Genomic DNA, 71746 nt, shown 5'->3' with positions numbered 1-71746 from the left:
CTCAAAAATATCCAGGGCATCATTTTGAGCTGCCAATTTTTGTGTAGGTTCCCCAGGTTGTTATCTAACTTTCATTAGTTGAACACTTTTCGATCTGAGCAACGTAAGATTTTTGTAAAAATCGATTTCTGTACTGCTGTCAGGTTTTGGCAGATTTCTGCCATCTCGCTTTTCTGTGTTTCTTCTAGTTTGCTATTTCTTGTTTTCGCTTTGTTTCTTTCCCAAAACACAAAAAGACCAAAAATATTTCTGTTGTTTCTCTTCACCATTTGTTTGCTTTGGTCTCTTGCATTTGTTTCACTTTATTTGCTATTGCTAGTTTGCTATAAGAAAACCCAAAAAGATTTTGCTTTATTTGCTTGTTTCCTCTTGCTCTTGTTTCTAATTCGAAAACACCAAAAACATTTGCTGTTCTTCTTTGGTTTGTAAAGTTCTTTATGAGTTCAATGGTCTTTGGTGGCTGGAGCGTGGTTTTCATTTCATATTATCCAAGCTACACAAGTGAAAAGGCAATAATGACGATCTACGACAATCTGATTGTGGTGAGAGGCTGGTATGAACTCTATTTGTTTTCATTTTTGTACATATACTCATCCATGTGAGCATGCTTAGTTGGTTCATGTGAGGTATATGTTATTTGAGAAAGTCTAGTAGTTTATGGTCTCTCATGTTTAGCTCCAATTTATTAATATGAGTAGCATGTCATGGATGTTTGCTTGCATTGTTTTATTCATAAGTAAGTATGGCATTGTGGTATCCTCCTCTGAATAATTCATTTATATCGACTTGGCACATGCTCACGCATGCATATGACTGAACAAAAAGTCAATTAAGCCTCGATGATCTATATTGCTTCAGAGTTCTTGTATCACTTTTATGCCTCCGTTAATTTATTTTGCCGCAAGCATGATTATGACGATTCTTTGCTCTCTTGATTTGTCGCTCCCTGGTCTATTGCTAGCCTTCACTTGTACTGAGCGGGAACGCTGCTCGTGCTTCCAAACACCTGAAAACCAAGTTGTTCCAAAGTGTCCACCATAAATACCTATGCATGGCATTTCAAACCATTCCAAGTAAATTCTCGTGCGCTACCTTTAAAACCTTCAAAATGCTTCTCAATTTGTGTTTATGTTTCATAGCTCATGAGGAAGTATGTGGTGTTTAGCTTTCAACCTTGTCATTTACTTTTGACGGACTCTCATATGGACTAGTGGCACATCCGCTTATCCAATAATTTTGCAAAAAGAGCTGGCAACGGGATTCCCAGTCCCAAATTAATTAACCTAAATAGACACTCCTCCATGGTTTGTGATTGTTGGACGGCACCCGAAGGATTCGGTTAGCCATGGCTTGTGTAAGCAAAGGTTGGGGGGAGTGTCATCATCATAATGAAAATAAAATAAAAGGGCACTCCTTCATGGTATGAGATTGTTGGCAGGCACCCGAGGATTCGGTTAGCCATGGTTTGTGTAAGAAAGGTTGGAAGGAGTGCCAAATAAATATGCAATAATTCATGGGAGCCGCTCTTGAAAGTCCGGTTGGCGAGGTAGTTAGTGTACCCATTACCATTCGTTGACAACAACAAACACCTCTCAAAATAATTTTACTCCTGTCTTTATAAAAATGAAAAGCTCTAGCGCATGTTAATCCCTGCTTCCCTCTGCGAAGGGTCAATCTTTTACTTTTATGTTGTGTCTCCATTATTTCTTTGAGCACTATCTTGAGAGCACAACTGTCATTCTTAGTATAATATGCTTGTCTCAAAATATGATTGATTGTGGTATAACTTTGATGCATTTATCTTTTGACAATCACTACTTCTAGTCTTTCTATGAACTCCAGAGGTGCCCGGGCATTTATGTTTTGCCAACCAAATACAGGCAAGCGAGATACCACTTTATCATACTCTCTCATGAACATTGCAATCCTGCTTATATACATGATTCATGATGCTTACTATTAATTGTTGGTACCTCTCCATGATTGACATAGCTGTTAGATGATCTTATTTGCATGTATCTCATTATGAATTGCTTAAGTATTAGCCATAGCATGAGAATATATACATCATATGAGCAAATGTGTTCGTGAAAGTTCTTTTATCGCTCAGTTGTTAACTGAATTGCTTGAGGACAAGCAATAAGCTAAGCTTGGGGGGAGTTGATACGTCCAAAATGTATCTACTTTCCCGAACACTTTTGCTATTGTTTTACCTCTAATTTGTGTATTTTGGATGCAACTAACACGGACTAACGCTGTTTTCAGCAGAATCGCTCAGTGTCTCGTTTTTGTGCAGAAATCCAACTTTCAGGAAAATCCTCGGAATTTATGCAGAAGGCCCTATTTTCCCAGAATAATAACGGAGCCAGAAGGACAATTGAGGTGGAGGCCCGAGGGCCCCACACCATAGGGCGGCGCGGCCCATGGGGGGCCCACGCGGCCCTGTGGTGTGGCCCCCTCGGCCGGCCTCCGATGCCCTCCTTCGGACTACTTATCGGCCTCGACCTAAAAACGCACGGAGAGAAGTCGAAGTCGCCAGAAACCCTCCAGAACGCCGCCACATCGTGAAACTCCGTCGCGGGAGCCAGAAGTCTCCGTTCTGGCACTCCGCCGGGACGGGGAATTGGAGGAGATCATCGCCGCCATCACCACCGACGCCTCTCCATCAACCAGCAATGTTTCCCCCATCCATGTGTGAGTAATTCCCCCGCTGTAGGCCGAAGGGGATGGTAGGGATTGGATGAGATTGGTCATGTAATAGCATAAGATTGTTAGGGCATAGTGCCTAGTGTCCGTAATTGGTACTTTGATGGTATTGTTGCAACTTGTTATGCTTAATGCTTGTCACTAGGGCCCGAGTGCCATGATCTCAGATCTGAACATGTTATTGTTTCATCAAGATAATCATTGTTTATGGTCTTACCTATAAGTTGTATACACATGTCGCTGTCCGGAACCGATGGCCCCGAAGTGACAGAAATCGGGACAACCGGAGGGAATGGTAGCGATGTGAGGATCACATGTGTTCACGGAGTGTTAATGCTTTGCTCCGGTACTTTATTAAAAGGAGTACCTTAATATCCAGTAGTTTCCCTTGAGGCCCGGCTGCCACCGGCTGGTAGGACAAAAGATGTTGTGCAAGTTTCTCATTGCGAGCACGCACGACTATATATGGAACACATGCCTATTGATTGCTTTGTACTTGGACACCGTTTTATTATTATCTGCAAATGCCCTGCTATGATTGTTACATGAGTTTCTCTCATCCATGCAACGCCCGTCATCCGTCCCCGTGCCTACAGTATTTTAATCCTGCTATTTACTAAAATCACTACTGCTGTCTTTGTTACTCTGCTGCTGTTATTTCACTACTGCTACTTCTATAAAACTGTTACTACTGATAAACTCTTGCGAGCAAGTCTGTTTCCAGGTGCAGCTGAATTGACAACTCCGCTGTTAAGGCTTCCAAGTGTTCTTTGTCTCCCCTTGTGTCGAATCAATAAATTGGGTTTTACTTCCCTCGAAGACTGTTGCGATCCCCTATACTTGTGGGTCATCAGTTAGTCTCATGATCTTCTCGTTGCTTCGATCTTGGTAGATTAGATCTTGCTTCTTCCTAGATTGGATCTTGGTTTATGTTCATGTTCACGGTAGAAATTTTTTGTTTTCCATGCAACGAACCCATCAGTGGTATCAGAGCCGTGTCTATGCATAGATCTATTGCACGAGTAGAACACAATGGTTTTTGTGGGCGTTGATGCTTTTGTTGTGAAAGTTCAGATATGGTAAACCTAGAGGGGGGTGAATAGGTTTCTACAGATTTTAATTCTTTCTTTGCAATATTAGGCTATGCGGAATATAAAGGTGAGCCTAATGCAAACTAGGTGAGACAACCTATATGAGGATACAAGTAACTCGAGCACGAAGGCTCTCACAGGCGGTTATATCACAAGTAAGGAGTTCGGTTAGAGATAACCGATAGCACGCGGAGACGAGGATGTATTCCTGTGTTCCCTTCCTTTGCAAGAAGGTACGTCACGTTTGGAGGGGTGGAGGTACCACGAAGGATTCCCCACACCACGAAGGCTCACCCTATTCTCCGGAGCCTATCCCACGAAGGAATAGCTCTCTCACTTGTGGTAGACTTTGAGGTAGCCTCGAAACCTTCACAATCTTGTCAGGAGCAAATCCACAGCCCGGATGCTTCCGGACCACTCTTGCCCACCTAGGGTTTCCAAGGAACCCTAGAGAGAAAGCTTCTTGATGAATACAAGGGGGGATGAGATTTGGCTCGGTAGAACAGTAGATCGGGTCCTCCTCTATCGTTTCCCCAGAGGGATTTGAATTTGGGTGGAGGAGGAGGGAGATCTGAGGCTTTTGGTGTTTCTAGCAATGGAGTATGAGAGAGAGCTCAAGAACAGCTTGTAGTGTATTGCCTACCCCTTCAGAGGTAGGAGAAGGGGTATATATAGTGTCACTTGAAATATGGCCGTTGTCAACTTGCCAACTCAGCTTTCTCTCAAGATTCCCGGTCAACCAGACCACAGACTGGAGCGTCCGGCGCAGGGCCCGGTCGGACCGGGCTAGGAACCGGACCCGCCGGTCCAAACCGGGCGACAGACCGGACCCGTTGGTCCAAACCGGGCGGCAGACCGGACCCCGACCGGAGCCTCGAAGTGTCGCGCAGTGCTCCCTTCGGTTGGCATCAGCGTTCGAGCCCGGTTGGCGCCGGGGCGCCCGGTCGAGCACCCGGTCCGACCGGGCCAAGGACCGGACCCGCCGGTCCAAACCGGGCGGCAGACCGGACCCCGACCGGGGGCAGCTCTGTGTCTTCCAGTACGTCTCCCGGAAGGCATCAGCGCAGGGGCCGGTTGACGCCGGAGCGCCCGGCCGTGCGCCCGGTCGACCGGGCGGCAGACCGGAACCGGCCGGCGCATGGGCCGGTCCAACCGGGCCACTGACCGGCTGGATGCTGTAGACCCCTTTTTGATTGTTGTCGAAGTGGGGGTCTCCTTTAGCCTTCTTGTTCCTTTGATACACCATTTATGCCTCTTTGGCTAATAGCTGAGATTATCCTTACAAACATGTATTAGGCCAAATACTCTAGCACGGTGTCATTGTTACCAAAATAATGGGTAAGGGTAAAATACCCTTACATGTTGTTTTTAGTTAGTGTACTTTGCATCTTGCGGGATGGTGGGATGAAGCGGCCCGGGCTAAATTTACATGACCGCATCTCATGAGACTTGCTCCACGCTTGACATGCAACTTGTATTGCATAAGTGGCTTTGCGGGTGTCTGTCTCTCCCACCATAGTGAAGATTCAATCTACTCTCTCTATTGACAACACTAGTATCACCGTTGTGATTCATGTTCGTAGGTAGAATTGATCTCACTCGAAAACCCTAAACCACGTAAAATATGCAAACCAAATTAGAGGCGTCTAACTTGTTTTTGCAGGGTTTGGTGATGTGATTGGCCATGTGATGATGATTATACTTGATGTATGAGATGTTCATTATTGTATTATGGCAACCAGCAGGAGCCTAATGGTTGTCTTTAATTTTTGTTAAAGACCTGCATGTTTATTAATCATGTAATAGCTTTATTTCAAGTAGTTGTTATAGTAGCTATAAGTGATGGACAACCATGAAGCGACGCCACTGACCTTGATGCCATGCTGGTGATGATGGAGATCATGTCCGTGCTTTGGAGATGGAGATCAAAAGCACAAGAAGAAAGGCCATATCATATCACACATTATGAATTGTGATACGTCTCAAACGTATCTATAATTTCTTATGTTCCATGCTAGTTTTATGACAATACTCACATGTTTTATATACACTTTACATAATTTATACGCATTTTCCGGCACTAACCTATTAACAAGATGCCGAAGCGCCAGTTCCTGTTTTGTGCTATTTTTGGTTTCAGAAATCCTACACAGGAAATATTGTCGGAATTGGACGAAACAAACGCCCAGGGTCTTATTTTTCCACGGAGCTTCCAGAAGATCGAAGAGGATACGAAGTGGGGCCACGGGGCGCCGACACCACAAGGCCGCGCGGCCAAGGGGGGGCCCGCGCCGCCCTATGGCGTGGGGCCCCCGTGCCTCCTCCGACTCTGCCCTTCCGCCTACTTAAACTCTCCATCGCGAAAACCCTATTACCGAGAGCCACGATACGGAAAAAGTTCCAGAGACGCCGCCGCCGCCAATCCCATCTCGGGGGATTCAGGAGATCGCCTCCGGCACCCTGCCGGAGAGGGGAATCATCACCCGGAGGACTCTACATCACCATGATCGCCTCCGGACTGATGTGTGAGTAGTTCATCCTTGGACTATGGGTCCATAGCAGTAGCTAGATGGTTGTCTTCTCCTCTTGTGCTATCATGTTTAGATCTTGTGAGCTGCCTATCATGATCAAGATCATCTATTTGTAATGCTACATGTTGTGTTTGTTGGGATCCGATGAATATGGAATACTATGTCAAGTTGATTATTAATCTATCATATATGTGTCGTTTATGATCTTGCATGCTCTCCGTTGCTAGTAGAGGCTCTGGCCAAGTTGATACTTGTAACTCCAAGAGGGAGTATTTATGCTCGATAGTGGGTTCATGCCTCCATTGAATCTGGGACAGTGACAAAAAGTTCTAAGATTGTGGATGTGCTGTTGCCACTAGGGATAAAACATCAATGCTTTGTCTAAGGATATTTGTGTTGATTATATTGCGCACCATACCTAATGCAATTGTCTGTTCTTTGCAACTTAATACTGGAAGGGGTGCGGATGCTAACCCGAAGGTGGACTTTTTAGGCATAGATGCATGCTGGATAGCGGTCTATGTAATTTGTCGTAATGCCCTAAGTAAATCTCATATTAGTCATCATGATATGTATGTGCATTGTTATGCCCTCTTTATTTGTCAATTGCCCAACTGTAATTTGTTCACCCAACATGCTATTTCTTAGTGGAGAGACACCACTAGTGAACTGTGGACCCCGGTCCATTCTTTTACATCTGAATACAATCTACTGCAATCATTGTTCGCTGCTGCTCATTGCAAAAAAACATCATTTTCCACATCATACATTTAATCCTTTGTATACAGCAAGCCGGTGAGATTGACAACCTCACTGTTAAGTTGGGGCAAAGTATTTTGATTGTGTTGTGCAGGTTCCACATTGGCGCCGGAATCTCTGGTGTTGCGCCGCACTACACTCCGTCACCAACAACCTTCACGTGGCCCTTGACTCCTACTGGTTCGATAAACCTTGGTTTCTTACTGAGGGAAACTTGCTGTTGTACGCATCACACCTTCCACTTGGGGTTCCCAACGGGCGTGTGCTTTACGCGTCAACAAGCTAAATTTCTGGCGCCGTTGCCGGGGACGTGAAGGAAAATTACACCACAGAGATTTCTAACTCCCACGTCAACTGCGCGCCAGCAAATAAATTTCTGGCGCCGTTGCCGGGGAGATCAAGACACGCTGCAAGGGGAGTCTCCCACATCCAATCTCTTTACTTTGTTTTTGTCTTGCTTTACTTTATTTTATTTACTGCTTTGTTTGCTTTCTCTATATTAAAAATACAAAAAATTAGTTACTTGCTTTACTTTATTTACTGTCTTGTTTGCTTTCTTCATATTAAAAACACAAAAAAATTAGTTACTTGCATTTACTTTATTTGGTTTGCTTTATTTACTACTGCTAAAATGGGTACTCCTGAGAATACTAAGTTGTGTGACTTCACTAGCACAAATAATAATGATTTCTTATGCACACCTATTGCTCCACCTTCTACTACAGCAGAATTTTATGAAATTAAACCTACTTTACTAAATCTTGTTATGAGAGAGTAATTTTCTGGTGTTAGTTCTGATGATGCTGCCGCCCATCTTAATAATTTTGTTGAACTTTGTGAAATGCAAAAGTATAAGGATGTAGATGGTGACATTATAAAATTGAAATTGTTTCCTTTGTCCTTAAGAGGAAGAGCTAAAGATTGGTTGCTATCTTTGCCTAAGAATAGTATTGATTCATGGACTAAATGTAAGGATGCTTTCATTGGTAGATATTATCCTCCCGCTAAAATTATATCTTTGAGAAGTAGTATAATGAATTTTAAGCAATTGGATAATGAACATGTTGCCCAAGCATGGGAAAGAATGAAATCTTTGGTCAAGAATTGCCCTACCCATGGACTGACTACTTGGATGATCATCCAAACCTTTTATGCAGGACTGAATTTTTCTTCACGGAAACTATTGGATTCAGCTGCTGGAGGTACTTTTATGTCCATCACCTTAGGCGCTGCAACAAATCTTCTTGATGATATGATGATCAACTACTCTGAATGGCACACGGAAAGGACTCCACAAGGTAAGAAGGTAAATTCTGTTGAAGAAACCTCCTCCTTGAGTGATAAGATTGATGTTATTATGTCTATGCTTGTTAATGGTAGATCTAATGTTGATCCTAATAATGTTCCTTTAGCTTCATTGGTTGCTCAAGAAGAGCATGTTGATGTGAACTTCATTAAAAATAATAATTTCAACAACAATGCTTATAGGAATAATTCTGGTAACAACTATAGGCCATATCCTTCTAATAATAGTAACGGTTATGGTAACTCTTATGTTAATTCTTACAACAATAATAGGAGTGTACCCTCTGGTCTTGAAGCCATGCTTAAAGAATTTATTACTACACAAACTGCTTTTAACAAATCTGTTGAAGAAAAGCTTGGTAAAATTGATGTTCTTGCTTCTAAGGTTGATAGTCTTGCTGCTGATGTTGATATTTTAAAATTGAAAGTTATGCCTAATGAAACTAAGGATATTAAGTCATTTTCTACAGCAAACGCTATCTAAGTTCGAATTAATGAAAATATTAGATTGATGGCTGAATTGCATGCTAGGTGGGAAAGAGAAGAAAATTTTGCTAAAGAGAATAATGTAGCTAAAGTTTGGACTATTACCACCACTAGTAATGTTGATGCTTCACATGCTGCTAAACCTCCTACTATCAATGGTAAAATAATTGTTGTTAGCAATGTTTCTACTCCTAATGCAAAGCGTGCAAAACTTCCTGAAACTGCTAAAACTGCTGAAACTGTTTGTGATAAAACTGCTAAAAAATTTCAAAATATTGGGGACAATGATCCCATTGCTTTAGATCATAATGGTTTAGATTTTGATGATTGTCATATCTCTGAAGTTATTAAGTTCTTACAAAAATTTGCTAGAAGTCCTAATGCTAGTGCTATAAATTTGCCCTTACAAAACATATTACAAATGCTCTCATTAAAGCTAGAGAAAAGAAATTAAAACTTGAAACTTCTATTCCTAGAAAGTTGGAAGATGGTTGGGAGCCCATCATTAAGATGAAGGTCAATGATTTTGATTGTAATGCTTTATGTGATCTTGGTGCAAGTATTTCTGGTATGCCTAAGAAACTCTATGATATGCTTGACTTGCCACCATTGAAAAATTGTTATTTGGATGTTAATCTTGCTGATAATTCTATGAAGAAACCTTTGGGGAGGATTGATAATGTTCGCATTACGGTTAACAATAACCTTGTCCCCGTTGATTTTGTTGTCTTCGATATTGAATGCAGTGCATCTTGTCCCATTATTTTGGGAAGACCTTTTCTTCGAACTGTTGGTGCTATTATTGATATGAAGGAAGGGAATATTAAGTATCAATTTCCTCTCAAGAAAGGTATGGAACACTTCCCTAGAAAGAGAATGAAGTTACCTTTTGATTCTATTATTGGAACAAATTATGATGTTGATGCTTCATCTCTTGATAACACTTGATTCACACTTTCTGCGCCTAGCTGAAAGGCGTTAAAGAAAAACGCTTATGGGAGACAACCCATTATTTTACTACAGCACTTTTGTTTTATATTTGTGTCTTGGAAGTTGTTACTACTGTAGCAACCTCTCCTTATCTTTATCTACAGCAACTGGGCCGCCCGATGGGCCACATGCCACATCACCATCTGTGGGCCACCCGGGCTTGCCGGATCTAGGCCATGTCGTTGATATACCCATAAAGTATACCCACAACTGTCGTTGCCTATTCGACGGTACTCCAGAGGAGGGATCCTCATGGAGTATCGTCGAATAGGCAATGACATGTAAGAAAATCGCAACCGTGAAAACCAAGCAATCGACACGAACACCAAGCAATCGACACGAACATCAAGTAATCGTCTATCCGAACCCAATCCTAACGGAAACCCTAGCAGATCTAATCTGCATGTCGTTGCAAATGGTGAAGCAGCTTGTTGTCGCACAATGACGACGAAGGTAAGAGGAAGAGGAGCTTACCGCCATTGGAAAGGTCGAGGACGAGGTCGAGTTCGCGCCCGAACTCGAGATGCCGGTGAAGAGTGCGGTGCAGGTTGCGGCCGAGGTCACGGTGGTTCTTGCCGTCTGACAAGGTATCAACTTGTCAATGCCTATGGATTGTAGGCTAGGGTTTAGTTAGAAGTAGAGGGCAAGTAGATCTCGAAGGTTTCAGCCGAAAAGTACTCGACGATTATGAAAACTAGGGTTTGTAACAATGATTCGATGATCTCTTCGTCCCTCGACTCCCCCTTTATATAGGAGGCGGAGCCGAGGGTTTCGTTTTGTACAAGTTACAGAGTCCGGGACGGTTTCTAACTCATCCCGCCAGATTACAAATAACACTTCCTATTACAACTCTAATTTCCTTAATATATCTTGGGCTCCCGAATCTTCTTATTCTTCGGGTAGTGGGCCTTCAATAAACCCCGGGTACTATCTTTGGCAGGCCCATTTGGGATGCCTATGTCAGTAGCCCCCGAGATTTTGCTTGAATCGTAGAGTCAGGGAAAATCTCCACTGTTTATTTTTATTCAACAGCTTCAACTTTTTTATACTTCTTCATAAAATTCTATATTGTACAGGGATAATGGTAGTTGGGGCTAGTTCATCTGACGGATCAGGTACTAGTTAACTGCTCTAGTGGCAATCCGCAAAAACCTACTTCAAGATCACGTCCCTGGACATGATCTCGGGATACTGGTGTAAACTTCGACAGGTGCCGCTTAAGGTCTTACCATTCTGTCGAGTCCCAGTCAAATTTATCGAGTACCTAACGCGTCCGTTAGGATTTTTCTTCGTATCTGTTGATACGGATAAAAGTAGCAGAGCGCAGTCTCGGGTGATGCACGCCCAGCAGAACGGATCTGGGGTCTTACCTTCGCAAATTTGCGGCATTCAGAAATTGATCGCAACTTTGGCGTTCTGAGAATATATTGTCGAGTGCTTTTCCGGCTGTTGGAATGGCACATTTTATCGAGTCAAAGATGACTTATATTGCTCTCCCGATGGGAGTATATGTAGAGTTAATTATAACTCGAAATATACCCTTTTGCTTTTCTATCTTTCTTTTTTAATTTCATCGGGCACGCGAACAGCATTCCCGATGGGAGTAGCCCCCAAGGCTACAGCCAAGGACTTGTGCTTGGTTGTAGGCTCAACATTTTAGTCCACCTTGTCGCTATATTGTCATTATTTCTCGATATGATCTTCTTTTCATCTCTCGGGTGCGCGAACAGCGCTCCCGATGGGAGTAGCCCCCGAGGCTACAGCCAAGGACTTGTGCTTGGTTGTAGGCTCCCACAATTTCTATATTGCCATACTCGAAATTTTACTTTTGTCGAAGTAGCGCCCGAGCATTTGGGCAAAAACTTGTATTTGATCAAAGGCTCCCGAAGTATTCAATGACTTCTCCTGTCGCCAATCTTCTTTTTATTTTTCTTGTCGGCATGCTTCCCTTAGTCAAATTTACTTCATCTCTATTAATAGTCGTGATTTTTCTGCCTTGTGGGTCCATTGCTTCCAGCACGTTGACACGTCGTGCAAGTGGGGGACACACGTCCTCCGCTTTTCCTGGCGCACGTACTGTAACGCCTGTTCTATTCCATCTCAGTAAAAATACCTTTTTACCCTTTATCTAGAAGATCTTTTTTCACCACACGATTTCTTCATCCAACGGTGCATTGCTTCATCCGATTCCTATATAAACCTTTCTTCAACCTCCGTTCACTCCTTCGCTTGCGCCGCACATCTGTTCCCCTTTGCAAAAACTTCCACTGTGCCCAACTCTCGTTGATCTCACCCACGCACGAGCTTTGCTTTTCCAGTGCCGTTGATGCCACCGCGCACGCGACTCACTCGCCACAAAGACTCCGTAGTCCAAGATGGCCGCTGAAGATCTTGAGTGGGAGAGATCTAAAATCTCCAACCAAGACGTCAACATGCTGAAGAGGCTAGGCCTGATGAAGAAAGAAGACGCCATCCGCTTTCCCAGCGAAGAAAGCTACCCAAACCCTCCAATGGAGTACCGGGTTAGTTTTGTTGATCACCTCATCCGCGGCCTTTCTGCCCCAATTCACGATTTCCTCCGCGGCCTTCTTTTTGTTTATGGGATCCAGCTGCACCAGTTGACCCCCAATTCCATCCTCCACATTTCCATTTTTATCACGCTGTGCGAATGCTTCCTTGGAATCCCTCCTAACTGGGCTCTGTGGAAACGCATTTTCTGCCTCCGCCGCAATGGCTCCCACAACGCCACCTATAACATAGGCGGCGTTGTTATCTGTGTCCGAACTGACGTTGATTACTTCGACGTCAAATTTCCTGATTCTGTCCAAGGATGGCGCAAAAGGTGGCTCTACATTCACGAAGAAAGTGCCAATTCTGTGGAACACAACATAGTCCCTTTCGACGGAAGTGCCAAAATTCAGCGCCGCCGCTCCTGGGATGATGAAGCTTCCGAAGAAGAGAAAAAGGCGACAGAAGCACTTATGTCTCGTATTCATCAGCTTCAAAATACTCGAGGCAAAGAACTGTCTGGTGTTCAAATCACTGCCTACTTCCTTAGGATTAGAGTGCAGCCTCTTCAGGCTCGCAAAAATCCCCTTTGGACGTATTCTGAAAACGACGCCAATAGACTCTCCAGGTGATCTTTCTGCAAAGGACTTGGAGAAGCTGATTCGAAGAATTTCCCGTTTGAACAAGAAGGATCCTATTCCCTCCTCTTGTCGCGTGGATCCATACAGCTCCGCCAATCCTCTCCCCGAGGTATTTTGTCTTCTCGAGTTTCTGTCTTGTTCCGAACTTTCCCTGCATCTCATTGTATTGATATCTCTCTAATTTTTCTTTTGTCGCTATTTTCTTGCAGAACCATCCTACTATGGCTTCCCTTCCTCCTCTTCCTGAGGATGGAGAAGTCGAAGAACAGGCTATAGTTGCCGAAGACAACCAAGGTTCTTCTATTCCTGAAAGTGAAGTCGCAGGTTCTCACAAATCTGCGGCTTCCCATGAAAAAGAAGTTGAATCTGAAGCCAGCGAGTCGATGCAATCCCTTCCTCCTGCTGTTTCCCCAAGGAACAAAAGGAAAAGGAATGATGCCGAGGATTCTGGCACTTCTAAGGCTGAAAAAGTTGTTCCTTCTCATCCGAAGGCAGCTTATGATCCTTATATTGAATCCCTCGTCAGCTCGTAAGTCATCTTTATTTCTCCCTATTTCTGTACTCGAAATGTTTATCTTGTCTTGCTTTTTATGCTGCCGATTTTTGATCAACAGTGATGACGAGGAAGAAGTACCAACTGTTGACGTGGCTCCTCGGACAAGCACGTCACATACTGTACTTGCCTCAGACACGCTAGTTGAAGGAGAAGAAACTTCGCCTCCTCAACGAAACGTCGTCACCACAACTCCGCCAGCAAGCCCCCTTGCTCCTTCACCAAAAAGGACAAGGATTGAAACAATTCTTGAACCTGCCCCTCAATTGGGCAGCTCTTCGACCCTGCTCTTGGATGATGTAAGTTTGTCGATATCTATATTTCCTCTATTTTGCTTTTTCACGCCTTCACTCTTTTTTCATGCCGATGTTTCTCTTGCTGTGTTCTTCTTTGACAGCCCATGATCAAAGATCTTATCCGCATCGGATCCCAATTCATTGGGTACCGTGAGTATGCTAGCAGAACTGAAGGTAACAACTTTTATATTTGCCATTTTTTCTGGCTTTTTGCTCCTGTTGTTTGTCGCGATTTTTGATCTTTCTTCCCCCCTTTTTTTTTATATCTCGACAGAGAAACTTGCAGAGGCCAACAAACGTGCCGACGCACTTGCTCAAAAACTGGAGCAAAGTGAGGCGGCTCGCAAGAAAGCCGAACTTGTTGCTAGCGAAGCTAAAGCCGAGGCTGATGAAGCCAAAGCAAAAGCTGCTAGTGTCGAGGAACTGCAGAAAAAACTTGAGGATGCTGAATCTGCTTTAACCGAGCATATAGCTGCACAAGCTGCTCGTGAACAAGGGATCCTCAAGCGCCTGAAATCACAAAGTCGACGCACTCACAGTAATACCATTAATCCCTTCTATTTTTATGAGAACCGCTGTTTCTTGTTGTTTGACCAATGTTTTGTTTCCTGTGGCAGACCAAACAAACCAAGATTTTGATCTGGAGAATCCCATCAATGACCCTCTCCTTGATGCACTTTCTTATCTGGAGCTTCATGGGTCCGAAATTCGTGAAGGCGTGGCAAATGCTAATGCAGGATTGTCGGCGCTGTTCCCCTACTTCTTCCCGAAGAAAGAGGAGCCCCCGACTTTCCTTACCCTTGCCAAGAGCTTCAATTCATCAGAAGACCTTGGACTGAAGATGCGTCAAGAAAACATGAAGATTGCTGTCGAAAGCACTGTTGCCCTGGTTGCTGACAGCCAACAGACTGTTGATTGGACGAAAGTTGGCGACACCGATCAAATAGAGCAATCGAAATGGAGGTCGCTGATTAAGGCAGCCAAGCCCAACACGAAGAAAATCTTGGCATATCTCGGGATCAAACCAGCTTCGACTCCTAGCTCATCAAGGCCGGAGGTCTAGTTGCATGCCTCTTTGTTTTTCTTTCTCTGTTTCTTTTGCTCTTGTCGCCAAAGTAGTTATTTGGCGACACGTACTTCATTAGCTCCACTGTAAGGCCTTTGTAATTATTCCGAAAGATTAATGAAAACTCTATCTTTGCTTGTTGTTTGATGTTGTCTTGTTTTGTTAAATTTCAGTTGGTATTTGATAACTATACTCCATCTTCCGCTCCTTCCAATGTTTCGCCTTCTTCTTCTCACTCAAGGAGACCTCTTGCTGATGCTGCACCTGTCGAAGATTCCTTGCCGCGAGAATTGGATGAACTTCGGCAGCAACTTCAGTATGCGAAGAAGCAAACACTTGTGATGATGGAAAAATCCCGTAAGTCGTCTGAAGCCGAAAAAATTGCACTTCAGCAAGCTCGCGAGGCCGTGGCTGCTAAGGAAATCGCTGCTTCCGAGGCTGAAAAGGCGACTACTCGAGAAAATTTCATGCTCGAGTTAATGAATGAAGCCAGTGCGGATATGTCGGGTATGCTTGTTTCATCCTCAATATCTTCCGTCTTCATGCTACGTCTCTTAGAGTTTTCTGCTCCGTTGTTTTAATAGGTTCCTTTACTGATGCTGTTGCCGAAGAAGAGAGGGTAAATACTAGGACGAACCTCGTTGTTAACCTTTCCCTTGATCATGGTTCTCTGTTTTGGGCTACTCCGGAGAAGACCCGCCAGATTGTCAGATTTCAGGATCGCGCCTCTCAAACTCGCGACTTCCTTGACTTCTGTACCAAGACCCTGTCTATGGTTTATAACTCCATGTTTCCTCGGAACATTCAACCAAAAACTCTTCCTGAGTTAATGGAGAAATTTAAGGATGCCCACAGGATCCATGATTTTGTCAGAGCTCAACTGGTAGCTGGCGCCAGATTTGCTCTTATCATGCTTCAGATCTGCCACTCAAATCTTGACCTGACCCAAGTTGTTGCGAAAGTTCATCAGAAGGTAAAACGTCGAAGAGTTGGTGTTGACCGAATTAACACGAAGGTTTCGCCTGTAGCCGAAGAAATGATTGAAGACCTTCTTCGGATGGATGCCGACTTTTTTGCCGATGGTCATTATGCTGATTTTCTTGGCGCTGCTCCTGAAGAAAACAGAGTTACCCTTGATGACATATTGAATCAAGGCTAATTATTTTCCTTTTGTAGATACTCTTCTTTGTAACCCATGATTGTAATTACATTGTGAAGTAATCATCATATTTCTATATTTGTCTAGCCCCCGAGTGTTTTGGTGGCTATTTACTGTATTTGTGTATTGCGAGGTTTTGAACCAAGGCATTTATTTAATATGTAGTTTTGGCGAATATCAGCCCCCGAGCTTCTTTGTTGAGTACTATTTTATATTTTTATTGACTCACGAGGTATTTTAATACCAAAGCAAGGCTTTTCTTTTTTCGAGGAACTATATTGAAATTCGTCGGGTCAGAGACTTTGAGCATGTCGATAAAGAAAAAGTTATATTGACACTATCTTTATTATATTGCAGCACCGCGAGCCCGCCTCATTAAAAACCTTTCCTGGCCCCACTCGGTGCCCCAAAAAAGGAAAAGAGTGCGTCTGAAAACTCGCGGGCGTTTCAGTACATTGAAGTTTTACAAGGACTATATTTCAACTCTAGGCATAGAACCGCCTGAGTTGCGCCACGTTCCAGGGGTTTTGCTCCTCCACCCCTGTCTTCTTGTCCTTTATCCTGTATGCTCCTCCTCCGATTACTTCCGTGACAATGTAGGGGCCTAGCCATGGTGACTCGAGTTTTTCATGACTTTTCTGCGTGAGCCGAAGAACTAGGTCTCCCACCTGAAAGGATCTTGGCCGCAAACATCGACTGTGATAATTCTTCAAGTCCTATTGGTATTTGGTTACCCGAGACAGTACTTCATCTCTAGCTTCATCAAGTGCATCGACGTCATCTTCTAGCGCTTTTCTCGACACCTCTTCGTCATATTCGACGACTCGTGGAGAGTTGTGCTCTATCTCGATTGGTAATACTGCTTCTGCTCCATGAACCAAGAAGAACGGAGTTTCCTGTGTTGCTGTGTTTGGTGTTGTTCGTATGCTCCATAATACACTGGGCAGCTCCTCTGGCCAGGTGTGTCGAGCTTTCTCCAGTGGCGCTAAAAAGCGTTTCTTAATGCCGTTGCAGATGATTCCATTAGCTTTCTCGACTTGGCCGTTGGTCTGCGGGTGCGCAACTGACGCAAATTGTAACTTGATACCCACTTCTTTGCAATAATCTTTGAATTCGTGGGATGTGAAGTTGCTGCCATTGTCTGTGACGATGCTATGGGGCACTCCAAATCTGAAGACGAGGCCTTTTATGAATTTTACTGCAGATGCTCCGTCTGGTGAATTTATCGGCTTCGCTTCTATCCACTTTGTAAATTTGTCGACAGCTACTAGCATGTACTCTTTTCCTCCTGGCCAGGATTTGTGTAACTTGCCCACCATATCAAGTCCCCATTGGGCAAAGGGCCATGACAATGGTATTGGTGTTAATTCTGCTGCTGGAGAGTGAGGTTTTGCGGCAAACCTTTGACACGCGTCACAAGTTCTTACTATTTCCTTGGCGTCCTCGATTGCTGTCAACCAGTAGAATCCTGCCCGAAAAACCTTGGCTGCAATAGCTCGACTACTTGCGTGGTGGCCACATATTCCTTCGTGTACATCCTTCAGAATTATTCTTCCTTCTTCGGGTGTGACACACCTTTGCAGGACGCCTGAAATACTTCGCTTGTACAATTCTCCTTTGATCACCGTGAAAGCTTTGGAGCGTCGAATTACTCGCCTTGCCTCAACTGGATCATCGGGTATTTCCTTCCTGAGGATGTACGATATGTACGTCTGCATCCATGGTATCTGTATCATCATGACCAGGTCCTGATCTTCTTCTTCCTCTTGTTCTTCCTTGGTAGCCCCCGAGGATTTCTTCTCCTTCTTTTTTGATTTTGTTGATTTTGTAGATCTCTCTGTTATCTCTTCCCAAAATACACCTGGCGGAACTGCAAGGCATTGCGACCCGATGTTTGCAAGAACGTCGGCTTCGTCGTTGCTCAATCTGCTAATATGATTTACTTCGCATCCATCAAACAACTTTTCGAGCTCGTTGTACACCTCCTTGTATGCCATCATGCTATCATTGACTGCGTCACATTGGTTCATGACTTGCTGAGCTACCAATTGTGAGTCGCCAAAGATTTTTAATCGAGTTGCACCGCAAGCTTTCGCCATCTTCATCCCGTGTATGAGAGCTTCATATTCTGCTTCATTGTTAGATGCATTAGGGAACGTCATCCGAAGGATGTACTTCAACTTGTCGCCTTCAGGTGATATGAGTACTACTCCTGCGCCAGCTCCTTCTAGTCTTTTGGACCCATCAAAGTTCATGGTCCAGGTTCTCGACAGGTCTGGGGGTCCTGTGTTTTGCAACTCCATCCACTCTGCGATGAAGTCCGGCAGAACTTGCGACTTGATTGCTTTTCTTTTTTCATACGTGATGTCCCGAGGGGAAAGTTCTATTCCCCAAAGGGAGACACGACCCGTAGCTTCTGGATTGTTTAGTATATTTGACAAGGGAGCTTCATTGACCACTATGATCGGGTGTGCCGAAAAATAGTGGCGCAATTTTCGTGCTGTTGTGAGCACTCCATATGCTAGCTTTTGGTACTGAGGGTACCTTTGTTTTGATGGCGATAAAACTTCGCTGACGAAGTATACTGGCCTCTGTACTCCGTGGAGTTTTCCTTCTTCTTCTCTTTCGACAACTAGCACCGTGCTCACCACTTGGGGCGTGGCTGCAATATACAGCAGGAGAGGTTCCTTTTCCTTCGGCGCCACCAGAATTGGTGGTGTTGAGATTGTGCGCTTCAAATCCTCGAAGGCTCTATCGGCCTCTTCGTTCCACTGGAATTTATCTCCTTGCTTTATTAGAGCGTAAAATGGTAACGCTTTTTCTCCCAACCTGGCGACGAATCTGCTCAAAGCTGCGACTCGCCCAGTTAGCTGCTGTATTTCTTTCAACTTTGTTGGCTTCCTCATTGTTATGATAGCTTGTATTTTGTCGGGATTTGCTTCAATCCCTCTTGCTGAGACTAGAAATCCCAGAAGTTCTCCTGCTGGGACGCCAAAGGAACACTTCATCGGGTTCAGCTTGAGGCAGAATTTGTTGAGGTTGTCGAAGGTTTCCTTGAGATCCTCGATCAGTGTTGCCCCCTCTTTTGACGTTATGACGACATCGTCGATGTATACTTGCACGTTTTTCCCGATCTGTGTCGCCAAACACTTCTGCATCATCCTCTGATATGTTGCTCCCGCGTTTTTTAAACCGAAAGGCATTGTTCTGTAACAAAACACGCCGTAAGGTGTTATGAACGCTGTTTTGGCCTCGTCTTCTTCTTTCAATCTGATCTGGTTATAACCAGAATAAGCGTCCAGGAAGGAAAGACGTTCACATCCAGCCGTGGAGTCGATAATTTGATCGATCCTCGGGAGGGGAAAGTGATCCTTTGGACAATGTTTATTGAGACACGTAAAGTCGACGCACATGCGAAGGACTGTCGTGTGTTTCTTCGGCACCTGTTATCACCAGATTTTGGACAAATCCAGAGGTGGGCCGTAAGAGAGATGGGCTTGGAAGACTACACGTGGAAGATCTCTGAAGCGGCCTTGCACGGAGAATTTGGGCTAGTTTGCCCGTGTATCTTTAATTATAGTAGATTATATTTTAGATCAAGATTTAGAGTTTGTATCGCACACGGTGGGATATTCCCACGGTAGAAAGTCCCCTGGACTATAAATATGTATCTAGGGTTTATGGAATAAAACAACAACTCACGTTCAACCCAAAACAAACCAATCTCGGCGCATCGCCAACTCCTTCATCTCGAGGGTTTCTATCAGGTAAGCGACATGCTGCCTAGATCGCATCTTGCGATCTAGGCAGCACAAGCCCCACGTTGTTCATGCGTTGCTCGTACTGAAGCGTCTTTGATGGCGAGCAACGTAGTTATCATAGATGTGTTAGGGTTAGCATAGTTCTTCGTATAATATGCTTACGTAGTGCAACCCTTGCATGTCTAGCCGCCCTCACACCTATCTCAGGTGTGGGGGCGGCACCCCGCTTGATCTTTATTTAGTAGATCTGATCCGTTACGATTGCTCCTTGTTCTGCAAGGATTAGTTTAATATCTGCAATAGTTAGGCCTTACAAAGGGGTGGAGGATCCAGCGGCACGTAGGGTGGCGTTCGCAAGCCCTAAACAGGATGTTCCGAGGATCAACTTCATGTTGGTTTTTAGGCCTTGTTTAGGATCGGCTTACGATCACCGTGCGTGGCCGCGAGGCCCAACCTGGAGTAGGATGATCCGATTATGCGGTGAAAACCCTAAATCGTCGTAGATCTAATTAGCTTTATCTTGATCAAGCAGGATCACCATATATTCGTGCACCCTGTACGAATCATGGGTGGATCGGCTCTTTGAGCCGATTCACAGGATAACCTGAGAGCCGATCGAGGCTCGGATTTAATGTTTACGTGTATGCCATGCAGGAAACTAAGCGAGGCATCCCCATCACCTTCCTGACCAGGTATAGGTCAGGTGGCACGCCCTTGCACTTCGCATCGGACGTGTGACCAGAAGAGCATTGCGGGCCGTCGCTCGGAGGGGTCTCAGCCAGCCGCAGCTCTAGGCTCTTCCCGGCTCTACCGTGTTGACAGTCGCTGCCCGCCGGTGGGTTTTGGCAGTCAACACATTCTGGCACGCTCGGTGGGACAATCGTCTACATCAACCACATCGCCATCTACATCTGAGATGGCGGACGGCACGCCAGTCACCTACGAGGAGCTGCCTGACGAGCTCAAGAAGAGATACGACGAGATCAAGGTCACCCTCGAAGCCGACCTCATCGGCTCTTTCGAAGAACCCGTTCCCATGGCATCAGATGGAAGGGATTCTCACCGCAAGGTGCACTCGATGGAATAGACCTCTCTGCCCCGTCGGAGGAACGCACCAGGGGCCTGCGGCAGGAGATCAACTACTTGGTGGCTCACTCGCTACACCGCCACTCTGAAAACTTGGTCAACGTGTTGGAGCGTCTTGCTCTGCGCGTGATCCAGGAGATCATGAGCCACCAGTACTCGCCGTCAGGACCAGCTCTCGGGACGCATCAAGGAGAGTTGCCACTCCAGTCCCGTCCACCGCTGCCATATGCGTTGGCAGCACCAGCTGAAGTGCCGGCTACACCGGCATTCGTCGTCTACAAGATCGGTGGTGACCCTAGTGACTACCAGTTCTTGGCTGAGGCGCCTAAGGAGATCCCTCAAGGATACGCGTGCACGTATGTGCCGGATTGTGGCAACTGGGCACTCTCAAACCAGGCCACAACATCAGGGACTCCGGCGAAGACAGGAGGAACATCAGCGACAGAGCTTGAGAAGCAGACGTGGCTAACTAAGTATGCCACCCCGACGAAACTCCAGAGCTCAGCTCCTGCAGTTGGCTCAGAGCTGGAAAAGCAAACATGGCTGGCTAAGTATGCCACCCCGGCGAATCTTCAGAGTGCAACTCCTACAGCCAAAGCACGGCGGATCAGATCGATACCATGCGAGAGACCAGTTCGGCATGGTGCCGAAAAGAAGGGCAATCGGCTATTCCAAGCCGTACCCGACGAGTACGAGATGATCCCGCTGCCACCTAAATATCGGCTCCCTGACTTCTCCAAATTCAGTGGATCAGATGGCTCCAGCTCCATCGAGCACGTCGGCCGATATTTGGCGCAACTAGGACCGGCTTCGGTGTCGGATCAGCTACGCGTGAGGCTCTTTTCACGGTCCCTCACGGGATCGGCTTTGGATGGTACACCTCTTTGCCAGCAAACTCCATCCAGTCTTGGAAGCAATTGGAAGAACAATTCCATACGCAATACCATTCAGAAGCTTCCGAGTCTAGCATTGCCGATCTAGCACAACTACGTCAGAAGCGCGGAGAAACGGTGACAGAGTACATCCAGCGCTTCAGGAATCTTAGGAACCGATGTTATTCGGTTCGTATAACTGAAAAGGAAGCAGTCGAGTTGGCAGTAGCTGGCCTTGCAACACAGCTCAAGGACATGGCCTCCCAAGCAGATTATCCCTCGCTGGCGCACATGGTTCAGAAACTATCAGCATATGAACAGCGCCACCCGGACCTGTACCAAGACAAGTTCGAGCGTGCAGTAGTCCTGGTCGATGCAGAGGAAGACGAAGTTCCTGCGGGAGACCAAGAAGTAGCAGTGGCTGAGTGGACTCGGGGAGGAACCCCCGTGTCCTGCAAATGGGTAAAGCCACCAGGGCCGCCCAGGGGATTTGATTTTGACGTGACCAAGACTGAACAAATCTTCGACCTCCTGCTCAAGGAGAAACAGTTGACGATTCCTGAAGGTCTCAAGTTCCCCACGGCGCAAGAGCTAAACGGAAAGCCGTACTGCAAATTCCACAACTCGCTCTCCCATGCCACCAACGACTGCAGGGTGTGGCGTCAGCACATCCAAGCGGCGATAGAGAAGGGGCGTTTAATTTTCAACCAGTACGCCATGAAGGTCGACACCCAACCCTTCCCCGCCGTTAACATGGTGGAAGTCACCTACCCTGAGGGTTGCCAGCCAGGTCCCTCGTTCAGTATCAACATGGTAGGACCTGGAAACCACTCTGGCAAAGATGGAGATGAGGGCAGCTGCTCTCATAGCAAGGACACAAAGGAGGCCGCTCCACGCGATCGGCTCCATCATGATGGCAAGCGCTACGTCACAGAGGGAGAGGTGAAGAACATAAGATATCAACGACCTCTCTCTGATCACCTCCTCAACAAATATGTGAGTCAGTATGACCAACGCCGACGGTCCAATTATGATGATGAAGGAGATCGTCTGGCTGGAGAAGCCAGAAGACATCGTCGGCAGGATCGCGATGAGGAGGAGCACGAGCGCCGTGCTACGGACAGGTCAGGGGAGCAAGATGACAACGCCAGACACTGGGACTGCCCTTTCTTCAGATACTGCTGGGATTCAGGAATGAGCCGATTGCCCACAATCGGCAATTGCCCAGAATGCAACCAGAAGAAGAAGGAGGCAGCCAACGTGTCTGTGTTCAAGCGCTTAGGGCCACTCCCGCCACAAAGCAAACGCGCTGAGTCACCTCGTTGGGCAGATCTTGAGGATTCCGAAGATGAGGGACTAGGAGATGATGAAGACAGGTACCACCGTCCAAGGTGGTGCCCTGACGGACTCAGCCGTTCACAAAAACGCAGGATTCAGCGGTTGCGCGGCCTGGAGGAAGCTGAAAGGTTATACCTGCATACGTTAAGGAAGGCACGGCCTGATCTGGCTGCAAAGGTTCAGCGAGCCCTGGATGAAGAGGGTCGTCCACGGAGAATGGAGTGGCGTCCCAAGCAAAAGAAAGCCGATGATGAAACATCGGCTGGCACAAACATGGTGCTTGTCTTGCCGACAGAGCTTAGCGCTCCACGAGTCTACGATGCACTCAAGGTGGACGACAGCAGGCGCATCAAGTCAGAAGTTGGGTTGGTTTTATCCAGCCTGACCGAGTAGCAAGATTAAATCAATGAGCAAACCGTGCGAGGCTGATTCTTGTGATCGGCCCCAAAAAAAAATTTATGGAGGAACATTACAAAACCTTCATCGAACAAGCAATGTGGAGGCCGATTCCAGCAATCGGCCAAAATTATCCTCTGCACATATTCTGCTTGTGTTCAGCAACGATCCACTGGGCGGCGGCCACGTCAGCAGATGAAAGTCAGCATGAATCTTTGCGAAGCCGACGTACAAGAGCAGTGCCCTGATTAACCATGAAAGCCGATATATGCAGTCATTTGGCAGATTCGGCTCGGGGGGCATATAGTCAGATGAACATGTGCAGATAAACATGTGCAAACTTGCGTGCAGTGGAACATTGGGGGCCGATTAAGGAAAAATCGGCCAAATAAAAAAAAATTCGCACGAAGCGAAGCCGATGCGCAGCCATCGACTAGTACAGTCACACAAGACCAAGACCGGCTGGTTATATGCTCAAAGTTCACATCGACATCAACGGTCAGTGCAGGGAAGGAGCCGACCTGGCCTGCAAGGCGCGGAAAGTAGACTGAAGAAGCTCGGGGGGCAGCTCACCCTGAAGGTTCTCTGCTTTGGGGAGCCGATTTTGTTGAAATCGGCTAACTCTGCATAGGCGGCACATTCGGCTGATCCATTACCGTTCTTGCCTCGACTGAGACTCAGGGGGCAGCTGGCTTGGTGGCTGCTTTGTTTTGGAGAGCCGATTGAAGACGCATCGACTGGCCCTGCATTGTGATCTCCTCTGGATCGGGTTAGGAGGCCGTCGGTTTTTTGCAAGTTGGACCGTCCTGTCGCTGCAAAAGGAAGAAAGGGACTAGATTCTCAAAATAGCCGATGAGTAGTCATCGGCTAAGGGATTGCGAAAAATTGTGGTCGTATACCAAATCGCAGCCTGAAATTGAGAAGTTTCTTGGCCTACGAGCTAACTGACATGGGGTTCGGCTTCATGGGCGTCCAAAAGAAGAGAAATCCGATACGCTGCTATCGGTCTTGGCATGACAGGCGGAAGGAATGAAATTGGAATAATTGAAGGCTGAATCAAAAGACCGATTTCATTAATTCAGAGGAGCGGCTTTACAAGAAAGAGCCGATGGCTCTCAAAAGAGGGATCTAGTGCCTAGTACACTGCTACTACTAGTCCTATTCTACTAGTCGTCGCTGTCCTCGTCATCACCGCCGTCGATGTCGTCGGCGCTGCTCCCAGGGAGCTCCTCGTCGCTGCTGCCCCAGCCCGTGGCCGGAGCCTCTTCCTCCTCGTCATCATCATCATCCTCGCTGTCCGCCCAGGAGCGGAAGCGCTTGGTTGGCGGGTACCCGGCGGAAGAGGAAGATTCATCTTCCTCCTCTTCTTCTCCTTCTTCCTCATCATCTTCGTCCTCGCTGTCCGCCCACATACGCGAGCGCTTCTTCGGCGGGAGCTTGGTGGAGGGGGAGGTCTTGGCCTTCGCTACTTCTCCTTTTTTCTTCTCATTATCGGAGGAGAGGGGGTTCACCTCGGAATGAGGCTTGTCCTCGTTCTTCTTCTTCGGCGAGAATTGGGGGAAGAGGTTTGAGAAGGAGGATGAAGAGGAAGACATGGCTGAGGGAGAAGAGGGTTTTTTGGGTGCCGATGGCTGGAACAAAGGAAGGGGATGAAGAAAGCTAATCGATCGGCGCAGTTAAATAATGAGGAGCCTGGTGGAAATTTAATGTCATTACAGTTTCCAAGGAGATGACGCCAGAGCTATCGAATTTTGCAGAGAAGCTGAGAAGACAGGGCGTAATGATAACGGATACTGCAACAGCTCTGTTCTGCCACGACATGACCCGACGAAGGAAGGCATAATGATTTTGGAAAAATTATTTCCAAAACCAGGGGGGCATGTGTTATCACCAGATTTTGGACAAATCCAGAGGTGGGCCGTAAGAGAGATGGGCTTGGAAGACTACACGTGGAAGATCTCTGAAGCGGCCTTGCACGGAGAATTTGGGCTAGTTTGCCCGTGTATCTTTAATTATAGTAGATTATATTTTAGATCAAGATTTAGAGTTTGTATCGCACACGGTGGGATATTCCCACGGTAGAAAGTCCCCTGGACTATAAATATGTATCTAGGGTTTATGGAATAAAACAACAACTCACGTTCAACCCAAAACAAACCAATCTCGGCGCATCGCCAACTCCTTCATCTCGAGGGTTTCTATCAGGTAAGCGACATGCTGCCTAGATCGCATCTTGCGATCTAGGCAGCACAAGCCCCACGTTGTTCATGCGTTGCTCGTACTGAAGCGTCTTTGATGGCGAGCAACGTAGTTATCATAGATGTGTTAGGGTTAGCATAGTTCTTCGTATAATATGCTTACGTAGTGCAACCCTTGCATGTCTAGCCGCCCTCACACCTATCTCAGGTGTGGGGGCGGCACCCCGCTTGATCTTTATTTAGTAGATCTGATCCGTTACGATTGCTCCTTGTTCTGCAAGGATTAGTTTAATATCTGCAATAGTTAGGCCTTACAAAGGGGTGGAGGATCCAGCGGCACGTAGGGTGGTGTTCGCAAGCCCTAAACAGGATGTTCCGAGGATCAACTTCATGTTGGTTTTTAGGCCTTGTTTAGGATCGGCTTACGATCACCGTGCGTGGCCGCGAGGCCCAACCTGGAGTAGGATGATCCGATTATGCGGTGAAAACCCTAAATCGTCGTAGATCTAATTAGCTTTATCTTGATCAAGCAGGATCACCATATATTCGTGCACCCTGTACGAATCATGGGTGGATCGGCTCTTTGAGCCGATTCACAGGATAACCTGAGAGCCGATCGAGGCTCGGATTTAATGTTTACGTGTATGCCATGCAGGAAACTAAGCGAGGCATCCCCATCACCTTCCTGACCAGGTATAGGTCAGGTGGCACGCCCTTGCACTTCGCATCGGACGTATGACCAGAAGAGCATTGCGGGCCGTCGCTCGGAGGGGTCTCAGCCAGCCGCAGCTCTAGGCTCTTCCCGGCTCTACCGTGTTGACAGTCGCTGCCCGCCGGTGGGTTTTGGCAGTCAACAGCACCATCACTGGGTTAGCTACCCATGTGGCTTCTGTAGATATCTCTTTAATAAAACCAGCTTCCTTAAGTCGATTTACTTCTGATAGCATAGCTTTGCGGTTTGGTTCCGAAAAACGCCGCAAAGGTTGTTTGATTGGTCTCGCTAATGGATCCAAGTTTAGGTGGTGCTCGGCAAGTTCCCTGGGTACTCCTGGCATGTCAGCTGGACACCATGCGAAGATTTTCCAGTTCTCACGGAGGAACTCGACGAGTGCGCTTTCCTATGCGATATCCATGTCGTTTGCGATAGATGTCGTCTTTTTCGGGTCTGTCGGATGAATCTGCACCTCCTTAGAATTTTTCTCGGTATTGAAAGTTGATTCCTTATTTGGCCTTCCAACGTCTGGCAGTACGTCGTAATCAGTCATGCTTTTTGACGCCAAATACTCAGCTTGCATCCCGAAAGTTTCTGATAGCCGATGAAAATCCTTGTCGCATTTATCGGCTAAGGCAAAGCTTCCTTTAACTGTGATTGGTCCCTTTGGTCCAGGCAATCTCTACAACAGGTATGTATAGTGTGGCACCGCCATAAATCTAGCATATGCTGGTCGTCCCAACAAAGCGTGGTACTGCGACGGAAAATCCACGACTTCAAATTCCAGCCTCTCGATTCTATAATTTTCTCGGGTCCCAAACTGAACGTCGAGATTGATCTTCCCCAATGGATAACTTGGTTTCTCCGGTGTGATGCCGTGGAACCTTGTGTCTGTTGGCTTCAAGTTTGCTAAGGATATGTTCATCTTCCTCAATGTATCTGCATACATAAGGTTTAGGCTGCTGCCGCCGTCTATGAACACTCGAGAAACATCAAATCCTGCGATAACTGCTGGCAGAATAAGTGCTGACTGCCCTGGTCGAGGGACTTGCTGCGGATGATCTGCTATTGTGAAGCCAATATCTTGTCCTGACCAATTAAGATACTCAACTGTTGGTGGAGGCATTTTTTCTGCCATAAACACCTGTCGTGAGATTACTTTCTGAGCTCTATTGGACGGCCTTCCCTTCTGAATCATTGACACCGCTCCGTTGGAGTTAGGATCAACATAAGGTGGTGGTGGAGGTGCTGCCGCTATTCTGAACTGATGCCGATTGTCGTCTGTAATCGCGGGAGGAGGCGGCAAGTGAATCTCGCTTCTGGGTTCTCGAGGATTTCTCTGTGTTGCCCGCGCGTTAGCGTTCTCTGCATATCTTAGCATTGCCTGAAAATTTCGACAGTCTTTCTGCAGGTGCCCTGACTGTCTTTTACCGTTGCTGTCGAGGAAAAAGTGCATTTGACACGGCCCATTCATCATCTCTTCAGGGGACACGAAAGGCCTTGGGAACCTAGGCCCGCTATTTTGTCTGTTGTTGCGAGAATCATCCCTGTTATCGCCTCGCTGTTCACTGCTTCTTCTCGATAATCATCTCTGTTGCTTCCTCCCGTGTTTGCCGAAAACCTGCCGAAATTTGCCCTGGAGCGTCATAGTTCGGGTGCTGCCGAGGAAATCGTCGCCTCGGTTGATAATTTCGACCACGGTCCTCCTCTGGCGACCTGTGCCGTTTGTTGTGGACAGCGTCTTCTCCATCTGCCCATCTGTTTGCTATCTCCATTAACGCAGATACTGTCTTTGGATTGGTCCTTCCTAAGTCCTCGACAAAATCTCCACGCCTGATTCCTGCGACAAACGCATCTATTGCTCTCTCGTCAGATATATTTTCTGCCGAGTTTTTGATGATATTCCACCTTTGGATGTACTTTCTCATTGGCTCATCTGGCTTTTGTCGACATGCTCTTAACTCCTCTAACGACGCAGGTTTTTTGCACGTGGATCTGAAGTTCTTGACGAACACATCCTCGAAACTTTCCCAGCTGTCGATAGATCCTGGAGTGAGTTTCTTTATCCAAGATCGTGCGGCTCCACTCAAATGCACCTGGATGCTTTGCATAGCTGTTGCCCTGGTTCCTCCTGTGAGCTTCACTGTCTCGAGATAATCAACTAGCCAATCCTCTGGATCTTGAAGGCCGTCGAACTTCTTGAAGTTGTCGGGTAACTTGAATCCTGAGGGGACTCGAGTTTTTCGGACTCTCCTCGTGAAGCATGGCAAGCCGCACATATCTTCGTCATTAAGCTCCGGAGATTGCCGATGATCCCGTCTGCTTTGCCGCGCTCTGTCGACCCTTGCTTGTGCTGCTGTGTCTCTTGCTCCACTTGGTCCTTCGAGTCTTTGCCGGCTGTTGCTTCTTTGCAGGTCGTGGACTATTTTGCCGTGCCGCTCCTTCGGGAGGCGTTGATACAAACGCTGTCCCCATAGCTCCAACTCCTGCTACCGCCATATTGTATAGTGTCTCCCTTGGATCACCTGGAGGTGGTTTAGATGCGAGGATAAAAGCATGTGTCGCCATATACCCAGCCTCTGGTGTCTTAGGGATGATGTTTCCTCTTGTATCTATCGACATGAAGGACATGTCGAGGTTTTGGACCAAGTGCTCTCTTTCTGCTTCGGGTATATGTTGCAACCTTGATCTTGCTCTGTTCCGCGCCTCTCTGTGGCTATCACCCGAAGTTCTAGATTGTCGACTTAGATCTGCCCTCCTCCTGCTAGATGCAGAAGCTGCTTCCTTTCTTCTGTTTAACTCAGCTGTCTGTTTTTCCAATTCTCTTGCAGCTCGTGCGAGTCTATATTGATATGCTTGCAATTCCTCTGGTGTGGCTGTGGTGGCCATTGGTTCTGAACCGTTCATAGCTCTCGTGGCTCTATCCCACGCTGCTTGCGAAAGCTGAACTCTGTCTCGCGGCTGCGGCCCGACGTATTTATTGCCCAGGCCTTGTCGCAGATTGGAGGGATCGACGTATGGATTTCCCGGATCGTCGAAAGCCTCGAATGTTTCCTCTTGATCTTCAATGGCATAAATCTGATGATACTTTGTACTCAGATCTATGTTGGGTTTGGTGACATCATCGTTGAGATTGATGAAGACCTTGCCCTTGTGATAGATTTGTCGATGAAGTCGTAGCGTCGACATCGCTTGAGCCATCGCTTATATATGAGTCCGCAGATGACTCAAACGACATGTCGTTGAAGATCTTGGCGAGTTTCTCTCTTGCTCTGGTGCTGACGTAGCGTGTCGACGAAGTTTCTTCTTCTCCTGACTCGGTTGACGATGTATAGCTTGAAAAATCGGAATCGACCGCCGACGATCCCGACGAAATCGGAATTTCAACACGATACGATCCTTCCTTCTCGACGCGAAAGTGAAACCTTCCGAACGTCATCTCCATGGGCTCCGCCAGATACGCATATGCATCCAAACGGGAGGGTGGGTGAGGAACAAAATCGACAGGACCAGCAGCGATCTGTTTACCTCGATCCATATCGTTGCTTGCGGTTGACGATGTCGAAGATCTTGAACGTGCCATCGAGATCAGATCCTTACGCCTCTAGTTCCCACAGACGGCGCCAATTGACAAGGTATCAACTTGTCAATGCCTATGGATTGTAGGCTAGGGTTTAGTTAGAAGTAGAGGGCAAGTAGATCTCGAAGGTTTCAGCCGAAAAGTACTCGACGATTATGAAAACTAGGGTTTGTAACAATGATTCGATGATCTCTTCGTCCCTCGACTCCCCCTTTATATAGGAGGCGGAGCCGAGGGTTTCGTTTTGTACAAGTTACAGAGTCCGGGACGGTTTCTAACTCATCCCGCCAGATTACAAATAACACTTCCTATTACAACTCTAATTTCCTTAATATATCTTGGGCTCCCGAATCTTCTTATTCTTCGGGTAGTGGGCCTTCAATAAACCCCGGGTACTATCTTTGGCAGGCCCATTTGGGATGCCTATGTCACCGTCATCTCCTCCTCCGGTCCCGCTGCTCCTCCTTGCAGCGGTGCGGTGAATTTATCGGCGATACAGGAACCGCCTTGGTGATGTGATAGTTTGGGGCGGTGAGAGTGAAGAGGCGAGTGAGATGAAGAAGAGGGGGGCAGTGAGGCTAGTAATGTCGTGTGTTCCCGAAAGGATGCGCGTTTCCGTCTCCCTTCTCCACGCGTGCAGCCTTCTCACGACAACGGGCCAGGCTTCACAGAAACTGCCATTTCGAGCGTTCCTCCAGGACATATCTCGGAGGTGCTTTAAAACCCGGTTCGTGCAAGACAACCAAACGGCCGGTTTTGCTTCTCAACCCATGCAAAAAAAAGTCTTGTAGGCTAACAAACGCGGCCTACGCGTCCCTTCATTTCCGATTAAAAAAACACGACGGGAAACGACAACCGTAACCGTTCTGCGTGCGTGGACGCCAACTGCTCTTTCTCCCGCCATCTTGCACCCGGCCGCTCTCTTCACATCTATCCCCTGGCGGCCGCCCATCCACATCTATCCACCGGCGGCAACAAAGCTAACTTGATCGAATTGCATCTTCCAGCCGCCGCCGCCTCCTATCCTGAAGTATACGGATGGCGACCGACGACGGAGCCGATGGGCTAGATCCCTTGCCGCTGCCCGACGACTTCGATGACATCCTGCCCTTGCTCAACAACATGGCCGACTTCGACAATGCTGAGGACCAGCAGCCTTCCTGCAGCCACAGTTTCTCCGCCGACGGTCTTCTTTACTGGCCAGGGATGGTTGGCAACTACTCCACCGGTGTCGCTCAGCCTAACGGGCCAGTCCACGGTGACCCATCGACGTCGGCCGTGCGCCATGAGGATGTGCATGTGCTGGATTGCAGCGGTTGTCAATTGCTAAGAGAAGTCATGCATTCCAACGGTACAGAGATGCATGCGTAAATTATATATGGATTATCAATAACGGATCACACGACTCTGAACGAATCTTAACGTAACTAATATTTGCATATGATCGATCGAATCTCCAGGGCTGGAGTTGATGAAACTTCGCATCCATGGTGCTGCCGATTTGTTCTACCATGCAACGTTAGAGGTGTATCGTATCAACTCCGAGGGCCTGGCTACGGCATTAGCGCACCAGTCCTTCGTCGAGTAAGATCATATACGGCCCCATTCATGCACTTCAACTCATATTTACATAACTACACAAGTGAAAGTGATATTCTTCGTAAGCTAATATTTTGTTTGCGCCGTGCAATTGCTGATCATATTACGCAGTTTCAGAGGCCGGGACTACGAGTTGGTGAGGCACTACCTGACCAACTACGCGCTGCAGCGAGCAGCCGGCAATTACGCCGTGGAGCGCGACGAGCTCGCACCATTCCACAGCGTCCTCTGCACCACCATGAACCCAGGCATCCAAGGTAACGAGCACCGTGGCCATGAAGTAGCAGCGGCGAGAAATGGTAGTGCCGATGGACGACGGCTCAACGTTCTCGACAACGCTGCGCTACTCCAGCCTGCAATCCGGAGAAACAAACAGCCAGAACCTGCAGGTTCGTTTATGTAAATTTGGATTCCGAATTTTCAGATTCAGTTCCTCAAGTCAACGTAACCTTGACCTGCCGTCTGGTGTGTAGGGCCATCTCAACCAAATCGTACCATGGACCTGCAACTACGACAACCTTTGCAGCAGGTTGCAGGCAGGAGCGCACTTGCATTGCAGGTAGTATATACAACTACTCCAAGTTACTATTTTTCAGATCTTTTACGTGTCCAATGCAAGATACGATATGATAGAATGATGAAAACCCAGAAAAAAAACTACTCGCAACTTTTTTTAAAACTAGATGCCAACTCCACGCAGCTCTGAAACCGGTTCTTCTAAATTGTTCTCTCTCTTTCTTAGTGAAGAAAAAATGCCAACTCCACTTACATATATAGTTCGAGAGAAGAATCAAGCTAAACGTTTGCCCTGAGCATATGGCCGCAAAATGCAGCAGGTGCGCACTAGCTGCTAAACTAACCCAGCCCTAGCCTTATAAAAAGATTTGTACAATATAAGATGTTTTAGGAATTCAAACTGAACTCCCGAAACTTGTTATATTTAGGAACGGAGGGAGTAACAAATAGCTAATCGCGCAAATTAGAAAAATGCAACGTCCATATTGAATTTAAATACGCATAATTAACCTACCACGTTGCAACTAAACAAAATAACTGTTGATACAATGCACCACTGCACTTGTTACACCATTGACATTATCTGGGTACATATATTCTAGAGGGAGAGAACCGCGAAGATGCAGTTCCAGGACATCGCACCATACTTTCATCTCCCCATCGTCAAGGCAGGCGAGAAGCTCGGTATCTGCACTACCGTTCTCAAAGGAATCTGCCGCAGGGTTGGCGTAAAACGGTGGCCACATCGAAAGGTTAGGGGTCTATGTGTGCGCTGCATACTCTCCAAAAAAAGTACTATAAATATGGCTTCCAGAAATATATATACTTCGAATTGGTAGTTTCTGGTTTCATGATCTATGCCTCTAAGTTGAACCTGTTGTTATTTAGTATGCTCACATAGAGTATATGTATATATTTCTGTCTGGGTGACAACATTTTCTTTTTGCAGGTGAAAAAAATAGATAGAGAAATAACAAAACTCATGAAGTCAGGTAATGAAGCTTGGGAAAGGGATGAGATTGAGCGGTTGAACGCTGAGAGGAAAAGAATATTCTATGGCCCCGAGTAGAAGGATTGGGGAATTACAGTTACATTTTATATATTTTTTGTGACAGCATTGTACGCATAATTTGTTTGGGAGAAATTATAATTTTTAGACATATAGTTTTGTTTGTGCACACATGAGACTGGTGTTGTTTGAACTAACAAGAACCTTGTTGTTATCATATTTTTCAAGGGAGTTTTATTAACTTAAATCGAACCAAGGTGAGACAAGGAAGTGGGTTACAACCGGTCTCTCCATAACAAGATGCATACATTCCAAAAAAAAATTATAAGATCCTTAAACTCTTAGGATGCAATAAAAGAAGAAATTGACATCCGCGTTGAGTAAAATTCTCCTTGATTGCCCACTCTATTTAAATGCATATCATCTTGAACAGCTCATTTTATCCAGCAGCTGCAAATAATGACACCAGGTGGATATACATGCCATCACGTGTAGATAACAACGGCGAAGAAATTTTGTATTTTATGAAACACAACATCGTTCCTGCACAGACACAAAACTCGACATGAGGAAACCAGAAAATATGAACTTACATCGTAGATATGTAGACAGCACTATAAATGTCAAATCTACTGTGACTTGAATCACCGAGAGACCAGCAAAAGATTGTAGCCTTTATATATGGCCAACACGAACTATGCTCGCTATGGCTTTTGATGGTATTGAGAACCAACCTGAGGTTGGGTGGTTAGGAGGGTGGTTGTACCCCCAGCCCACCAGAGTTCAAACCCCAGGTTTGACATCTGTGTGTCTCATAAAGGCGGAATATTCTTTCAGTGGGAGGCGACGTTCCCGTCGATAGCGAGGCGCCTGTGGTGACTTCGTCAATTTCAAGATACAATCCGCCGGCTCGGTCTTCCGGAGGTGCTCATAGGGGTAGGGTGTGCGTGTGTGCGTTCATAGGGGTGAGTGTATGCGCGTGTATGTGAGCGCCTGCGTTTGTATTGTGTTTCTCAAAAAAAAAATGGCTTTTGATGGTATTTGGATGAGAAGATTGTTTCCTTTTTCTAGGTATTTACTCCTTTCGTTCATTAATATAAAATGTTTCACTTAGCTTTTAGTAGATTCATCTAGTTTGGTATGTATCCAGTCTAGTTTTAGTGTGTACATTCACTCACTATAGCGATGGCGTGTATCTATTTCACTTTGAAGTGTCTAAAACATTTTATACTTCCTCCCTCTAAAAATAGGTATCTCGTTTTTATCTACTACATCTATCCATAAATAGATGTCAAAAATTTGTCTAAATTTGAATGTATCTAGCCACAATTTAGTGTATAGATACATCCAGAATTTAGAGAAATCTTTGGCATCTATTTATGGATGGAGGGAGTAGATATGGATGTATCTAGATACATTTTAATCAGAAATACATCCGTATCTACAAAAAAATTAAGACCTATTTTTGAACGGAGGGGGCAGTCCGCATCATCTTAAGAATTTCGATAGATTCTCAGGGTTGCAGTTTCTACATCCTTGTGGCCCAATTACTCAGGCATCCTTGGCGTCTAGAGGTGCACCATTGCTATCCATCCACCAATGCATCCGGACGTACTCCCAGCTCTGTTCATCCTTTGTACATTGTCTGACGACAAGCTCGCACCTCCCCGCTATCACGGCAAGGGTGAATTAAGGCACGAGCGTAATCTACGCGTGAACCAAGCCATTTGTGTTGACTATACTTGTCTGATGGCAGTGGCTGCCAGATTAGTACTCTGAGTAGCTCGCTCATGCGTCGACCTTTTCTGATTCATTCGTTAGACGATCAAATGAATGAATGATGCAGTACTGTCTATCAGACCAAAAGCCATCGACTGTATCACTAAACAGGATCAACTCAAATAGCAGGAGCTAGCAAGTATAGCACGAAATCAACTTGCTGCACCGCAGGCGACGGAGTTTGTAAAGTTGGCTACTGCCCATTGGTATTGAGGCTTTGTCCAAATGAGTCGGTACAACGTGTCCACAAAGGAAGGCACCATCTTGTTAGAAGAGTACCAGAGGATTAACTCATTTCTTCGTTCTAGTGTAGATTTGCTGCTACAATAGCACCAAGACAGTTTCAGCATGGAACTGAAGTTCACTAAGCCTGATCTATGTCGAATGGGTGACAAGTTGTGATCTTCTATATCATACAAATGGTCAGCCTTGTCTAACGCTCTCAGATGTCAAGGTGCTCTAGGTTGACCATACTTGCAGCCTTCTGGATCAGTTCCTTCCTGTACTCAACCTGGAATAGAAAGGAAACACGTCAAAGCAGAACGCCGTGTAAACTTGTAAGCACAAGAGCAGTCTGAGAGTTCACAGTCTGCTTACCCGAGAACCCATAAGAGATGAGAACACAATATTGGCCTCCGCGGCATCATCGACCGTGAGCTGTTTCAACAGCCTCCTTTCAGGATCCATTGTCGTTTCCCATAATTGTAGAGGCATCATCTCACCCAAACCTATTTAACAACCAGGAATAAGAGGATACAGTAAATATCTGCCATCAAAGTAAGAGAAACCCATGGATTCTTATACTAGATGACATGGGGGGAAAAAGCATGTGTATTATACGAGAATATACAAAAAAATATTATATAGTTCATAGTCGACCATATTTCTTATATTCAGTCATTAGTTGGATGGATTGAAACGCTATACCTTTGAACCTTTGGGTATTATAAGAAGCATTTGTTGGAAAGGTGTTAACTAGCTCTTTTAGGTCAGCCTCGTCATAGCAGTAGTGCACTTGTTTCCCACGCTCAACCTAACACAGTAAGATGAATATCAGATACAAACTTAAGATAAACAATTTATTCCAAATTTCAAGTAGGTGCTGTGGTCACAATCAAACCTTATAAAGAGGAGGCACGCCAACATAGATGCAACCTTCATCGAATAGTGCTCTCTGCAATTATAGTACCAAAAAGCAAAGCCTTTTAGTTATCATGTCACAGCTTTAGAAGCACTTCCATCATAATATGATATGGACCGTTGCACTTAAACCGCATACTTGCTAGTTCAACTGGAAAAAGGAATGTAAATAGAACTGGCAATTGTTACTTTGCTTGCAGCACATCATCATAACCACATAAACCTACAGCAAGTGCAGTTGATCATATGCAAATCACAACTCGACCCCACCCAATTCCAGACCAGTTATGGGGCCTTTGGAGTTTTCTGTTGTACGAGGAGGAACCCAATGGATCTCAGAAGCAATCCTACCATTATGGCAAAATTAACTCACTCCTTACGCCATTGTCACCCAAATCTCAGCCCTCAACAAACTAGGCCAAAGTGACAGACCCCGCCTGAGCAAGTTCTGTCCTTTGGGGATTTTCTTCAGTGGGTCCTAAGGCTGAGAAACAACCCTAGTCTACCATCAGGTTTAAATGTTTCACAATTTTATATCAACCAGATTTCAGCCTCAAGTACCAACCCATATTTCTTTCCCGTATTTCAACTATTGAGCCCAGCCCGTTACCAAGCCTAGTTGTGCAATAGTTGAAAGTAGAAACACAAGTGCAATCAGACAACATTTATTTGGCAGATGGGCATGTGGCCTAGTGGTGGGAATGAGGGTGTTCACTCCCGCCGAGACGGATTCGATCACTAGGGGATCTACACGGGTCATGGTGTGCTATACTGGAATAAAGTACAGACTGTATGTTTAGTGGAAGTGGGTGCCAACGCTACATGAGGCTCTCATGTCTCCGCAAAAGTACCTGTTTCAGTACCCCTAACAGTAACACACAAGTTATATCTCCAGTTTGCATATAATTCAACATAACGAAGAGTAGAAGTACCTGATATCTAAAGAAGAACGTGAGGAGAAGAGTCCGGATATGTGCACCATCTACATCAGCATCTGTCAGTATAACTATCTTATGATACCGAAGAGCTTCCTTCTTAAAATCCTCACCCTGAAAGAACATATTAGAGAGAAAACACCAATAGTAATAGAAGTTAGAAGAAACCAATATGCACCTTCACTCCTAATCCAAGACCAAGAATAAGATTTTGAATCTCTTCATTTTTGTACATGGCTGCTTCATCCCTCCTCTCAATGTTGAGAATTTTTCCTCTCAGAGGCAAAATTGCCTGCATCCATGTTTGAAGGCATGCTTAGATTTGAGTAAATGCCAACAACATGATGTGTACGTTGCAACCAAACTTGATACAGAAAACCATGTTATGAACATTCAGCTCACATTTCATAGTTAGGGTATCTCTATCTACACTAGCAGTGCAAATAAGAATTAGTCAGATAAAACTTCTCCTGTCAAAGGAGACCAAATGACGAAACACTATATAATGATTAGTTACTCCTAAGTTTATCCATACTATTGCAATGATTTTGGAGATACAGCTGAGTATATGTTAGTATCAATAGATTGGAAAGAAACAGTTATTACCTGAAATTTCCTATCCCGGCCTTGTTTTGCACTACCTCCAGCCGAATCACCTTCAACTATGAAGATTTCTGAATTCATGTATGATCAGCAAAAGTTAAATCCTCGAAATAAGATAGTTAATCTATTAATTTATAACATACACTGGTTTCCCAGCACAAGTAGCAACTAACCGGATTCTGCAGGATCAGAAGATGCACAGTCAGCTAGTTTCCCAGGAAGTGAAGAAGATTTCAAGACACTCTTGGTCCTCACCAACTCTCTAGCCCGCTTGGCTGCCAATGCAGCCTGCAACAAAAAAATATGCCATATACTACATCAGAACTCCTAATAAATGAGTTCATGGTCGCTACAGTGAAGTGTAGAATAAGACGCATATTTTTCATGTCCATCCAATCAGAAACTTCCAAAATAGGCTCAAGATGATCATCCCGGTCATGGCAAAACTTGTACCTTGAGAGCATTAAGGGACTTCGACAGAATTGAATCTAAAACATCTGGATGTAACTCCAGGTATTCAGTTAGATTTTCTTGAACAGATTGTTCAACTATTTTTCGTACTTCTGGATTTCCCAGCCTAGTCTGTAAAAGAACAGAAACAAAAAATTGAATAATCATCAGGCAAAAATAAATCTTCTGGCATATCTGTCGAGTTCTACGAAAGGCAGCATTACCTTTGTCTGCCCTTCAAACTCTGGGTTAGGGACCTTCACTGAAATAATGCATGTCATTCCTTCTCTTACATGCTCCCCACTCAAGCTAATATCTTTATCCTGCAACAAGAATCATTTATTTAGAGACAGATCCTTGACTAGATTACAGATCCAGTTTATTCAAATTTTCATTCAATGGAACAAATAAGCATCCAAAGTATGGACTGGGCAGAATAATATTAACATACAGCTGTTGCTACAGCCCTTATTAAACAAACTTCAACAGAATGATCTAAAGTAAGCAGGCCAGAGTTGCAAATATGAAAAAAGTGGCGTTTACCAGGGAAGAACAAAAGAAATAGTATGTAGCTATCAGTTATAACCTTAATAGTCTTTGACTTCTTCGCAAGGTTATTAATTGTTCTTGTCAAGGAAGTTTTCAGCCCCTCGATATGAGTACCACCGTCAATAGTACGGATACTGTTGGCATATCCTAGCACTGTATCGGAGTAGGAATCAGAGCACCTGTAAATCGTGATAATTAGTTGTTTCAGAAGAAGGCATACAGTGGTACTTTTTAACTTTCCATGTCACTTTTCTTTTCTTTGCAAATTCAAGCCAAGGAAATACAACTTACCACTGAAGGGAGACATCAACAATTATACCATCCAACTCCTTCCTGAATGCTATTGGATCATGAAGGGGTTTCTTAAAAAGAAAACACATATAAGGAATAGTGTTAGGGTTGCTATGGATACAGTAATAAAATCCAGGTTTCTATATGCAGCAGAAGTAGCCTCCAATCTGATGTCTTAGTAGTACAAACATGCACGCAGTTGGCCGTTTTGGGGATCAGCTGATATTAGTCTCTTTAATCATTCCGTGTATTATTAATGGTTGTGTGATAGGAAAATTAATCGCATAAGGTATAGATCATTATTTTTTTCCAAATTTCCATAAGGAGGCAGAGAACAGTTCAGTCCATGCACATTTGGTCTAACACAGTTGTTAAAAAATTTCCACCAATTTAGCATAGTTTCTGAATTAGCAACAGATTAAACATAAGCTGGTCAACATAATATTGGATGGGTCCAAGGTGTAGCGTTAGTAAATGCCTGTCAACATCAGTATTATCTAGAGCGCTGAGCAGGTTCATGCATTGATTTTGTAACTCCCTCCCAATTACAAATTGATGTTGATTTGGACATTGACAGCCTTCAAGATTTACCTTTGACCACTAATTTTACTATAATATATGCAGAAAACACAAGAAAAATATAATATTATGAATATATTATTCAAGACAAATCTAAACAGATGATTTACAAGGCCTCAATCTAAATAAATGAAACAATATTTATAGTCAAAGTTTTATATCTATTTGTGATATGGAGGGAGTACCTGTTAATAGCAAGAAAAAAGAACAAACCTGGTCCTTAATATTTAGCCAAACTGGGACAGCATGCTCAGAAAAAAAATAGCTAGGCTGATGGCAAACTGTAGGCAGTAGGCACCATGATGACTAAAGAGTACAGGAAATAGCATACATACACGACATTGTATGTCTGGAATATTTAGCCAAACTGGGACAGCATGAAACATATCACTCTAGATGTTGCGGGACAAACCTTGTCAGTGTTCAACCATGCAACATATTCAACCAGGCCACCAGCATAGCAGTATTCATTGTGTTGAACCTGTGCATCATCTTCTTCCTTTGTCAATGTTATCCTTAGCTGGCATTGAGAGAAGTACAGAACCATGAGAAATTAACCAGAGGTCTACCTTTAAGCATAACACATATCACAAGAAAGTTGTGCGATGCAAACCAGCATTAAAAACAAAGATAATTAACATGCACACAAATAATGATAAGATATACGAAACCAAACTGCCCAACTGTAATTTGCAACCTTCATAGCTCAATAATGATTTAACAGAAAATCAATGAATGATACAAGTAAAAGTGAACAGAAACTGAATCAACTTAATGCACACAAGACATGTAGAGAGAAGGTCAAACATAATATGCACTGAGATGTGGGAAGACAGTTGATTTTAGCAGCTGCTGAAATTTCAACTCAAAAAAACCATTTTAACAAATATTTAATCATTTTTCTCTCTGTTCCATGGCGGGGTTTTCTTCAGCAGTAGTGGAATAGCTCTACTTATAACCACAATTAACTGCTGTCTTCACGAAATACTCCTCATGACCTCGTGTCTCCAACTAAAGATTTCATGAGGCAGAATGCTTTCTAAGCACAGACGGCCAACTATATATAATATGATTCTCTTGACTCTGAATAGAAATAGGAAGTGAATCATATCCTCGTTAATGACAACATACAGACAGGTATTTATTTTAATCTTAAAAGGGTACAAAAATATGTCCTCTGTAAGACAACAATAGTCTACCTAACATGGTAAGTTACTCCAGTGATCTGATAACCAAGGTATGTTAGCCCGACAGAGCAAGCATGGTTCATTAATCAGCTAGGCAACAAATAAACGAAGGAAATTATCATAACAAAGCCATAATTTTAGTTGAAGCAAATCATACCTCAGGATTTAAGAATGCAAGTTCCCGGATGCGACTAGAGATTGTATTGAAGTCAAATTCAATTGTTGTGGTAAATACTACAAAACAGTAATCAAGCACTGGGTCAACATAACATTACTAATAAATAGTAATGCTTAAACCAGAAAACTTTTCATGAGAATAGAGGCGCACTTTCTTTGTCAGGCCAAAACCTGATGCATGAGCCCTGACGAGAACTTGATTCATCAGGCAGTCTGGTACTACTTAGCGATGTCAGTGGTTTTCCACGAGAATAGCTTTGCCGGTACTCCTTTCCATCACGGCACACAGTAACTTCTAGTGCCTGACATCATAATATCATGAAAATGAGAATTACTTACACACCAATTGCAGAAATGAGTACAAGTAGCATAACCAGAACATGTTATCACTGTGATAGAGATTACTATTTTCATATTACGCCACTATGGGTTTTTATGGTGGGCTCCTGGTTCAGGCCCTCATTCTATTCTCAAAATGAAATATAGTTACTTCATACTACATTACTACTAGTACTATTCTAAAAACAATCATGGTGGCCAAGCAACTATATAACTATGTGAGGCGCTCCACTTTATGGACAAGCCAAGCAACCATATTACTATGTGCCGCGATCCACTTTACTAGCCCTAACAGAAATTTCTAAAGAGCCTATCTGTGAAATGTACGATTTATGTTTACATCATAATTAGAATTTGTCCATGGAATGCTAGTATTAAAAGAAAAAGAATTATCAAATCTTAAGAAGGCTTGAGAGGAATAGTTTGATGTAGAGAGAAATTATCTTCCACCCAGTGGATCATGATTTTCTGTAGAAAGAATTGCAATTTCATCAGAAGAACTACGATTCATACTCTCTTCTTAGCATCTATGATTCAAATTCAATAGAGGCAAAAACAAGAACCTCTGATAAAGCATTAACAACTGATAGGCCAACACCATGCAGCCCTCCAGCAACACTGTAGCTACTCGTTGAGCCTCCAAATTTTCCACCAGCATGCATTAGCTGCATGATCAAAAGAAAAACTTTACAAGATGGAATCAAACATTTAGACATGTCAGTTGTTGATCACCCAAGAGAAACTATAGCGCTTCCATATGGACAAGCACCTTACAAGGCAATATTAATGTCTGTGGCAATAAAAATGAACTGAAACGTTTCTATAAAACATGGGCATGCACTCATAGTAATAGCAGACACGCCTCAGATTAAGGTGTTGTCCAAGAACCTAAATAACTACAGAGGTACCATGTTAGAGCTATCCATTCCAGGATATGAACTTAATAAATTAGTAAGATTTACTGGGATTGGGGTCAGGATTGCTGAAAAATGCAATAAACAGCTTTGTCAAAAGAAAGAAAGTGTTACAATACCGTTAAGACAGTCTCCACACATGATTTTTTCGTCTGGGGGTGTATATCTGTAGGGATCTGCAGTATGTCCAGGATTTAGCCGTAATTTTATATAGCAGAAAAGAAGATAATCATAGAGTAATCGGAATATATGTTGAATGTTTGTCAATCAAGAACTGCTGCTTTGTCCAAGACAAGGTACCCGCCGAGGATAACAGTGTCAACAAATTGATTCCAAGCAGTGGCAGAAAAATATAGTCAAAAAATAGTTGCGGCAATTCAATGGACGATCAGACAAGGAATTCATTAGCCAGAAAAGTACTCGCACGGGGACATCTAGTCAGTGCAAGCATCATCCAGCAGGAGTAGGACTAGGAGTTGCGCCTTGCAACTTGCGCGTACCAAATTGTTCTTTTTGTTTATTTCACTGATGACTTGCTTGGCATGTTAAATACGTACTAACAGCAAATTTACAAGCGAATATGATATAACAACTTCATTTACATTTGTTAAACTTCTATTTGATTCACCTACAAATAGGATTACTCACTATAACAGTAACTAATATAGCAGCTTCAAACTGAATTTCTAATAATCACATTGCGCACGAAATTTGTAAAAGCATTGAGTATTCACGAAGTCTTGGGTTTTAGGAAGTGCATACCCCACGGCCATTATCTGTTATACTAACTGAATTATCTTCATGAAGGACTACGTTAATCTCGGTAGCATAGCCTGCTTGAGCTTCATCCACAGCATTATCCAATATTTCGTAAACCTAGAACACACCAAACAGAATGATGATCAGGAAAGAAGCAAAATGGAACACCTAGTGAGATGAAACAAAATAAAAGCATAATCCATTGTGATATACCAGATGATGCAATCCACGTGGCCCTGTGCTGCCTATGTACATGCCAGGCCTTTTGCGAACTCCATCTAATGCTTCTAAGACCTGCAGATTAGCAAATAAATTGATGTAAAAACATGTGCATGGTTGCTTGGAGGTGATTGACTCTTCTCCTGCCCTGCCTACATCCTGCATAGGACTTGTACTCCCCAGAGTCTACTCTACCTGACTCCCCGTCTCTACCGAATACTGAACATATATCGTTTAAAATCTGGTACAGATATTCCAATTACTTTTACCCTTTATTAGCAACAGAGCCGCGGATGAGAATAACCTGGACGTTGGCTGCTGTGTACTCCCCGGCGACCCGCTTTTCCTGCATCGCATCGGACGCCGCCGTGGAGGACATGAAAGCCCTCGCCGCGACCCCATTCCGCTGCGGAACCGCCGCCGCCGCCGCCACAACCCTAGATGGGGGAAACACCGCCAAATCAGCATCATAACGAGAGAAAGCTTCCTTACCGAGAAGGGGGAGAGGGAAGGAAGGATGAGGCGGAGATGGGGGCACCTGGGTCTGAAGAGGAGTCGGGCGGAGGGGGAGGGGCCCGGGAGCAGGCGTGAGGGGGCGGGAGCGGTGGAGAGGAGGCGGCGGAGGAGGAGGCGGAGGTGCGGCGGGGGAGCCGAGGGCCTGAGGAGGAGCGCCATTGGCGGCGGCGGCGGCGAGGTCGCGCGCGCCGTGTGCCCCTGGCTTCTGGTTGGGGTTTGGCTGCCGCTGCGCTTGCTTGTGGTGGGGGGAATGGGACTGGGAGGAGGGGTTTAGAGAGACGGCAGTGGATGAGGCGACGCGGAGCTCCAGGGAGGGTTTTAGGAAGAGACGAATGTAAAATGCTATTGGGCTGTCGTTCGGCCTGGCCTGTACTGGTTTACCTGTGATTTTGTGTCGGCCCCTATTTGACTTTCTCGGATGCAACTCGCTTGGCCCAACCTAAAAACACCGGAAAACACTGGTGGGCCGTTTGGCAGTCCGGTCTTGGCCGGGCTGAGCTCTAGAAAATCCGATGATACCGACGTGTATCCGAGAGGCGAGGGGGCTAAGCTCTAGAAAGCCCAATGATACATGTCGACCCGACGTGTATTCAAAACGCTTGTGCCCCCTCTCGTTTTGGCATTTGGCGGTGTGTGACAACGTTGACATCGACGCCGACACCGACAACTCCTACATCCCGCAACCAGCCAGCCTGCACGTTCGATGACTCCTTCTTGCCATCATGTCGAGGCCACGCCTTAGCGCCGCCGCCGCTCGTGAGATCTGGATCTTGATCCATCCGGTGTTGATCGTCCTTCCGATTCAGTACTCTTTGCCTTATCCACCTCCATACCGCATGCACCCTCGTCCTCCTTGTCCCCATCCAAAGAATCTACAAGGGCATGAGGAAATTAAGTTAGACCTTGTTTGGTTGATACACTTCTCAAGTGTATTGGAGTGGATTGAGAATTTGGACTTGGAAGGGATTTAGTCCCCCTCTAACCATTCCAACCCTCTTTCAAATATAGATGATGCCCCGCGCGTTGCTGCGGAAATTTTATATAACATGATGCTAAAGATCATTTTGTCAAATCTATCAAATTTTATGAATTAGCATGAAAAGAATAATTAGAACCTAACACACTTTACCTTTGCTAGGTTGGATCAAGAATAAAAAAATATCTAGATATTCATTTTCTCACGGTCTCTAAATTGCCACATGATGACATAGACTGAGATTCAGCACGTGAGAAAGCATAAGTTTCAGAAAAGATTTTTTTTTCTGAAATACATAGATTAATAAACTGAGATTTTCTTACCAATTCATACTGCAAAACACTACCATACAAAGAGTGCATGCTCGGTGATCAGCATCAGGAGGTGTTGCCTTGTAGACTTCGTCGAGGGGCACTTGTTGGCTCTTCGTCTAGCTTTTCTTTTTGTTAGCACGGCTTGCTTGCTTAGTTTTGAAGTGAATCAGAGAGGCTGCTATTATCCATTGATGGACAGCAGCAGATGCAAAGAGCCGGCTAGCTAGTCCGAGAGTTCTGCCGTGCCCGCTCTTGGGCACATCCAAAAATAGGAAACAATCAACCAAACGCCTAGCATATAGAATTGGCCTGGCGATCAACTGTGCCAACGCGCTTGAAGTGGAAATTCCTTCGAGCTCTGTCACATGTGCTTCCGCCGATGGATCTATGGAGATGAGATGATAACGTCGAAGCGCAGTGATGCGATGACCCAAATAAGAAACTCGTCGATCTTGAAGGCGTGCGGCGCCATGGAGTGGAGGCGCTGAAACACACAGTTGTAGAGAGCGACGTTGCGGTTCAGATGCCAGCTTTCAGTGGGAGGAAGCAAGAAGGAGACCACAATGCAACAGACCATAGCAGAGGAGGAGCGGTAGTCTAAAATAAAGAGACGTCTATCCACTCGCCTACCTCGCCAGTTAATGTGCATGGATCGATTCATTTTCCATGGAAGAGATAGTGTGCCCAGATTGTGGCCCGTGACCGTCAAATATAGTGGGGATGATCTTCTTAGCCTCGGTTACAGAAGCTGAACTGGCATAGACGTTTTATGTCCATAACATGAAGCATTGCATTAAAATCTGAGTGCTTTGAAGAAGATGAAGGAGCAACAGCCGGATTTCTTAAAATAATTAGTGTTTGGGATTATTTTATGCTGAGGTGGCAGAATCAAAGACACATGTCAATATATGATTGCTTAAAGATGGCTGATGAGGTGGATAGCTTGCATGTTGAGAGAAATACTCTTAGTGGGTTGCTCCAATTTAGATACTAGATAATACCCCGCGCGTTGCTGCGGAAAATGCATGTTAAAAAAAAGTAAGATCCATTAAGTATCAATTAGAGGAAATGTGATAATTTTTATGTGTTTTATATTACTTTGAGAAGTGCAAGATTAGGAAATATGTAAACCCGAGCTGCGAGTCATTTGGGAAATTATTGATAGAAAGATATAGAGGCTCCTAATCATAATTAAAATATGCTATTTTCATGGCACGCTTTTTTCTAGTATATAAGTAAGAAGGGACAACAAAATTCACCACAAAGCTGTTTTTAGTGTGAACATACTATAGTTCACGACCACACAACTGCAAGGTCTCCAATAATCACAAAGTCGATTGCACATCCGGAAGTATAAATCTGACAAAGTACTTCCTATGAATTGCGCATGGGATCGAAAGGGCTGGATGTGAAGAGCTAAAACAGCTGGATGACACTAATGATAGTAGTTAACATAATCGACAACAGATTTTATCTATATGGATATAATTGACTCTATCTCTCAAACATCCATGCCAAAAAAATGCAAACAACAATCGGATATTCATACCAAATATTTATGCGTCGTCTGACCATATACAGGAGAAACTCGTCTGTCCATATACAGGTGAAACTCAAGCAAAAGTGGCCATTGACAATTAGAATAGAGTACATTCGCGATCTCGCCATCCATGCTAATGTTCACGCCTCTTCTTTGACCAATTATAGAACTTCTGTTAGCAGTATCACAACGATCCCATTATTGACTTCTTCTAGCTGCATCATCCTGACTCCTGAGGGGAAGCAAACAAAAATCATGTTAGCAGCTTGGCTTACATTTGGAATGGACGTGACGATTTTTTGACAGCTGCTTATTCCTAGCCAACCTGCAAACCACAAATGAATACTATTTAAATTGTAACATATGTTGTGGCCTCAAAGGGAGAATTGAAGAAAGGAATTAGGAGAACCATGCAAGATTGACGCGCAGGTTAAGAAACATTTGCTTACCAAATCAGTGCATGCTCTGTAACGTTAAAAAATGGAACTCGAATTGTTAGTTGAAATAGTAAAACGGATGAAGGCAAGGGGGAAAAAGGTACGGCCACATGAAAATAAAAAAAACGCACCCTAGGCAGTACCTGCTGGTGTTCCTGACTTCCTGTGTCTTTCAGCTCTGCTTCTTTTCCAATGCTTTATCTGCTTGCCTCTTGATAATCGGGAACAAAGAACAGCATCAATTTGGAGAATCTAGGTAACTGGTACGGTGCAGCCATGATAGGGCGAGCAGATGGTGGTCGGGGTGAACATTGGAATTGGGAGTCGGCTATATATGTGCGTAGAAATTGTAAGAGGAAGTGGAGGAGGCTGCAAGATGCCATGATTTAATGACACTCTATAAAGGGAAGTAATAGCAAAAGGAGGGAAGGGAAGGGACACGGCTGGAGATGTGTATAGATGGACTATGAAAAAATTATGAGAGTTGCGGCAGAAGAAACGGAGCAGCAGTTCCGGATGATTCGTATACGTCGAGCAGCAATAATGCTAGAAGCCGTATCGATTGATCCAGATTTGCTCGGTAGAGAAGAAATAATGTTGGGCCGGTCGTCCAGTCCAGCCCACGTGGAGACTCCCAGCACACGTACCCAGAAGATATGCCCAGCCCACATGCAAAAAATGCACAACGTGACGCGATGGGCAACGTGCGGAAGGTAAGCTGATGACGTGGACCCACAGAAATGCAGCAAAATAAGGTAGCGGGGGCTTCCTATTAAGAGATAAAAGATTATAGATGTGAAACTGAATAAGGCCTCGGCGGTAGGAAAATCAGGACACGGGCAATGTTTGGGTTTTCTTTGTGTCAATGCAATAATTCGTGTCATTTTAATTTACATCAGAATTGTTTGGTGCATGGTACTTCCCTTTTGTGTATGGTTCAGTAGTCGGTAGGATTTGGAGTAGCTGCAATATCCAACATGCACTACTAGGAAAACGCCTATAGATGAAAAACATGTTGCCGGCGCACTAGATCTTCCATGCGTCGGTGGTAACTACTGTCGGCGCGCCCTTATCCCGCCACGCCAGCAAAGAAGTCCTACTGCCGGCGCACCAGGCCACAGGGTGCGTCGGGGATAAGGGTGAACCAGGTCGGGGTAGTACTGAAAATTAGGGCACCCCTTACCGCCGGCGCACCACCATGTTGGTGCGCCGGTGGTAAGTTGCTTACCACCGTCGCTGCAACATGATGGTGCGTCGGCGGTAAGGATGCCCTGATTTTTCCTCCCCACCCCCACCCCCCACCCCGTGGACTGCCTTTTCAGTTTTGAAAAAACTTAAAGAAAATGATAGAAAGTTCAAAAAATAAAATCCTTTGAACTGCCCATGTATTATGTAATCTAGTTCTAATGAAAATTTGAAAAAATAAATTTCGATATATTATGCAAAATGACGTCATCTTTTGGTAAAACGGGATTTCTGGTTGCATACGACCTCCGATGAAAATGTTTTTATATCAAAATCTATCTACGCGAAATTTTGTATCCAAATTCAGCTTGAAAATGGATTCGTCAACTTGAAAACAGAAACGGGACTTTTTTCAGCTTTTATATTTTGATGAAACAAAAGAAAAAAAATTACCCCCTGCGCACCACCATACTAGGTGCGCCGGCTGTAAGCAATGCTATGTAGGCACAATTCAACCTGCGGTGCTCACTTTCCCCTCTTCCTTCTCTTTTCCTCCTCCTCCTCCTCTAACGGACTCCACCGGCTGTTGCTCCATCAACCTCCTCCGGCTCCTTTTCTACACCGAGAAACGTCTCCTCCGCATGGCCTCCGTCGACCTCTGCCACCTCCTACGCATGGCCTCCTCCTACAACTACGGCCACGACCTCCTCCGGTGTCCTCCACCTCCTCCGGCCTCCTCCGCATGGCCTCCTCCTCCAACTATGGCCACAACCTCCTCCGGCCTCCTCCACCTCCTCCGACCTCCTCCACCTCCTCCGGCCTCCTACTCCACCTCCTCCCACTCCTCCTCCTCCTACACTGGCGCAGCGACAAGACGAAGATCACAACCATGGCCTTCTCATGCGCAGAAACGACACCACAACCACAGCTCATGAGATATAGATCTAGATCTAGATTTGAATGTTTTGTTTTCTGGTATAACTTATCGCCGGTGCACTAGGCAGGTGCGCCGGGGATAACTCGTGTTACTGTTGGCGCACCAACTACCACCGGCATGTTCCCACCGGCGGGCGCTGGTGCGCCGGCAATAACCAATTTTGGTGCACCAACAATAAGCCTTTTCCTAGTAGTGATGGTATGTGATGCATGTAAAATGCATACATGAACTTTGGACTTTATTAACATATATTCCCACATGTTTGCAGCATATACTATATTATTTCCATGTTATATATTGATTTATAGGGATTTACCAATGATTCACTTTATTTGGGTTATAACTCTGCAGAACAGGAAACCGTATTTTGTGTATTTTTTTCACTTTCAGAGACCTATACGGAGGAAAATTGAGCTAAGATTTATGGAACGTCATTTTTCACCGAGAGAAAGCATCATAGACTTTTGGACTAGACCTAGGGGACTTTGAGGCTCAAAAGAGGGCAGGTGGCGCGCCCAGTTTATCTTCGATCATCCGATTAGCTTGATTTTTTTCGCAGACCGACTTCTTTTAACCTAAAAACTCCTATACATATGACCCCCGAGGGTTCTCTGGATGAGAGCATGATACGTCGTAAATGTATCTATAATTTTTTATGCTTCATGCTTATTTTACAAAAATTTATATATGTTTTGCTCATACTGCGTTGCACTTTTATACATTTTTCGGCATGTCATTGCCTATTCGACGGTACCTCGGAGGAGGGATCCTCGCGAGGGGGAGAAGAAGTAGGGCCATAGGGAGGAGTGTCCTCGGGACGGTGGTACGCAATTTATCCAGCTTCGGAACACTTGCACGATGACAGGACCTACTGTTGCTTGTCTAAAATTATCTGAACGCTTTCGCGTTGTTACAATGAGTTGTGGTTGTGCCTCTAGGGCTCCCAGGATCCGGCTTATAAAGGCGCACGGTTCTAGGATTTACATGGAGAGTCCTAGCCAGAATACAAGTTGCCTAACTACGGTACATTACATTGCCGTGCACGTCAAGGATCCGCCTTTTCTTATATGTCGTATTGGATCCGGCTACCCCTAATGGGACAGGCCGGATCCGACTTTCAGAGTTGGTCGGTGGATCCGGCTCCTTGCTCCTGAGCTGGACTTCATCCATCTTGATCTACAGCAACTGGGCCGCCCGATGGGCCACATGCCACCATCACCGTCTATGGGCCACCCGGGCTTGCCGGATCTAGGCACTGTCGATGGTACACCCATGAAGTATACCCACAACACTAGCCCCCATAGTTCTTCGAGATTCACCTCTTGTTTCCGCCTTGCTAAATTATCTTTGCTTTCGATAATCTTCGCGGTAACATGTGGAAACTTGAAGAACTCCAACTTCATGATCTTTTACTTTCTAGCTTACATGCCGGAAAAGTCCTTCATCCTGCGGGACTTCATCCATCGACATCGTTTTTTCAACGAATCTCCGGGTTACTCCCCTGCAGATACAAAGGCTCGTTTTCTTCGAACCCTTACCCGGAACCTTAAAAGTTCTAATGGTTCCGCCAATCTTGGCGCCATTTTCGGGTGATTTGAGCGGTAACTTATCCTTAGCCATTTTTACTGTTAGGGTTTTGGACACGTGTCAACAATCCAATGGCGCGACGCTTGCGTTCTGACAGATGCAGAAAAATAGATGCTGATCGTAATATTTCTGTCTATAAAGCTCGACTTGTCGCGAAGGGGTTCCGACAAATTCAAGGAGTTGACTACAATGAGACTTTCTCACCTGTAGCGAAGCTAAAGTTTGTGAGGATTTTGTTAGCAATCGCTGCATTTTTCGATTATGAGATTTGGCAGATGGATGTCAAAATGGCATTCCTTAATGGTGACATTGAGGAAGAGTTGTATATGGTACAACCCAAAGCTTTTGTTGATCCTAAAAATATTGACAAGGTATGCAAACTTCAGAATTCCATTTATGGAATGAAGCAATCATCCCGTAGTCGGAACCGACGCTTTGACAAGGTAATCAAAGACTTCGGGTTTATACAGACTTATGGTGAGGCGTGTATTTACAAGAAAGTGAGTGGGAGCTTGATACGTCTCCAACGTATCGATAATTTCTTATGTTCCATGCCACTTTATTGATGATATCTACATGTTTTATGCATACTTTATGTCATATTTATGCATTTTCCGGCACTAACCTATTAACGAGATGCCGAAGAGCCAGTTGTTGTTTTGTGCTGTTTTTGGTTTCAGAAATCCTAGTAAGGAAATATTCTCGGAATTGGACGAAATCAACGCCCAGGATCTTATTTTTCCACGAAGCTTCCAGAAGACCGGGGAGGAAACGAAGTGGGGCGACGAGGCGGCCAGACGCTAGGGCGGCGCGGCCCAAGCCCTGGCCGCGCCGGCCTAGTGTGTGGGCCCCTCGCGTCGCCCCTAAACCTATCTCCTCCGCCTACTTAAGCCTTCGTTGATAATAACTCCAGTACCGAGAGCCACGATACGGAAAACCTTCCAGAGACGCCGCCGCCGCCAATCCCATCTCGGGGGATTCAGGAGATCGCCTTCGGCACCCTCCCGGAGAGGGGAATCATCTCCCGGAGGACTCTTCACCGCCATGGTCGCCTCCGGAGTGATGAGTGAGTAGTTCACTGATACGTCTCTGACGTATCGATAATTTCTTATGTTCCATGCTTGTTTTATGACAATACCTACATGTTTTGTTCACACTTTATATCGTTTTTATGCATTTTCTGGAACTAACCTATTGACGAGATGTCGAAGTGTCAGTTCCTGTTTTCTGCTATTTTTGGTTTCAGAAATCCTAGTAAGGAAATATTCTCGGAATTGGACGAAATCAACGCCAGAGTCTTAGAATTGGACGAAGCTTCCAGAACACCCGAGAGCCGCCAGAGAGGGGCCACATGCCCACCAGATGGTAGGCCGGCGCGGCCAGAGGGGGGGCCACGCCCCCCTGTTGTGTCGTCGCCTCGTCGACCCTCCGACTCCGCCTCTTCGCCTATTTAAAGGTCCCTGACCTAAATCTTCGATACGGAAAAGCCACGGTACGAGAAACCTTCCAGAGCCGCCGCCATCGCGAAGCCAAGATCTGGGGGACAGGAGTCTCTGTTCCGGCACGCCGCCGGGATGGGGAAGTGCCCCCGGAAGGCTCCTCCATCGACACCACCGCCATCTTCATCACCGCTGCTGTCTCCCATGAGGAGGGAGTAGTTCTCCATCGAGGCTGAGGGCTGTACCGGTAGCTATGTGGTTAATCTCTCTCCTATGTACTTCAATACAATGATCTCATGAGCTGCCTTACATGATTAAGATTCATATGAGTTTTGTATCACTATTCATTTATGTGCTACTCTAGTGATGTTATTAAAGTACTCTATTCCTCCTGCACGGTGTAAAGGTGACAGTGTGTGCATCGTGTAGTACTTGGCGTAGGTTATGATTGTAATCTCTTGTAGATTATGAAGTTAACTATTGCTATGATAGTATTGATATGATCTATTCCTCCTTCATAGTGTGATGGTGACAGTGTGCATGCTATGTTAGTTCTTGGCGTAATTGTGTTGATCTATCATGCACTCTAAGGTTATTTAAATATGAATATCGAATATTGTGGAGCTTGTTAACTCCGGCATTGAGGGTTCGTGTAATCCTACGAAATTAGTGGTGTTCATCATCCAACAACAGAGTGTAGAGTGGTTTTATTATGTGATCAATGTTGAGAGTGTCCACTAGTGAAAGTATGATCCCTAGACCTTGTTCCCAAAAACTGCTATCACTGCTTGTTTACTGTTCTACTGCATCTGTACTGCCTGCAATATTACCACCATCAACCACACGCCAGTTGTAGCATCAAGCTATTTTCTGGTGCCGTTACTACTGCTCATATACATTCATACCACCTGTATTTCACTATCTCTTCGCTGAACTAGTGCACCTATTAGGTGTGTTGGGGACACAAGAGGCTTCTTGCTTTGTGGTTGCAGGGTTGCTGATGACCCACAAGTATAGGGGATCGCAGCAGTCTTCGCGGGTAGTATAACCCAATTTATTGATTCGACACAAGGGGAGACAAAGAACACTTGGAAGCCTTAACAGCGGAGTTGTCAATTCAGCTGTACCTGGAAACAGACTTGCTCGCAAGAGTTTATCAGTAGTAACAGTTTTATAGCAGTAGCAGTTTTGAAATAACAGCAGCAGAGTAACAGAGACAGTAGTGGTGATTATAGTAAACAGCAGGATTAAAATACTGTAGGCACGGGGACGGATGACGGGCGTTGCATGGATGAGAGAAACTCATGTAACAATCATAGCAGGGCATTTGCAGATAATAATAAAACGGTGTCCAAGTACAAAGCAATCAATAGGCATGTGTTCCAATTATAGTCGTACGTGCTCGCAATGAGAAACTTGCGCAACATCTTTTGTCCTACCAGCCGGTGGCAGCCGGGCCTTGATACGCGTACAGCACGCGTCCGTTGGGAACCCCAAGAGGAAGGTGTGATGCGTACAGCGGCAAGTTTTTCCTCAGTATGAAACCAAGGTTTATCGAACCAGTAGGAGCCAAGAAGCACGTTGAAGGTTGATGGCGGCGAGATGTAGTGCGGCGCAACACCAGGGATTCCGGCGCCAACGTGGAACCTGCACAACACAAACCAAGTACTTTGCCCCAACGAAACAACGAGGTTGTCAATCTCACCAGCTTGTTGTAACAAAGGATTAGATTTATAGTGTGGATGATGATTGTTTGCAGAAAACAGTAGAACAGTATTGCAGTAGATTGTATTTCAGTATAGAGAATTGGACCGGGGTCCACAGTTCACTAGAGGTGTCTCTCCCATAAGATAAACATCATGTTGGGTGAACAAATTACAGTTGGGCAATTGACAAATAAAGAGGGCATGACCATGCACATACATATTATGATGAGTATAGTGAGATTTAATTGGGCATTACGACAAAGTACATAGACCGCTATCCAGCATGCATCTATGCCTAAAAAGTCCACCTTCGAGTTATCATACGAACCCCCTCCAGTATTAAGTTGCTAACAACAGACAATTGCATTAAGTATTGCGCGTAATGTAATCAGTAACTACATCCTCGAACATAGCACCAATGTTTTATCCCTAGTGGCAACAGCACATCCATAATCTTAGAGATTTCTATCACTTCCCCAGATTCACGGAGACATGAACCCACTATCGAGCATAAATACTCCCTCTTGGAGTTAATAGCAAAAACTTGGCCAGAGCCTCTACTAATAACGGAGAGCATGCAAGATCATAAACAACACATAGATATAAATTGATAATCAACATAACATGGTATTCTCTATTCATCGGATCCCAACAAACACAACATATAGAATTACAGATAGATGATCTTGATCATGTTCGGCAGCTCACAAGACCTGACAATTAAGCACAATGAGGAGAAGACAACCATCTAGCTACTGCTATGGACCCATAGTCCAGGGGTAGACTACTCACACATCACTCCGGAGGCGACCATGGCGGCGTAGAGTCCTCCGGGAGATGATTCCCCTCTCCGGCAGGGTGCCGGAGGCGATCTCCTGACTCCCCCGAGATGGGATTGGCGGCGGCGGCGTCTCTGGAAGGTTTTCCGTATCGTGGCTCTCGGTACTGGGGGTTTCGCGACGAAGGCTATTTGTAGGCGGAAGGGCAGGTCAAGGGGCGTCACGAGGGGCCCACACCCTAGGTCAGCGTGGCCAGGGCTTGGGCCGCGCCGCCCTGTGGTTTGGCCACCTCGTGGCCCCACTTCGTTGACTCTTCGGTCTTCTGGAAGCTTCGTGGCAAAATAGGACCCTGGGCGTTGATTTCGTCCAATTCAGAGAATATTTCCTTACTAGAATTTCTGAAACCAAAAACAGCAGAAAACAGCAACTGGCACTTCGGCATCTTGTTAATAGGTTAGTTCCATAAAATGCACGAATATGACATAAAGTGTGCATAAAACATGTAGATATCATCAATAATGTGGCATGGAACATAAGAAATTATCGATACGTCGGAGACGTATCAGCATCCCCAAGCTTAGTTTCTGCTCGTCCCGAGCAGGTAAACGATAAACAAAGATAATTTCTGGAGTGACATGCCATCATAACCTTGATCATACTATTGTAAAGCATATGTAGTGAATGCAGCGATCAAAACAATGTATATGACATGAGTAAACAAGTGAATCATAAAGCAAAGACTTTTCATGAATAGTACTTCAAGACAAGCATCAATAAGTCTTGCATAAGAGTTAACTCATAAAGCAATAATTCAAAGTAGAGGTATTGAAGCAACAGAAAGGAAGATTAAGTTTCAGCGGTTGCTTTCAACTTGTAACATGTATATCTCGTGGATATTGTCAACATAGAGTAATATAATAAGTGCAATATGCAAGTATGTAGGAATCAATGCACAGTTCACAAGTGTTTGCTTCTTGAGGTGGAGAGAGATAGGTGAACTGACTCAACAATAAAAGTAAAAGAAAGGTCCTTCAAAGAGGAAAGCATCGATTGCTATATTTGTGCTAGAGCTTTGATTTTGAAAACAAGAAACAATTTTGTCAACGGTAGTAATAAAGCATATGTATCATGTACATTATATCTTACAAGTTGCAAGCCTCATGCATAGTATACTAATAGTGCCCGCACCTTGTCCTAATTAGCTTGGACTACCGGATCATCACAATGCACATGTTTTAACCAAGTATCACAAAGGGGTACCTCTATGCCGCCTGTACAAAGGTCTAAGGAGAAAGCTCGCATTGGATTTCTCGCTATTGATTATTCTCAACTTAGACATCCATACCGGGGCAACATAGACAACAGATAATGGACTCCTCTTTTCTGCATAAGCATGTAGCAACAATTAATTTTCTCATATGAGATTGAGGATATATGTCCAAAACTGAAACTTCCACCATGGATCATGGCTTTAGTTAGCGGCCCAATGTTCTTCTCTAACAATATGCACGCTCTAACCATAAGGTGGTAGATCGCCCTTGCTTCAGACAAGACGAACATGCATAGCAACTCACATGATATTCAACAAAGAGTAGTTGATGGCGTCCCCAGGAACATGGTTATCGCACAACAAGCAACTTAATAAGAGATAAAGTGCATAAGTACATATTCAATACCACAATAGTTTTTAAGCTATTTGTCCCATGAGCTATATGTTGTAAAGGTGGAGAATGGAAATTTAAAGGTAGCACTCAAGCAATTTACTTTGGAATGGCGGAGAAATACCATGTAGTAGGTAGGTATGGTGGACACAAATGGCATAGTGGTTGGCTCAAGTATTTTGGATGCATGAGAAGTATTCCCTCTCGATACAAGGTTTAGGCTAGCAAGGCTATTTGAAACAAACACAAGGATGAACCGGTGCAGCAAAACTCACATAAAAGACATATTGAAAACATTATAAGACTCTACACCGTCTTCCTTGTTGTTCAAACTCAATACTAGAAATTATCTAGACCTTAGAGAGACCAAATATGCAAACCAAATTTTAGCATGCTCTATGTATTTCTTCATTAATAAGTGCAAAGCATATGATGCAAGAGCTTAAACATGAGCACAACAATTGCCAAGTATCACATTACCCAAGACATTATTGCAATTACTACATGTATCATTTTCCAATTCCAACCATATAACAATTTAACGAAGAAGAAACTTCGCCATGAATACTATGAGTAGAGCCTAAGGAAATACTTGTCCATATGCTACAGCGGAGCGTGTCTCTCTCCCACACAATGAATGCTAGGATCCATTTTATTCAAACAAAACAAAAACAAAAACAAACCGACGCTCCAAGAAAAGCACATAAGATGTGATGGAATAAAAATATAGTTTCAGGGGAGGAACCTGATAATGTTGTCGATGAAGAAGGGGCTGCCTTGGGCATCCCCAAACTTAGACGCTTGAGTCTTCTTGATATATGCAGGGGTGAACCACCGGGGCATCCCCAAGCTTAGAGCTTTCACTCTCCTTGATCATGTTGTATCATCTCCCTCTCTTGATCCTTGAAAACTTCCTCCACACCAAACTTAGAACAACTCATTAGAGGGTTAGTGCACAATCAAAATATACATGTTCAGAGGTGACATAATCATTCTTAACACTTCTGGACATTGCACAAAGCTACTGAAAGTCAATGGAATCGAAATATCCATCGAACATAACAAAACAGGCAATGCGAAATAAAAGGCAGAATCTGTTAAAACAGAACAGTTCGTATTGACGAATTTGATTGAGGCACCAGACTTGCTCAAATGAAATTGCTCAAATTGAATGAAAGTTGCGTACATATCTTAGGATCACTCACGTAAATTAGCATAATTTTCTGAGTTACCTACAGAGAATTTTGCCCAGATTCGTGACAGCAAAGAAATCTGTTTCTGCGCAGTAATCCAAATCTATTATGAACTTTACTATCAACGACTTTACTTGGCACAACAAAACTGTTGGGGGGATAACCCCCGGTATGCCAAAGGCATGCCAAACTGGATGGTTTGGGTCATCGAGATACCGGTTTAATATTCTTACCGGAAACAAAGGTAGGAGTTTGGGCTAAGTGAAGCTAAGCCGGCATCCCCAAGGGGGTATGCCGGAACCCGGTATAGAAGTTACCGGAAAGAAGGGCCTGTCAGCAGGACTGGTCAAAGATTCTCTTCAGAGCAAGAAGACAAGGATGAGCTAAGCAAAGTGGCTTTAATCAGAGCCCTGGCGCCAAAGAGAGGGATGACGCTAAAAGAAGCCGGAGGACGTGAGCGTTCCTGATTAAAGAGGACCCCGGCGTCATCTATGATTAAAGTAGCTTTGTAAAGTAGTTTGTCCAGTCAAAGATGCCATTAGGGTTTCTTGTCCTATAAGCCACCCTCTTCCCTATATAAGGAGAGGGGGTACTGCCTCCTACAGGCGCGTGCCCACAGAAGGGATTAGACGATAGAGCTTGTGTTCATGCACTTGTAACCATGTTGAGATCAATGAAACTAGCGATCTAGTAAAGAGTTCTTCCTCTTGTCTCTCTTCTTGTATACCGGCCTTTGGTTGTGTTCTTGAGGAAAGCATCCGGAAGTTCTTCCCATCTAATCGCAAACCCTCCCCCGAATCCTCTAGCGTCCATTCGGCCCCAATCTAAGCCATCCTATGGCATCTGCTCGTTCACCACGACGACAGTTGGCGCCCACCGTGGGGCATGAAGTGGCGCTTGAAGGAGTTCACATTCGGGCGGGCATCCTCGAGGTTGCCGGCGAGCGTACGGTGTCCGCGCTCCAACGGCGGCATCTTCCCCAAGAATGGCCGCATCATCGAGTTCGGCAGCCACCGCGTCTACTTCGGCACCGTCCCTGTGCGCCAGCGCCTCTCGCCGGTGCTGGTGGCACCGGACCCGCCAAGATGGCTCTGTGCTGGCCGAGCCGCCGGCAGCGTCAAGGTAATGATGACCGGCGTGGTTGGTGCAGGAAAAGAAGCTGTGGGTGAAGGTGCTGGTCGTGCGGCTTCGACCCGTGCGGCCAAGCCACCGTTGGAGCGCGACGCAGGCGCAGCGGGAGCGTCATCCGCACCACCGGAGACACCGCTCCAAGCGGCGATGAACGTCCTCGCCACCCCCATCGCGCAAAACATCGACCCGGCAGCGGCTCAGGCGGAGCTGGAGGCGCAGCGCCAAAAGGTGCTCGAGAGTGGCAAAGACATCATCCGGGCGCAGCGCGAGCTAAACCTAACCCTACGTGAGTATAACGCTGCCCATGGCTTTGCTTCTGTTAGCGCGCATGCTGCTAGGATACCGGAGAACCGGCTAAAAGCTCGCAACCTAGATCAGGATTTGCGCAAAGAAATTCATGCCGGCAAAAGTACCTCTGCATCTGTTAGCATCGTGGAAAAACCTAAGTACAGTAGCCCGGATAAAACTATAAAAGCTGCTAAAGCTGCAGTAGAGTTATGCGAGTCGCTTTCCGGGGATGCTTTGGCAAAACAGCAAGAGCGTGTTAGAGAGCTGCTGGAAACTATTGAGCAGCAGAATGCAGAGCAGCTGGCTAAGCTAAACAAGGCCGCAGCCTCAAAATCCGCGCGTTCAACAAAGAATGCCGGAAGCAAGTCCCATGGGCAGGCATCGTCCCCCCATCCGGACAGAAGAAGAGAGAAAGAGATGAACGCACAGCAGATGACTGTGTACGATCCGGTTCTTGCCGGAAAACAACAAGCCGGGCAACATGATGCCGGTAGAAAAAGCCAAGGGGCAGAACGAGGCTACGCCAGAGGAGGCTATGCCGGAAACAATCATGCCGGTAGATACGAAACCGGGCAAAATTATCGAGCTGCAAGGGCAGCGTATGATGAGGAGGAAATAGATCCCAGAATGCCGGCAGGCATGGGCCGCGGTACCGGAATGTAATGATGAAGCTGATTCTGCAAGACCGGTAGCATTCCGGAACCCATTGGGAGAACGCCTGGGAGAGAGATACTTACCGGAACGGGATGCGAGGCACCGTCTGGATAGGGTGTACTTGTCAGAAATGATCGAGGAGGAAGGTCCCCCAGGCCCAAAGTGCTTTGGCCCAAGGATCATGAAAGAAAAACCACCAGTGCGCAACTTTATGTTGCCCCGTGACACAAAAACATACGATGGCACTACAAAGCCGGAAGACTGGCTCGCTGATTACGTGACCGCTGTGTACGTCGCAGGCGGTGGAGGAACCGTAGCAGGAGGAAATCGGCGTTGGGCCGTGAGGATCATACCATCGTTTTTGGTTGGACTGGCAAGAATCTGGCTAAACAACTTGCCGGCAGGAAGCATAAATGGCTGGCTGGATTTTGAGGAGGCTTTTGTGAGCAATTTCAGCAGCACCTATCAAAGGCCAAACAGGCCGCAGCAACTCGCTCTGTGCATACAGCGCGCGAACGAAACAGACCGGGATTATCTGGCCCGGTGGAACACTACGAGGAACTCCTGTGAAGGGGTAATCGAGGCACAAGCCATTGCTTGGTTTAGCGGTGGGTGCGAAGAGGTTCACTGTGGCAAAAGCTGCAGCGGAACATGCCGACAACGTTGGCAGAGATGATACGTGTGGCGGATAGCTATGCGTTGGGAGACCCAACGCAGCCGGCAGTGCAACCTGAGCCGGAACAGCTGCGCCACGAACAACACCGGGATAACCGGAATAACAAAAGAAGAGAAGATTTTCCGGATCGAAGGTACGGTCCGCAGCAAGTTGCTGCTGTGCAGGAAAACTCTGAGGCCAGCGGCAGTCAGAGGCAAAGAACCGGATCGCAGCCGTGGGCAGGTCCTAAGAAACAATGGGTGGAAAAGAAACCACAGGTCGAGAAAGAAACTGGCAAGAACCCGCAAAGTACACCATGGAAGCTGCCATGGACCAACCATGCCGGTGGCACACACCAAATCCGGCACACCCGTCAAACCACCTGACGAAGGATTGTACCTGGACCAAGTACTTGATGCAAAAGGGAACGGTAAAAGATGCACAACCACCACAAGACATGCCGCGGCAACAACAGCTACCGCCACCACCGCCACTCACCGGGGCAAACGCCTTACCAGTGCAGCCAAACCGGCAGCAGTACCAGCAAGTTAACCGGGTGGAGCAAAATGATGATCAACCACCTCCACCGGCACCTTTAGGCCGGAATGTTTACGAGGGTCCGCATATGTGCTGTGTTGTCTTTGTCACTGAGCCAACAGATAGGCAAAGTGTACACCGCCGCTCCATGGAGGTCAATGCCGTGATGCCAGCAGTCCCCAAGTACATGCTATGGTCAGATCAGGAAATTACCTGGTCATTTAAGGATCACCCCAAGATCATGCCGAATCCGGGTGGATACGCTCTTGTTGTGGATCCAATCATGAAAGGGCCACAAACTCGAGTAAAGTTCAGCAAGGTGCTGATAGATAACGGCAGCAGCATAAACATCATGTACAAACATACCATGCATACGCTGGGCATAACAGAAAACATGCTTCAGCCAACGCGTACGACGTTCCACGGAATCGTTCCGGGCTTGTCCTGTGCCCCGATAGGAAAAGTTCGGGTGGACGTAGCATTTGGAGGACGTGACAATTGCCGGGTTGAAAATGTTGAGTTTGAGGTGGTGGATCTAGACAGTCCTTACCATGCGTTGTTGGGAAGACCAGCATTGGCAGCTTTCATGGCTACCACTCATACGGCTTACCTCAAAATGAAGATGCCGGCACCTCGTGGACCCTTGACTGTGGTGGGGAACTACAAAGTCTCACTGGAAACTGCATCTGCCGGATCGAACCTAGCGGAATCGCTGGTGATCGCGGAGGAAAAGAAAAGGATGCAAACAGCGGTTGCGCTGGCTCAGTCCTCACAGTTGAGCTTAGCGGCAATGAGTGGAAACTTGGGCTCACCGGCATTCAAGCCGACAAATGAAACAAAGGACATTGTGCTGGATCCAGCTTACCCAGAGCGCACCGTTCGCATCGGTGCCGGCCTTGATCAAGCATAGGAAAGCGCGCTCGTCAGCTTCCTCCGTGAGAATCGGAATATCTTTGCCTGGTCAACTGATGATTTGGTAGGTGTTCCGAGGGAGCTGGCTGAGCACTCTTTAAACGTCCGGAAGGATGCCAAGCCGGTGCGACAACCCTTGCGCCGGTTCGCTGAAGATAGAAGGAAAATCATAGGAGAAGAGGTAACCAAACTGCTTGTTGCCGGATTCATTGTGGAGGTCACGCACACAGAGTGGCTGGCCAATCCGGTAATGGTCGAAAAGAAAAAAGATGAGAACCTGGAGGCAAAAGCTCCGAAGGTGTGGCGCATGTGCATTGACTACACCAACCTAAACAAGGCTTGCCCAAGAGACCCTTTTCCTTTACCACGGATCGATCAGGTGATTGATTCAACTGCTGGGTGTGAGTTGTTGTCCTTCCTGAATGCGTATTCCGGTTTCCACCAAATTCCCTTGAAAAAGGAGGATCAAATAAAAACTGCGTTCATTACCCCACACGGGGCTTATTGCTATGTCACTATGCCTTTTGGTTTGCGCAACGCTGGTGCAACGTACCAGCGCTGTATGCAAAAATGCTTGTTCGATCAAATTGGAAAGAATGTGCAAGTCTACGTAGACGACATTGTGATAAAAACTAAGGTAAAGAACACCTTAATCGATGACATCCGGCAAACGTTCGATAACCTAAGACGGTTCCGGATGAAACTTAATCCGGCAAAATGCACCTTCGGTGTCCCTGCCGGCAAGCTGCTCGGTTTCCTGGTGTCAAGCCGGGGCATAGAAGTCAATCCGGTAAAAATCCGGGCAATAGAAAGAATGACTATCCCACGAGAGCTAAAAGATGTGCAAAAATTTACCGGAAGCTTGGCATCGCTAAGCCAGTTCATGAGCAGGTTGGGAGAAAAAGCTCTGCCACTCTATGCTCTGATGAAAAAATCCGACAAGTTCGTCTGGACCCCTCAGGCAGACGCAGCGTTCAAAGAACTGAAAGCAATGCTGGCCACAGCACCCATACTGGCCTCACCTCTAGAAAGAGAGCCTATGCTATTGTACATAGCGGCAACAAACCGGGTCGTGAGCGTAGTGGTTGTGGTTGAAAGAGAAGAGGAAGGAAAAACCGTCCAGAGGCCGGTATACTACCTGAGCGAGGTGCTCTCCCTCTCAAAACAAAACTACCCTCACTTCCAAAAGATGACTGACGGCGTGTACATGGCCGCCACAAAACTCAAGCATTACTTTGAGGAGCACCCCATGAAAGTGGTGAGTGAAGCACCGATCTCCGATATCATGTGCAACAAGGACGCTAGTGGGAGGATTGCAAAGTGGGCAATCCAGATATCACCATACGTGCCGGTATATGAAAGAAGAGATGCCATAAAATCACAGGCTTTGGCTGACTTCCTCGTCGATTGGGCGGAGATGCAATACAAACCGCCAGATCAGAGGATAGAGTACTGGAAAATGCACTTTGATGGGTCCAAACTCAAAGAGGGCCTAGGTGCTGGTGTGGTGCTTACCTCGTCAAAAGGGGATCACCTCCGGTATGTTTTGCAAGTGCATTTCAGGGCATCGAATAATGTCGCTGAATATGAGGCCCTGATCCATGGATTAAAGGTCGCAAAAGAAATCGGTGCGCACCGGATCATTTGCTACGGAGATTCAGATCTTGTGGTACAGCAGTGTTCCGGAGATTGGGATGCGAAAGATGCCAACATGGCCTCGTACCGGTTTCACGTGCAAAAGATTGCCGGATTCTTCGAAGGGTATGAGTTTCACCATGTGCCGCGCGCGGAAAATGAAGCCGCGGATGCTTTGTCCAAACTGGGCTCATCCAGGCAAGAAATTCCTCCCGGAATAGCTTTGGCTCACTTAAGAGCGCCATCGATCAAACCAAGCCCGGAATCGGAATCAATTTTTGTACCGGAATCGCATGTAGTACCCATGGATATTGATGAAGGAAACCCGGGGACTGCACCGGTAAACTCGGGGACTGCTCCGGCAAGCTCGGGGACTGCTGTACCCATACCGGAAGAAATGATGCTGGTAGATAGCATGGAGATAGACGCACCGGTGTTTTTGGTTCGAGAGACACCGTCGTGGGTTAAACCTATTAAGGAATTCCTGATCAACGGCACCTTGCCAGATGACGAAAATGAGTCAAGGAGAATACAAAGAAGGTCCAAGGCATATACATTCATCAATGGTGAGGTGTACAAAAGAAGCGTTACCGGTGTCCTTCAAAGATGTGTGGAACCGGAAGAAGGGAAAGAAATGCTTGAGGAAATTCACCAAGGAGAATGTGGGCATCATGATTCATCAAGGGCGCTGGTAGCAAAAGTATTCCGGCATGGGTTTTATTGGCCCACTGCTTTGGAAAACGCTGAGGATTTGGTAAGAAAATGCAACGGGTGCCAGAGGTATGCCAAACAAAATCATACCCCAGCGTCTGGTTTAAAGACAATACCATTAACATGGCCGTTTGCCGTTTGGTGCCTCGATATGGTTGGCCCATTCAAAACTGCAAGAAGCAGCATGACTCACATCTTGGTTATGGTGGATAAATTCACCAAATGGCTAGAAGTGAAGCCTATCGCAAAATGTGATGGGCACACAGCGGTGAAGTTCTTGAAAGATGTCATTTTGCGGTATGGATACCCGCACAGCATCATCACTGACAATGGAACCAATTTTGCTCAAGGTGAGTTCAAAAGGTTTTGTGAGGACAACAAAATCCGGTTGGATTTGTGCTCGGTGGCACACCCACAAGGCAATGGCCAAGTGGAAAGAATGAATGCTTTGGTACTTTCTGGTATCAAACCTAGACTCATTGATGCAGTGGAAAAGTCACCGGGATGTTGGCTCGATGAGCTACCATCAGTACTATGGAGTATAAGAACAACTCCAAATCGGTCTACCGGATACACTCCGTTCTTCATGGTTTATGGAGCAGAAGCAGTTATACCAACCGACATCATTCATGATTCACCAAGGGTACAGCTCTATACTGAGCAAGAGGTCAAAGAGGCCAGAGAAAATGATGTGGACTTACTAGAAGAAGCAAGAGAGCTGGCTTTGGCAAGAACATCCATCTACCAGCAAAACCTCAGACGCTATCATAGCCGGAAGGTTAACCCGAGAGTTTTCCGGGAAGGAGATCTGGTGCTACGCCTAGTGCAGCGCACTGAAGGCCGGCATAAGCTCTTACCACCATGGGAAGGTCCCTTCATTGTAAGCAAGGTGCTTCACAATGATGCATACTACTTAATCGATGCACAAGAGTGGAAAAAAGGAAAGGCGGACAGGTCCGGAGAGGAAAGCAAGCGTCCATGGAACGTAGCTCTGTTGCGTCCTTTCTACTCTTGAAGTTGTGGTGTAAGAAGTTCCTTTTTGTACCTTACATGCTATGAATAAAAGGTGCCGGGACCTTGAACGAATCTCGGGGACTACCCCAACTTAAGTTGCATGTAACTTGTTTATTTTTTCAGTTTACCGGTTGCTTATTGAACGTTTTTTCTTTCCGGTTTAGTAGTGTGCTAAATCCTACCGGAGTCTTCGACTCTGCTGCTGTCCGCAACCCGGCTTCATGGCAAGCAAGATAAACCGGTAGGAGATAAGCACATGAACTGCGAAGAGGGAGAGCAGGAAAGAACAATCCGGAAAATTTAACTAACCCCGGTTAAGCCGGTTTTTTGCAAAATTTCGAAGTTATTTCTAAGTTCAAGAAAATGCTTGTTTGGTGAAAGAACCTTGTGCTCATACGCCAAAGAACGCCCAGAGAAGGCAGGCAGAGCCAAGGCAAAAGAACCAAGTGTGCATCAAATTGGATGCAGAAACAATTTGGAAATCTTTGCAGTGCAGGATAAAAGCAAAACCAAAAGCAAATATGCTAAGACAAACTCAAGATAATTAACTACCGGTATAACTTACCGGCATAAAATGTTGTGCAGCAACCAAAAGCGGACTTTAAGTTTTACATCATAAGCCCCGGCATACCGGGGCAGAATTTAACAGAACATTGTTTTAAGACACGTAGGACCAGATAGCAGGACAAAGGTAAATCTTAAGGCAGGTAATCAGGCAGCGGGGGCTTCGGGAGGGGCGTCGCCAGCACCAGCGTCGTCCAGAGGCTCCTCCTCGGCTTCATCCTCCTCCTCGTCGAGATAATCTTTGACGTCAGGAGGGGGAGGGATGAAGGTGCGCATGTCGGCGTACTCCGCGATGTGGTACGCGCGATCCTGCCGCTTAGCGGTAAGAATCGGGTCCAGATCGGTTTCCGCGCCTTCGCGCACCCCGATGAGGGCATCCAGGTTCAGCTCCGGGTACCAGGAGCAAGCGACGCGGAGGGCAGAATCTGCTCCAGCGCGGGCGGCGAGAAACTGCCACTCGCGGATCCTCTTGCCGGCGCCCTTGAGACGATCGCTGATGAGGGAGAAAGTATCCGGCACCTCCTCGCCAGGCCACAGAGTCCTGAAGAGCTGGGTAGCTACATCAGGGATGTCAGATAAGTTGCGATCTATCGCGCGCATGTGAGACACCCGCGCGTTCAGCGCGACCAGATGGTCATAAGGCGTCCATGGCACGGCAAGATTCGCTTGGCCCTGGGCGGTGCGGCGCTCGTCAACCTTCTTAACAACATACTTCTGAGAGTCCGGAAAGAGGCCTGTGCAAAGAAAGAAAAAGGCTAAGGAAAGGAATCCGGAAGAAAATGCAACCGGAAGAAAATGCAACCGGAATGAAAGATACAACCGGAAGAAAATGCAACTGGAAGAAAATGCGGTCGGAAGAAAAAAGACTTGCGGGCAGTAGTAAGAAAGCGCAAAGGCAAAGGACTTACGATAGGCAAGCGTGTCGGTTTGCAGCACCATTCTGTTGCACTCCTTCTGCTCCTCCTCCAGCCGCGCAGCTTTCCCCTCGGCAACCTTCTGGGCCTTGGCCAGCTCCTCCAGCTCAGCTAGCAACACCGAGTTGGCGTTGCCGGCATCTTCCAGAGCCTCATCCATCTTGGCCGCTGCATCAGCTTCAGCGGCTTTGAGGGCCTTGGCATGATCAAGCCCCAGCTGGATGAGCTGGGACTTGAGCTCCTGGTAGCTGGTTTTCTGGGCGCTCAGCTCTTCCTGATGCCGCCGGATGAGCTGGTCCTTCTCCCCTGCAACCCGGAAAAGAAGATGTTCACAAGATTGTGCTGGTAAAGATGAAAAGAAAACCAAGTTAACAAGAGAAGGGAAAGAATTGTACGTTGGGCGGCAGCGAGCTGCTCCTTGAGAGCCTCAATGGAAGCTTCCGGGATCACTGTTAAGCAAAAGTTATAAGTGTTAGAAGGAAAAAAGGTTTCCGGTAAAAAGATGCCGGTGGTACAAAATTACCTTGGCACTTGTCGTGTGCCTCAGTGAGGTCCCGGTGTTCCCATAGGAGCTCCTCAAAGAGGGCCTTCCGAGCGTCAGCTGTGAGCTGTTCAAGAAAAAGAAGTAAGTTAAGTTTTGCGCTAAGAACAGAGTTCTTAACCCGAAACTCGGGGAATTTGTGCGATGCCGGTTTCGCGCGTTTCTAAGTTAAGTTTTGCGCTAAGAACAGAGTTCTTAACCCGAAACTCGGGACTGGCGGTGCCGGTTTCGCGCGTTTCTAAGTTAAGTTTTGCGCTAAGAACGAGTTCTTAACCCGAAACTCGGGATCGGCGTGCCGGTTTCGCGCGTTTCTAAGTTAAGTTTTGCGCTAAGAACAGAGTTCTTAACCCGAAACTCGGGGACTGGCAGTGCCGGTTTCGCGCGTTTCTAAGTTAAGTTTTGCGCTAAGAACAGAGTTCTTAACCCGAAACTCGGGGACTGGCAGTGCCGGTTTCGCGCGTTTCTAAGTTAAGTTTTGCGCTAAGAACAGAGTTCTTAACCCGAAACTCGGGACTGGCAGTGCCGGTTTCACGCTAAGTTTTTAAGTTAAAGTTTTATGCTAAAAGCTGCGCTCTCACCACAAAACTCGGGGACTGGGAAGATAGACAAGAGAGAAACCGGCATGAAACTAAAGAAAAAATCCGGAAGCAAGGAAACCGATAAAAGTTGAAAAGAGTCAGTAAAGCGTACCATCAAGTTGTTCGTGGCATCGTACCACGCGCTGTCGAGCTCCTTCACGGCGCTGCGAAGCCGCATGAAGTGCTCCTCGGAAGACCGGTCCCCAACAGGGTCAGGCGCCGGCAGCCTGTCCTTGCCCAAACCGCGGGTCGCCGGAGTCATGTCCGCGGCGTTCCACTTTTGGGCATAGGGTAGAAGATGCCCCAGGTCCCGGCCTTTGCGCTGGAACTCAGTAATACGGCCAAGGAGGCCGGTGGCCTTCATGGCGGTATCCTTGGCGGCCTTGGCAACGTGCAGCACCAGGGGCTGCTGGCCGCCGGAAGGGGCGCTGGAGGCCGTCGCCTTTCCCTTGATGAGCTTGGAGGCCTTGGGCGGCGGCGCAGTCGGAGCAGCCCTGGACGGCTTGGTGCGAGGAGCATCTGGAGGTGGCATGAGAATGGTTCGTGGAGAAGGGGGAGCGCTAGGCGCGTCACCCAGGTTGGAGCCCTCCGGCGCGGAAGATTCCGGCGCGGAAGTTGTCGTCTTTTCAAGGACGGGAGGAGCCGAAGGCTCCGCCCGCCCGGCAGCTTCTTCTTCTTTGGCGCCGATGTTGCTGGCGCCGGTGTCTTGGTTCTCTGGGAGAAAGGAAAGATCCTCCTCCGTGCGGTGATCTGATGATGAAGGGGCCGCACGCCCCGAATTTGTTGTGCCCCCCGAAAGGGAGGCAGAGGTATTGCCGGCACCAGATGGTGCCGGGCTTGAGCGAGGAGGAGGGGTTGAGGTCCTTGCGGAACCTTCAGAGCCCGATGGCCTTGGGCCAAGCTTGAGCGCAGGGCTGAGAAAAAGAAAGAAAGATAGTTGAAGAAAAGCAACCGAAAAAAGAACTTGACAAAACGAGGCAAGCAGGAAAATGAAAAACTTACCCGGAAGCAGCCGGCATATGCTTACGCCCGTAGCGGCGCACGCCCACTTGCTTCTCTCCCAAGGGCTCGGTCCGGAAGCGCTTGGAGGGAGGGGCCTGGCTGGGACCGGCATCAGATGCCGGCAGCTTGTTCTTTTGGCCTTGGGCCATGAGTTTGTCCACAAACTCATGGCCAGCCTCAGCGCGCAGGGGCGGCACGTGCTCATGGATCTACAAGTTAAACATAGCTAAGAGAAAATTCGCAACAAAGCAATAACGGTAAAGTACAAGAAACCGGAAAAGAAAGTACCTCAAGGATGGTCAGGTCATCGGAGGACCCGGTTGGCTCCGGCGGAGACCGGCCAAGGCGCGCAGCCGGAGTCTTGCCCATCTTCAGATCTTTCCAAAAGATGTAAGGATTTGGGTCGAAGGAATCAAGGGCGCGCTTCACGCAGATCCCGCGTCGCTCTGCTTGGATGAGGGGGAAGCGGTCCTTGGCCTGAAACACGAAAAAAGAAGGTTAACAAAAGCAGAAAGTTACCGGCAAAAAACTACCCCAACTGCGTAATCTCTTACTTCTTGGGTCGGAGGATTAGTAGTGCTGAGGGGAAGCAGGCCCCATTCCCATGCAAACGGCATAGCAGTTTGGCAAATCTGCTTAGCCTTGCGAACAACGTCCTTCTTGCTAAGGGGACGGCCTGTGATCTTGGTAGGATCGCCAGCGCCGTACATCTCGCTCATCCTATGCACACGGCGCTTCAGAGGAAGCACCCGGCGCGAAATAAAGGTGCGGATGATATCATCCGAGCAGATTTTGGTCTCCTTCTTCAAAGAGGCCAAGAAGCGTACCACCCGGTTGGTTTCGGCGTGATCCGTCTTCGGGTTGTAGCTCCAATTGGTTCTGCTAGGAGGCCCCGCTTGGAACGGAGGAAGATCGATAAGATTGGCGCGGCCGTCGTTCTTCACATAGAAAAAGGTTCCTTGCCAGGCGCGGCAGGACTCGAGGCCGGCAAACTTAAGGAAAGTGCTCCCTTGGCGGGAGCCAACGATGCAAGATCCGCACTCCACAGGCGGCTTGGGCTTAGGGATTTCCTTGCCCTGGACATAATTAATCCGCAGACAAAAGAAGCGGGCAAACATCTCACGAGTGGGACGAATGCCGATGTAGGCCTCCATGAAGGTGGCATAGCAAGAAAGGTAGAAGATGGCATTGCCAGGAAGGTGGTGAGGTTGGAGTTTATAAAAATCTAAGAACTCCCGGAAAAAAGGAGAGGCAGGAAGGCCGAAGCCACGCTCAAAATGAGCAAGAAAAACAACATGTTCACCGGGCTCGGGGTCCGGTTCGATTTCGTCACCGGGAATCCGGCAGATTACTCCTTCCAGAATCCTGCGGGACCGGTATAACCAATCGATCTCATATTCAGTGACATTGGAGCCCATCCAGGCTCCGCGGGTGATTGGGGAAGGCTCTGCGCCGGATGATTGGCTAGAGCTACTAGATGCTTGGCCAGAGCTACTCGCTTCTTGGTGGCTACCGGAAGCTTGGCTAAAGCTACCGGATTCTAGATGGCCACCGGACTCTTGGCGGCTACCGGATTCCTGCCGGTTGCCGGAATCGGTGTCCATCGGATCTGAAGCCGTGGATTCGCCGGGAGATTGTCTACGGCGCTTAACGGAAAGGGAAGAAGAAGATGCGGAGGAAGATTCCTCGTCAGACATTGGATGGGTAGGCGAAAAAACAGAAATCCCACACTTGAACCCCGCGTGAAGATCTACGAGTAAGAAGAAAACCAAAGAAAAAGAGGAAATAAGAACACCGTAGACCCAAGATCTGAAAAGCAAGCAGATGGCGAGCAAAGTAAGATTGGTACTAACCTTGAGCGGCGCAGTCGCTGAGGAAGACCTTCGCCGGCGAAGGAGAGGACCTGCGGTCGCCGACGAGCACCGTCGACGGCGAGGCGGAGAGGGTCACGAAGAAGCAAGAATGCAGTGCGCTCGAAGAAGGTGCTGCAGAAGATTCCCGCACGACGAGGTCCGGCGGAAGCACGGCGTAAGTTCGCCGGGCGACGGAGCTCAAGCAAGCGACGGCGAACGGAGAGCGGCGAAGGCGCAGAGGCGAGGAGCACTGTGCGCGAAGGTTGGGGAATGCGAGAAGAGGAAGAAGAAGAGGCAGTTGTCCTTATAAAGGAGAGAGGAGGTGGGCCGAAAACCGCTGGGCCGCGGCGGTTCGCCTCGCGGCCCGCGACGGTTCGCACCACGGGCCGCCACGTGGCGAAGAGGTACACGCGAGAAAATGGGAGGCCACACGGGAGCACACACAGGGTCCCAAGTGGCTAGTGGGATCCGCCGTGGTGCATTTAATGACCGCGCGGGAGTCGAAGCGAGGTGACAACTGACACTGGCGCGACAGTTAACAGTGCGCATGTCACTGACAGGCGCGGGGCCCAAAATATTCTTGACTTCGCCGAGGAAAGAGTAAATGCGAATGATGCCGGAGAAAAGAGATGCCAGAAGAGGCCTTGCAAAGAGAGAAAAGACAAAAAAGGGCAAAGATGCCGGATCCAAGCTCAGGCCGGAGAGATTAAACCGGTATCCTAAAAAGATGAAAACCTGGCATGGTCTGTAGGATAGAATCCGCCAGACTATACCAGCTTCGGGGACTAATGTTGGGGGGATAACCCCCGGTATGCCAAAGGCATGCCAAACCGGATGGTTTGGGCCATCGAGATACCGGTTTAATATTCTTACCGGAAACAAAGGTAGGAGTTTGGGCTAAGTGAAGCTAAGCCGGCATCCCCAAGGGGGTATGCCGGAACCCGGTATAGAAGTTACCGGAAAGAAGGGCCTGTCGGCAGGACTGGTCAAAGATTCTCTTCAGAGCAAGAAGACAAGGATGAGCTAAGCAAAGTGGCTTTAATCAGAGCCCTGGCGCCAAAGAGAGGGATGACGCTAAAAGAAGCCGGAGGACGTGAGCGTTCCTGATTAAAGAGGACCCCGGCGTCATCTATGATTAAAGTAGCTTTGTAAAGTAGTTTGTCCAGTCAAAGATGCCATTAGGGTTTCTTGTCCTGTAAGCCACCCTCTTCCCTATATAAGGAGAGGGGGTACTGCCTCCTACAGGCGCGTGCCCACAGAAGGGATTAGACGATAGAGCTTGTGTTCATGCACTTGTAACCATGTTGAGATCAATGAAACTAGCGATCTAGTAAAGAGTTCTTCCTCTTGTCTCTCTTCTTGTATACCGGCCTTTGGTTGTGTTCTTGAGGAAAGCATCCGGAAGTTC

At 46.4% G+C, this 71746-nt stretch overlaps 2 protein-coding genes and 1 long non-coding RNA gene across 3 annotated transcripts; 1 reads left to right on the top strand and 2 right to left on the bottom strand.

Moving 5' to 3' along the window:
* Positions 1–30953: 30953 nt before the first annotated feature.
* LOC127338405 (uncharacterized) lies at positions 30954–33307 on the top strand. Its single transcript, XM_051364520.1, has 6 exons — positions 30954–31385; positions 31495–31618; positions 31745–32022; positions 32107–32192; positions 32752–32901; positions 33099–33307. Exons 1-6 carry the CDS (start codon positions 31073–31075, stop codon positions 33216–33218), a joined length of 1071 nt encoding a protein of 356 aa, XP_051220480.1. The 5' UTR covers positions 30954–31072; the 3' UTR covers positions 33219–33307.
* A 1810-nt stretch (positions 33308–35117) lies between these two features.
* Positions 35118–43857, bottom strand: LOC127342447 (DNA gyrase subunit B, chloroplastic/mitochondrial). Its single transcript, XM_051368406.2, has 21 exons — positions 43618–43857; positions 43384–43516; positions 43074–43154; positions 42864–42977; positions 42221–42277; positions 41751–41852; positions 41000–41150; positions 40829–40905; positions 39897–40004; positions 38906–38976; positions 38652–38793; positions 38290–38388; positions 38069–38197; positions 37789–37903; positions 37619–37686; positions 37191–37304; positions 37010–37126; positions 36058–36111; positions 35865–35970; positions 35535–35665; positions 35118–35448 (listed from the first exon to the last, which is right to left on the bottom strand). Exons 1-21 carry the CDS (start codon positions 43752–43754, stop codon positions 35380–35382), a joined length of 2175 nt encoding a protein of 724 aa, XP_051224366.1. The 5' UTR covers positions 43755–43857; the 3' UTR covers positions 35118–35379.
* A 2566-nt stretch (positions 43858–46423) lies between these two features.
* LOC127338404 (uncharacterized) lies at positions 46424–46893 on the bottom strand. Its single transcript, XR_007874352.1, has 2 exons — positions 46835–46893; positions 46424–46657 (listed from the first exon to the last, which is right to left on the bottom strand). It is a non-coding gene; the product is annotated as an uncharacterized lncRNA (long non-coding RNA).
* Positions 46894–71746: the final 24853 nt, after the last annotated feature.

This window comes from Lolium perenne, chromosome 3 (genome assembly GCF_019359855.2).
Source record: "Lolium perenne isolate Kyuss_39 chromosome 3, Kyuss_2.0, whole genome shotgun sequence".
NCBI classification, from domain to species: domain Eukaryota; kingdom Viridiplantae; phylum Streptophyta; class Magnoliopsida; order Poales; family Poaceae; genus Lolium; species Lolium perenne.
This window is presented reverse-complemented; position numbering and strand designations above follow the sequence as displayed.

Coding starts and splice junctions, on each gene's coding strand:
- LOC127342447 (XM_051368406.2), bottom strand. CDS start 43,754: ATGGCGCTCCTCCTCAGGCCCTCGGCTCCCCCGCCGCACCTCCGCCTC. Junction 40,005..40,828: donor TTGCATTCTTAAATCCTGAG/GTATGATTTGCT, acceptor TCTCAATGCCAG/CTAAGGATAACATTGACAAA. Junction 37,127..37,190: donor GTCTTGGATTAGGAGTGAAG/GTGCATATTGGT, acceptor ATGTTCTTTCAG/GGTGAGGATTTTAAGAAGGA.
- LOC127338405 (XM_051364520.1), top strand. CDS start 31,073: ATGGCGACCGACGACGGAGCCGATGGGCTAGATCCCTTGCCGCTGCCC. Junction 32,193..32,751: donor GGAGCGCACTTGCATTGCAG/GTAGTATATACA, acceptor CATATATTCTAG/AGGGAGAGAACCGCGAAGAT. Junction 32,902..33,098: donor AACGGTGGCCACATCGAAAG/GTTAGGGGTCTA, acceptor TTCTTTTTGCAG/GTGAAAAAAATAGATAGAGA.